The following is a 60,948-nucleotide window of genomic DNA, read 5'->3' on the forward strand; positions in this document are numbered from 1 at the left end:
CTGCACTGTGTATGACGGACAACCTAGATGCAAAATCATGCTGTTATGAATCACTAAATGAATCAGATCCCATTCAATGCCTTGACATGAGAAACATATCTTTCACAGAAACTGTTGCATGTTTCCCATGTACAGTAAACTAAGTGTTGGGGAGACATTGGGGTTGGCTGAGATTTCTTCAGCCTGCATGGTGTCCCTAGGGTCACAGTATACCAGACAGAACATACAGTAAGGACTAGCAGATGTGTCTCATTTAACAATGCCGAGATCTCCAATTGTAGTCTAATTCCTCTCCTGTAGATGCTAATCTTTGCTCTCATTTACAATTATAGTTCACTATTTCCCTATGTACACTGAATAAAATTAAACAGAACATGCAACAATTTTACTGAGTTGGTGTTCATATGAGGAAATTAGTCAATTGAAATAAATTCATTAGGCCCTAATCTATGGATTTCACATGACTGGGAATACAGATATGCATCCGTTGGTCACAGATACCTTAAAAAAGGTAGGGCTGTGGATCTGGTGTGACCACTATTTGCCTCATGCGGCGCGAAAGATCTCGCTCGCATTGTGTTGATCATGGTGTTGATTGTGGCCTGTAAAATGTTGTCCCACTCCTCTTCAATGGTTGTGCGTAGTTGCTGGATATTGGTGGGAACTAGAACATGCTGTCGTACCTATCCAGAGCATCCCAAACATGCTCAATGGCTGACATGTCTGGTAAGTATGCGGGCAGTGGAAGAAGTGGGACATTTTCTGCCTCTAGGAGTTGTGTACAGATCCTTGTGATATGGGGCCGTGCATTATCGTGCTGAAACATGGAGTGATGGCGACGGGTGAATGGCATGACAATGGGCCTCAGGATCTCGTCATGGTATCGTGGGGCACTCTGTTCACAACGTTGACATCAGCAAACCAGCGTGCCAGTGGTCATCGAAAGTGACATTTGCTCACAGAATACGGTACGACGCCAAACTTCAGTCTGGTCAAGACCCTAGTGAGGACGACAAGCATGCAGATGAGCTTCCCTGAGACTGTTTCTGACTGTTTGTGCAGAAATTCTTCAGTTGTGAAAACCCACTGTTTCATTAGCGGTCAGGATTGCTGGCCTCAGATGATCCTTCAGGTGAAGAAGCCAGATATGAATGTCCTGGGCTGGCGTAGTTACATGTGGCCTGCGGTTGTGAGGCAGGTTGGACGTACTGGCAAATTCTCAAAAATTACATTGGAAGCGGCTTATGGTAGAGAAATTAACATTCAAATATATGGCAACAGCTATGGTAAACAGTCCTACAGTCAGCCTGCCAGTTGCACACTCCCTCAAAACATTAGACATCTGTGGAATTGTGTTGTGTGACAAAACTGCACATTTTACAGTGGCCTTTTATTGAAACCAGCACAAGGTGCACCTGTGTAATGATCATGCTGTTTAATCAGCTTATGCCTTTTGCACACACTGTACATAGACTTTCTTTTCTCTACTGTGTCATTGACTTGTTTGTGCTATTGGCTTGTTTATTGTTTACTCCGTGTGTAACTCTGTGTTGTCTGTGTCACACTGCTTTGCTTTATCTTGGCCAGGTCGCAGTTGCAAATGAGAACTTGTTCTCAACTAGCCTACCTAGTTAAATAAAGGTGAAATAAAATATATATATATAAATATTGATATGCCACACCTATCAAGTGGATGGATTATCTTGGCAAAAGAGAAATACAAACAGGGATGTAAACACATTTGTGCACAAAATCAGACAATTAAGCTTTTTGTGCAAACAGATCATTTCTGGGATCTTTTAATTCAGCTAAATAAAAATGGGACAAACACTTTACATGTTGCATTTACATTTTTGTTCAGTAAAGCCTTATATTCAGCACTGTATTTTTCCTTATCAAAGCACATCACCTGAGAGGGAGTGGTGGTGCCATATTTTTTACATAGCCCTCACTCCAGAATAAATACCAGTAGAACAACTTGTAATTATTTCATAACAAGCATAGCCAGAAATTCAGTAACAAAACAGATCACATTTTGGCCATATCCGTGGCTTAGTGGGGGTGTGGCTTTCAGTTAGTTATTATTGGCCACCAATCCCATTCGAGTGAATGTCATTCCAGTGCAACGCTAGCTATGAATTCTATCGGATGGTGTTTGCATGTTTAGGTAATAAGACAAATAATGTCCCATTTAAAATACAAAATAAAATGAGTGGGTGGGCCCGTGCCCACACAACTTTAACAACCTAGTTAGTTAGTAGCCTATAGTTAATCAGCAGTTTGGGCACTTAGAAAATACGAAATGAAAGTACTAGGAAAACAGTAGTAGAAATTCAGTAACTGCCAATACATATTTGGTTTATTGTTATTACAAAATAACTAATTTAGCCTAATTTTACCCTAACTTCTTGAACTTTCTTTATTGTATATTCATCTCCAGATGTAGGCCTAAATCACTAGTGATGCCCTGTCGTGTTAAAGAGCAACATGGTGGTACTGTGATTACAAATCTGCTTTCCCTAGACTATACATTAAGAGAAGCCATTCCTAGGTTTGAACGTTTAAGTGTACTGATTTGATAGGTAGAAACAGTCATAAATTAGCTTCATTTTCTTGTGTGTGTGCACATTTTTGTATAAATATATTACATTTCCACTTCATGCGGTCTAAATCTTATTTCTAAAATAACACCTGGCAATAACGTTATAATTTATAACAAATACAAAAGTTGTGTATCTTGTATCAGAATGGTTACACAACCATTCAATGTTAATCAAATCCATCTAGCTACAGATTATTTCACTAAATTACATACATTTCTCACTACATAAACCAATCACTGTGACCACAAATACAACTTGTTTAGGCTGCTGTATATATTTTTTGTTAATAAAAGATCGCTGGGTTTCTTCGGGAGAAACAAGGGCTACTGCAACTAGCCTCGTTACGTGGATTGTGCGACTCACCCTTTGCAGTCATTTTTCTTCACGCTGCGTCTCCAACCAGTGATAAAACTCATTCCAATGGACTGAAATACTGCAAACGTGCAGAATATCCAGAAAAAGTGCAGGGCCCAATTATCCTTACATGGACATTGGGTTTTACCTGTGCGCAGGTGATGACCGTTAACGGCGAGTGTTTGAGAAAGTATGAAAAAAGTACAGTAGGCTACATGTGTATTTGTGAGAACTATACCTGCCTCCTTCCGGATTTATTTTTAAAAGGTGTGGATGTTGTCATTACTATCAATCCGATCGTGTTTAAAGTGCAACGAATGTGGCCCAAGTGTTGCTACTAGGATTTATTGCTCACCAAATTCCCGGGGATATTTGGCTGGCGGTGACAATTTAACGCCCACTGGTTGGAATACAGTGAATTTACATGATGATGCTCAGTATACTGCCTGTCTACAAATGGTAATTGGCAGTCATTTGGCTTTTCATCATGATGGCATGCAGTATTTATTTTATCATTGTAATAGTCCCATAGGGCGGAAAACAATTGGTCCAGCGTCGTCCGGGTTAGGGGAGGTTTTGGCGGGGGCAGGCCATCATTGTAAAATAATAATTTGTTCTTAACCGACTTGCCTCGTTAAAAGTTACATAAAAAATAGAGTGGTAATACATGTCAGTGACTACACATCTGTTTTTATTGACCCAACCTGGTCTCTGAGTATTTAGTATTAAACCCACTGGCTCCAGTTCATGTACAAGTCTCTGCTTGGTTAAAGCCCTGCCTTATCCCAGGTCAACATAGCAGCCCCCACCCGTAGCACGTGCTCCAGCAGGTATATCTCACAAGTCACCCCCAAAGCCTATCCCCTCCTTTGGCCGCCTTTCCTTCCAGTTCCCTGCTGCCAATGACTGGAACGAACTGCAAAAAAATCACTGAAGCTGGAGACTCATATCTCCCTCACTAGCTTTAAGCACCAGCTGTCAGAGCAGCTCACAGATCACTGCACATAGCCCATCTGTAAACAGCCCATCCAATTACCTCATCCCCATACTGTATTTATTTATCTTGCTCCTTTGCACCCCAGTATCTCTAATTGCACATTCATCTTCTGCACATCTACCATTCCAGTGTTTAATTGCTATATTGTAATTACTTTGCCACCATGTCATATTTAATGCCTTACCTCCCTTATCTTACCTCATTTGCACTCACTGTATATCGATTTCCTTTTCTACTGTATGTTTATTTATTCCATGTGTAGCTCTGTTGTTGTATGTGTCGAACTGCTATGCTTTATCTTGGCCAGGTCGCAGTTGTAAATGATAACTTGTTCTCAACTAGCCTACCTGGTTAAATAAAGGTGAAAAATTTTTAAAAAATCAATTCAGTATGTAAATCAGACTCAATTAAATATGTTACATTTCTTACGGTATGTATATTACTTTGTGGATGTCTATCATCCATTTCGTATATGTTAGAAATGAGAAAAATGTACAGTAAGTTACAATTCAGAAAATGCACATCTTAACATTTTGCAAAACATATAACATATTCCAATTTGTTGTGGCTAATGTTAGCTTGGTGGCTAATGCTGACATTAGCTGCGCTATGGGTTAGGGTTAAGTTTAGGAGTTAGGTTAAAGGGTTAGGGTTAGCTAAAAGTGTTAAAGTTCGGGGAAGAGTTGGCTAACATGCTAAATAGTTGCAAAGTAGCAAGTCGTTGAAAAGTTGCAAATTCGTTCAAATGCTAGTTGTCCGTGATGAGTTTCAAACACTCAACTTTTGGGTTGTTAGACATTTGCTTTATACACCCACCCATCAACCCCGACCGACCAACCAACCACCCACCTTTCGTTTTTGCAAAGAGTAACCATACCATAAATAAATAAACACACACACACACACACACACACATACAGTGGGGCAAAAAAGTATTTAGTCAGCCACCAATTGTGCAAGTTCTCCCACTTAAAAAGATGAGAGGCCTGTAAATTTCATCATAGGAAAATAAGTATTTGGTCACCTACAAACAAGCAAGATTTCTGGCTCTCACAGACATGTAACTTCTTCTTTAAGAGGCTCCCCTGTCCTCCACTCGTTACCTGTATTAATGGCACCTGTTTGAACTTATCAGTATAAAAGACACCTGTCCACAACCTCAGTCACACTCCAAACTCCACTATGGCCAAGACCAAAGAGCTGTCAAAGGACACCAGAAACAAAATTGTAGACCTGCACCAGGCTGGGAAGACTGAATCTGCAATAGGTAAGCAGCTTGGTTTGAAGAAATCAACTGTGGGAGCAATTATTAGGAAATGGAAGACATACAAGAGCACTGATAATCTCCCTCGATCTGGGGCTCCATGCAGGATCCTACCCCGTGGGGTCAAAATTAAATCACAAGAACGGTGAGCAAAAATCCCAGAACCACACAGGGGGACCTAGTGACCTGCAGAGAGCTGGGACCAAAATAACAAAGCCTACCATCAGCAAGGGCATTGAAGATGAAACATGGCTGGGTCTTTCAGCATGACAATGATCCCAACCACACTGCCCGGGCAACGAAGGAGTGGCTTCATAAGAAGCATTTCAAGGTCCTGGAGTGGCCTAGCCAGTCTCCAGATCTCAACCCCATAGAAAATCTTTGGAGGAAGTTGAATGTCCGTGTTGCACAGCAACAGCCCCAAAACATCACTGATCTAGAGGAGATCTGCATGGAGGAATGGGCCAAAATAACAGCAACAGTGTGTGAAAACCTTGTGAAGACTTACAGAAAACATTTGACCTCTGTCATTGTCAACAAAGGATATATAAAAGTATTGAGAAACTATTATTGACCAAATACTTATTTTCCACCATAATTTGCAAATAAATTCATTAAAAATCCTACAATGTGATTTTTGTCTGTCATAGTCGAAGTGTACCTATGATAAATGACAGGCCTCATCTTTAAGTGGGAGAACTTGCACAAATGGTGGCTAACTAAATACTTTTTTGCCCCACTGTATGTTGAGTATCACAGATTTAAGTTTACCATCTAGTTTATGAGACCAAGCTAGATTGACACCCATCCCCACACAAAACAAAGTCCAGTGTTGTTCGAAAGGTTTATATTTATTATTCTGTTTTCAATTAAATGTTTCACTTAGTATATTCTGACCATTACTGACATGTTAAAAAAATGATAACTCAAAAAAAGCCTACGATAAACCCGTTTTAAAAACCTATAGGTAGATGGCTTAGAACAACAAGTGTTTTTTATTTCAAAATAAAAGAAGACTATACAAATGACATGATGATCAATAGTATCCGATAGCCTTTAAATACCAGATGGTATAAAAGGAACACAGCGGTCTCTGGAGAATATACAACGCCATTGTATTTACAAACAGAAACATTTGTTGAATGAACAACACTAGGGGGTCCTAACTGACCACGGTGCTCATTTACAGAATGGTCTCTACTGAAGAACCTAAAAACCTGGATGAAAAGCAGGAAAAGGGTCCATGAGTTGTACATTGGTCAGAAAACAAAATATCCCAAATAACTTGAGCCACGCCATTCCCTTGTCAACGGTGTACTTTCACATTATACCCCTCTTGATTAGTGACAATTATTCTCATTTAATCTGGAAACAAAAAAAAACAATGGTATGCTTTAAAATGCCTTACAGTTACATTTACACCCCCCCCACCCCCGCTCCAATTCTGTCTCTCCTCACTAACACAAAAAGGCTTTTTAAGTAAAACCCTCAAGTGACTGAAGTTCACAGACAGAAGAACAGCCTTTATACAAAAAGGCAATGGATACCTTTATCAGGCAGTTTTCAAAATGAGGTCAAATCACTGTTGGATCACCTCAGTGAAACACAACACTTTTTATAAAACAAGATTGGTTCAGAATACTAACATGTGCAGCACCCACTTTCTTTATAACTGAACCCCCTGCTGATGGCTGTATTCAACTGAAGCTAGGTATTATAAATGTTGAGCCTATATACAGTGGAGAATTTGCCATATTCCTGAGCAGGAAAATTGGGCATAGTTATAAACTATAACCTATTGGTTATAACAAGGGTACATAACTCCCTGAATCAGAAGACATGGTGAAACGACTGTATCCCTAAATAGGTGAGACAGAGTGTCACGTGTTGTGGATTTTGGTGACAGAATCAGACCATTTACAGAAGACAGCTATTCTAATAGGGATAATTTGCATTTGTATTTATTAGGGATGCCCATTAGCTGTTGCCAAGGCAGCAGCTACTCTTCCTGTGCGTATTACACTCAGCCTGTATCCGGTTTCTAGTTAACAATTATAATAATTATATATTTTTCCACTTAAAATACATTTAAAAACATCTTCCTGTACAACCAACCTACTTTCCAAAATCTTGACATCTCATTTGTTCAAATGTCACTTCATGAACCACAATAATTGTTTGTGGTCAATAGTTTTGACTCTTGACTATTGGTGGGTAGTGTTGGGTGGGGTAGATTACATTTCACGCTAAGAAAAAGCGTCCTACATGCAGAGGTCTGGACATAACTGAACATAAAAGTTGTTTTACTGGTTTACTTATTTTTTGCAAATGTACAACCCTTAGTACAGCTATAATAAACCTTTCAGAATGAAGAGACTATTAGGAAGACGACACTGAGGACAACGGCGTGAGTGACCTGGGAGTTACACGGTTTACAAGATCATTATTACTTTCCAAACAGATAATGAGCATGTGAGTCTTATTCACTGCCTGGTGTTTGGCATATAAAGATACATTTAAGGACACGTCGATGAGAGGAAGAGTTGAGAGAAAAGGTGAACAGCCTATAGTAAGTAAGGTGATCAGAAATATATGCACAAATGCAATTCAAGTTAAGTGTAGTCAAAGTAGTCGTGACAACCACCCGTGTGTATCAGAAGCGGGATCTCCTCTTTTCCCTTCCAACCCTCTGCACCCTTTGACTACTCTATACATAAAATGGCTACTCTCGTAAGGACATTCGTCAGGTATTCTCTAAGATGTGTTTTTACACAAGCACTAGCAAAACCTCAGCTCAGACATTAAATCCAATTCACTATTTTGTTGTTTACATGTCTGGTATACAGCCAAATGAATCAAATATGGATTACAATTTGACATTGGTTTACACCCAGATTAATTAGAGGAACATGACTCTCGTTATCTTGTTAGAGTTAAGCATATTATAAAGTTCATCATTTCAAAAATAAAAAAAACAAGTGGGAAGACAGAAAAAAGGCATGTTGTGTCAGCCATTCTTACATTCAATCTCAGGGAGAAATGGTTACCATAAGTGCTCAATACTGTCTGGTGGTCTCGGTATGAGCAGGCTTCTAGACAAGAGCATTGCTAACAGGGGCATAACTTTTGCAGTTAGTTATTAACAATTAGGTCTGTATACATATACTTTACAATCTCCATGTCTATTTACTGTATCAGGAGAGATATTGAAGTCTAACAGAGAACATCACAGTTCCTATACCCACCGCCTGGCCAAACACCATTGAAGACACACTGAAAAGGCCATAGATGAGTGAAACAAAATGAGAGGGTAGGAGAAAATTAAAGGGGTTAATGAGTGGGAGGAAGAGCCAATACTCAACATCTCTTCATTGGGTCTGAGTAGGCCATGTAGTTCAGTTCTCCCACCCCTCCCTCCTTCCTTTGGTTAGTGCTGGGTCACACAGGGCAACCGGGAGTCTTTCAGGAAAACTCTGACTTGCTCAGGGCAATGGCCAGCTCCAGATCCTCTTGCTCCTGTTGTGCCTGTCTGGCCAAGCGCTCCTTCTCCTCCCGCTCACTCTCCCTCTTCGCCCACTCAATCATGTCCTCCTCAGTATGGTACTGCTGCTTCACACCACATAGAAACAAACACACACACACACACACACACATCAGAACACCTTAAAAGCCGTATATTCTACGTCCCTCCCTGATGGTGCCACTGCACTCAACCTCCCCCATCTTGACACCCATTTTTTAAAAAGGGACACAGTAGGTTGTGAACTGTCCTGTATTAAGCTATTTCGCAGCAGCATACTGATGACATCCTATTGTTTATGGTAAGCTGCACCATTCTCAGCATTTCAATAAAGATTCTTGTATGTTCCAAAAGCAAACGGTTGCAATTTCCTCTGATAATGTTTAACATGAAGATACATGTATTAGCTCTAGATCAGTGATAGGGGGGGCAGTTGAGTGGCTGAAATCCCTGTATGGCTGTAAAGCATGTCTGCATGAGACAGCCTTCACAGGTGAATTTCACACAGCAACAGACACATCATGTACATTTTAGACATTGGGATGATAAAATATGGTATATTTAAGCAATAAGGATCAGGGGGGAATTTATGGCCAATATACAACGGCTAAAGGCTGTTCTTACCCTCGACGCAAAGTCCCTGGATACAACCCGTAGCAGTGGTATACCGGCCACATGCCACAAACCTCGAGCTGCCATTATAAACTGGTTACCAATGTAATTAGGGCAGTAAAAATAAATGTTAAGTCATAGCTGTGGTATACGGTCAGATATACCACAGGTGCCAGCCAATCAACATGCAGTGCTCAAACCACCCAGTTTATAAGTGTTTAGTTCACACACACAACACACACACACACACACACACACACACACACACACACACACACACACACACACACACACACACACACACACACACACACACACACACACACACACACACACACACACACACACACACACACACACACACCTGGTTCTGCAGTGTTCCATATATACCGGTGACCACAAATTAATACAGTATAGTAATGCAATATACTGACGATTGGCTCGGAGATTGCCAATCTGCATTTCTTAGCACTAAAGTTAATGTCAATTAAATCAAAGAGAGAGATATGTGGTTGGTACTGAGAGAGAAAGCAGGTACTGATTCACATTGTTCATAATGAGGTGTGGGACTTCAACAGTTTGTGACCCATTAAAATCACTCACGACGTACAGTCTGACAGCACAGCAGGAGTGAATATTAATGGATTTACAACCTGGACCAAATATACTGCAGAAGACGTAAACGTCTCAGAAAAAGTATACCAACAACATACTTGTGGGAATAGATCTGTGAATTGGATGGTCAAGTCCCTGTAGGATTTTCCAGCTTTGTCTAAATGCAGTTATTCACATGGGATATAAATGGTTGGTGATGGATGTAGTAACATGATAGAGGAAAAATGGCAAAGTAACTTCTAAGTATATCAAAATACTGTAAATCTAACCAACATCCAGAAATGCTTATACAAGACCAGTAAAACTAGGTTTTTGAATTCGGACCAAATCGATTTTTTACACCTCAAGCCTTAATTCAATCCGGGATTTGAATACGCCAGAATTCATGCATCATAACAGAATGTAAAAAAAATGTGCAAACAGTAGCTATCTGTACTAAATCAACCTGGTGGATATGGATACACATGGAGCCCAGAGATGGAGATAGTACCCTTCATAAGATGTTTTATTGAGCTCATTTGACTGAGGAAGAGATGAGAGTAAAGACCCAGAGAGAGCAGAAATCTTTCTTCCACAGTGCAGATTGGTGGCGGGAGGTGTGATAACAGGATGAATGGTGGGAAGCAGAAGGAGGAGAGATTCCAGTCAGAGTGAGATGGTGGAGGCAGTGAGGGGGCTCTGTAGAGGATCACCGGGAGCCCGCAAATCAGACACAAGGACAGCGCGTGCAGGGCAGGGTGCAGGTCATGCAGAGTGGAGGCAGTCAGAGGGAGCAGGAGGAATAGGAGCTCAGTCAAGCCATTTATCGTTTCTGTGGGTGTGCTAAATACATTCAATCACAAGAGCCAAAGCAAGCAGCCTAGCCTTTCCATCCACAGCCAACCAGGGGCTCCTGAGGGCTATGCATCAGGAAGAAGATTTGGTGTGTGCCTGAAGTCCCACTAGTGGTGACTAAGTTCACTCAGTGAAAATGTTACCCATTTAAAATATACTAGAATATGTTTATTAATATATAGTCACCTATGGCTACACTATTAAAGGAGTAAAGTTATTTGAGGGAACATTAATTACAAGTCTGAACTTCAACTTAGAAATAAACAAAAATGTAATTAAAGATAAGCAATAAGGTCCAAGGGGGTGTGGTATATTGGCCATAAACTACAAACCCTGAGGCATTATTGCTATTATAAACTGGTTACCAATGTAATTAGAGCACTACAATTAAATGTTTTGTCATACCCAAGGCATACAGTCTGATACACCACAGGTGTCAGCCAATTAGCTTTCAGGGCTAGATCCACCCAGTTTTCTATAATTATATTTTTAAACTGGATGGTTCTAGCCCTGAATGCTGATTGGCTGACAGCCATGGTATATCAGACTATATACCACGGGTATGACAAATAATGTATTTTTCCTGCTCTACCTTATGGGTTTGTAGTATATGGCCAATATACCACAGCTGAGGGTTGTGTCCAGGCACTCTGATGCGTTGTGCATAAGTACAGCCCATGGCTCATGGTGTATATAGGCCTTATACCACACCCCCTCGTGCCTTAATGCTTTAATAAACTTCACAAAGAAACATAACATTGACAAAGTAATATGCGATACATAAGGAAGAAGGAATATATAAAACATATCTCATTAGAAAAACAAAGGAATGCTTTTAAAATAATGAAATGTATAAAATACAACTATATTTCCTTAAGGACTTATAAATGCTCCTTAGGTAGGTTGGTAGTTTGAGAGTTTAGCTATGGACGGATGGGAGGCTGAGACTGCCGTTTGGTAGTTGGCTTGTGAGCGAAGAAACAGGGGAGGGCAACCTAGATGGTGTCATGAGGAGAGGGGGCTGGGGAGGTTCTCACTTTGTCAAAGCTGGCAAATCGGTCTGGGTCTCGTGCGGGCTGGCGGGGTGAGGATGGGGCAAAGGGGTCTTGGGCAGCATCCTTGGCAGGTTGGGAGAAAGGGGGGTCTCCTGGGCCCTGGGGCAGAAATGGCCCCCTTCTGTGGAACGAGTCCGACGTCTCGGACCTGGAGATGTCGGCTCTCTTACCTGCATTCAAAAACACACCAGAGTTTCTGTTAGAAAAATGTGGCGCCAGACAACGTGACGGGGAAGATTTGAATTTACCGGCCATTTGAAACATTTACCGACCATTTGAAACATTTACCGACCATTTGAAACATTCACCGGCCATTTGAAACATTCACCGGCCATTTGAAACATTCACCGGCCATTTGAAACATTCACCGGCCATTTGAAACATTCACCGGCCATTTGAAACATTCACCGGCCATTTGAAACATTCACCGGCCATTTGAAACATTCACCGACCATTTGAAACATTCACCGGACCCATATGCATAACTCATTGGGGTGTCTAACCATGGTGCTCAGAATGACAGAAATCACATTTTGATTATGGTAATGCATCTTAACAGAACATGAATCTCATGTAATGATACAGCCAATAAAACAATCGAATCATTTTCCAAAATGCAATTCGTAGGAAAACACCATTCTAAAACAGAGCACCTGATAGATATTCCACATGTGACAGATGAAAATCTTAAGAGGGGGAATCTAAAAGATACAACTAGGATAACTTGTTAATATGACTAGGATTGTGCCTTTCAGGACAACAAAATACATTTGCTATGAAATGGAGAAATGGCAAAGCGGTGGGTCCAATAGGGAAATAAATCTGTCAATGATAATTACACATGTGTATACAGGAAGAACTAAAATCATATATATTTTTTCTCCCGGTCATTTTGGCTGACAACAGTTTAACTTATCGGCTTTTCATTTATTTATGTTTTGGCCAAAACCCACAGAAACCCTGGCACACACCACCACCCAAGAGCACTCAGGTCAGTAAGTAATGAGAGGCCCAGGGAAGAAGTCCTAGCAAAAGTGCAACAATGACTATAAAATCCCACAAGGTACCAAATCTCCATGTTTTCAATACCAATGCCATTCTGTTACTTGCAAATGGCAGCAGAAAAGCACAGACAGTCTAGAAACAGCATGAAAGAAAATGTGCTTTCCAGAAGGACTGACCTGGGGGTGGTGGGGGAGGTCTGGTGGGCGTTCCTGTCTTGGGGGGCAAGGCTGGGGGAACATCAAGGCTGCTAGGCTGGCTGTCCTCCTTGAACAGGTTCTTGTTGTTGGAGGAGTTGGATGAGGCGAAGGGGTCGGCACCGTTTGACTTGAAAACAACCAGAGATCCAGAAGAGCATGAATGACATCATTCCCTGATGTTCATGTTTACATCAACACCACCTCATCACACCCCCCCACCCCCATTATTCATGCGGTTAGCGGGATCACAAAAATGTCCCTAACGATCACTAATAGCTAGTGATCCTTAGTTTTCCTCACATCTCAGCCATGATGGTACACACCAAGGACAACTTGAGAAACCAATCGTGACTTTACCTTGGCCAAGGCACTGAAGTCTGCAAATCCCACTCCAAATGATTCGATGCCAAACACAGCAGCAAATGGATCTGAAGCACACACATGTAAATATTGTTCAACAACACAGTTTAGCCAGACAGAGTACTACCATTTGCACTACCACCCACTCCCAAGAGGGAGGCTCCATCCTCGTCTTACCTGGGTCAGAGCCAGTATTTCCAGCAGTGCCTCCAGGTGCAAAAGGGTCATTGGTTGCTGCAATGAGATCCTTTTGGGAAACACATACAATGTCAGTTATAAACTAAAACCCGACAGACAGCGCACACCTAGCTAGAATAATGAAGGACAGAAGTGCACAGTCATTCTTCATTACCATGCATAGACTGAATCTATCTGGGAGCATAATTAACACAATGTGCTGGTGCAGGAGGAGGGTTTTTTGGTGGGGTAAATTGGGTAGCTGCCTGAGTGAATATCCCTGAGGCATATGGACAGTTCAGCACGGAGGCACCACTCACAGTGGGGAGCTCAGAGCCTGGCTGGGAGCAGCTGAAGGGATCCGGGCCTGTAGTACACTGGGAGCCAAACGGGTCTGCCTCTGCCAGGGAGTCCATTTTGGATCCAAATGGATCCGCATCCACGTTGTTGACCTTGGCGCTGAAGGGGTCCCTGGCTGCCTTGTTGCTGACCTTGGAGCTGAAGGGGTCCAGCCCTGCAGCGTCGTTAAGAGGAGCTGGAAACAGGTCAGGCTCCACTAGGCTGGCGCTGCCACTGAAGGGGTCAGCAGAAGGGAAGGGGGAGGCCGAAGACTGCTTGAAGAAGGAGTCAGCGGAAAAGGGATCTGTACCCTTGAATGGGTCCCCTCCAAATGGATCTGTTGAAGAACAGCTACGTTACAGGTTCACATTCAAAATACAGGCCAATATAAAAATATTTCTGATTTGGTGGCTCCAATGTATAGCTGCATTGTTTGAGCTCATACTGAGTAAACAACACTCACCAGAAACATCTGCCTTTCCAAACAGATCATCTTTAAATGGATCCTCTGCACAGACAGACAACAGAATCAGCTGGGACTCATTTTTATTACATACATACGGAAAGTATTCAGACCCCTTGACTTATTCAGCATTTCTATAAGTTAAAGCCTTATGTCTAAAATGAATAAAATAGTCCCCCCCCCATTAATCAACACACAATACACAATGCAAAAAAGGCTTGACATGGATGGATCATACACCTTAGCCAAAGACATTTAAACTCAGTTTTCACAATTCCTGACATTTAATCCTAGGGAATTTTTACTGTCTTAGGTCAGTTAGGATAACCACTTTATTTTAAGAATGTGAAATGTCAGAATAATAGTAGAGAGAATAATTCATTTCAGCTTTTATTTCTTTCATTACATTCCCAGAAGTTTACATATACTCAATTAGTATTTGGTAGTATTGCCTTTAAAAATGGTTTAACTTGGTTCAAACGATTCAGGTAGCCTTCCACAAGCTTCCCACAATAAGTTAGGTGAATTTTGTCCCATTCCTACTGAGAGCTGGTGTAACTGAGTCAGGTTTGTAGGCATCCTTGCTCACACGCTTTTTCAGTTCTGCCCACACATTTTCTATAGGATTGAGGTCAGGGCTTTGTGATGGCCACTCCAATACCTTGACTTTGTTGTCCTTAGGACTCGTTTTACTGAGGATATTGATACTTTTGTACCTGTTTCCTCCAGCATCTTCACAAGGTCCTTTGCTGTTGTTCTGGGATTGATGTGCACTTCTTGCACCAAAGTACGTTCATCTCGAGGAGACAGAATGTGTCTCCTTCCTGAGCGGTATGACGGCTGCATGGTCCCACGGTGTTTATACTTGCGTTCTATTGTTTGTACAGATGAACGTGGTATCTTCAGGCGTTTGGAGATTGCTCCCAAGGATTAACCAGACTTGTGGAAGTCTACAATTTATTTTCTGAGGTCTTGGCTGACTTCTTTTGATTTTCCCATGTCAAGCAAAGAAGCACTGAGTTTGAAGGTAGGCCTTGAAATGCATCCGAAGGGACACATCCAATTGAAACAAATGATGTCAATTAGCTTATCAGAAATGTCTAAAGCCATGACAATTTTCTGGAATTTTATAAGCTGTTTAAAGGCACTGTCAACTTAGTGTATGTAAACTTCTGATCCACTGGAATTGTGATACAGTGAATTATAAGTGAAATAATCTGTCTGTAAACAATTGTTGGAAAAATGACTTGTGTCATGCACAAAGTAGATGTCCTACCAGACTTGCCAAAACTATAGTTTGTTAACAAGAAATTTGTGGAGTGGTTGAAAAACAAGTTAATGACTCCAACCTAAGTATGTAAACTTCCGAGTTCAACTAATATATATATATATATATATATCCACACACATACAAGGGATTTTCTTTATTTTTCCTTTGTAGAATAATAATAATAATAGGTTAGACAACAAAACTACAGAAGAACACCTATAGAATCATGTAACCAAAAAAGTGTACTAAAATCAAAATATATTTATATTTGAGATTCTTCAAAGTAGCTACCCTTTGCCTTGATTAATTATTTTTTTTAACTGAAATATCACATTTATAGCTCGGCACACCTGTTTTTAGGGAGTTTCTCCCATTCTTCTCTGCAGATCCTCTCAAGCTCTGTCAGGTTGGATGCGGAGCGTCGCTGCACAGCTTTTTTCAGGTCTCTCCAGAGATGTTCGAATGGGTTCGAGTCCAGGCTCTGGCTGGGCCACTCAAGGACATTCAGAGACATGTCCCGAAACCACTCCTGCATTGTCTTGGTTGTGTGCTTAGGGTCGTTGTCCTGTTGAAAGGTAAACCTTCTCCCCAGTCTGAGGTCCTGAGCACTCTGAAGGAAGTTTTAATCAAGGTTCTCTGGTACTTTGCTCTGTTCATCTTCCCTCGATCCTGACAAGTCTCCCAGTCCCTGCCACTGAAAAATATCCCCACAGCACGATGCTGCCACCATGCTTCACCGTAGGGATGGTGCCAGGTTTCCTCCAGATGTGACGCTTGGAAAACAGGCCAAATAGTTCAATCTTGGTTTCATCAGACCAGAGATTCTTGTTTCTCATGGTCTGAGAGTACTTTAGGTGCCTTTTGGCAAACTCTAAGTTTGTGTCTTCTACTGAGGAGAGGCTTCTGTCTGGCCACTACCATAAAGGCCTTGCTAGTAGAATGCTGCAGAGATGGTTGTCCTTCTGGAAGGTTCTCCCATCTCCACAGAGGAACTTTAGAGCTCTGTCAGAGTGACCATCGAGTTCTTGGTCACCTCCCTGACGAAAGCCCTTCACCGCCGATTGCTCACTTTGGCCAGGTGGACAGCTCCAGGAAAAATCTTGGTCATTCCAAACTTCTTCCATTTAAGAATGATGTTCTTGGAACCTTCAATGCTGCAGACATTTTGTGGTATCCTTCCCCAGATCTGTGCCTCAACACAATCCTGTCATGGAGCTCTACGGAGAATTCCTTCGACCTCATGGCTTGGTTTTTGCTCTGACATGCACTGTCAACTGTGGGACCTTATATTAGGCAGGTGTGTGCCTGTCCAAATCATGTCCAATCAATTGAATTTACCACAAGTGGACTACAATCACATTGTAGAAACATCAAGGATGATCAATGGAAACAGGATGCACCAGAGCTCAATTTCAAATCTCATAGCAAAGGGTCTGAACGCTTATGTCAATAAGGTATTTCTGGTTATTATTTTTAATAAATAAGCAAACATTTCTAAAAACCTGTCTTTTTCATTATGAGGTATTGTGTGTAGATTGATGAGGGAAACATTTTATTTATTCTAAAATTGTCAAGGGGTCTGAATACCTCCCAAATGCACTGAACATTCATACATACAGTAGGTTTGTCAAGTTTGAAATTGCTCCTGTTAGTACAATAAAACTATCGGAGACGTGGAGGGGTAACTCACGGTCAGTGAAGGGGTCTGACTGGAAGAAGTCCAAATCAGGGAGTGGATGGGAAGTGGTCTGTGGAGGCAGCACGGGCAGGGTAGCATGGAGAGGCTCAGTTGACTCTCGTCTCGGTTCTGGCTCTGGAGAGTCCACCTGCTAGGGAAATACAGCACAGTCCAGCAGACCTGGGTTCAAATAATATTTAGAATATTTCAATTATTTTCTATTACATTGGAATTAAGTATTTGGGGAGATATACAGTACCAGTCAAAAGTTGACACCTACTCATTCAGGTTAAAATTGTATTTTTACTATTTTCTACATTGTAGAATAATAGCGATGACAGTAACCAAAAAAGTGTGAAACAAATCAATATATATTTTGATGACAGCTTGTTGACAGCTTGGCACACTTGTCATTCTCTTAACCAGCTTCATGAGGTAGTCACGTGGAATGTACCTCAATTAACAGGTGTGCCTTGTTAAAAGTTATTTTGTGGAATGTCTTTCCTTCTTAATGCATTTGAGCCAATCAGTTGTGTTGTGACAAGGTAGGGTTGGTATACAGAAGATCACTTGGAATGCTTTTCCAACAGGCTCTCTGGAGAGACCTGGAAATAGCTGTGCAGCAATGCTCCCCATCCAACCTGACAGAGCTTGAAAGGATCAGGTGTGCCAAGCTTGTAGCGTTATACATAAGAAGACTTGAGGCTGTAATTGTGGTCAAAGGTGCTTCAACAAAGTACTGAGTAAAGGTTCTGAGTACTTATGTAAATGTGATATTCAAGTACATTTTTTATAAATTAGCAAACATCTAAAATCCTGTTTTTGCTTTCCCATTATGGGGTATTGTGTGTCGATTGATGAGGGAAAAAAACAATTCAAATCCATTTTAGAATAAGGCTGTAACCTAAAACTTTTGAAAATGTCAAGGGGTATAAATACTTTCCGAAAGCAAAGTATTTCCTCTTTAAAGACAAGTGGTTGAATGTTTAAATTGTTTTTGGAAATGCATTTGGAAAATATTTACAAAATAATAAAATACTCCCATGCATTTGAACTAGGTCAGTTTGGTATTTTAAATAATGCCAATACTATCAAAGAGTAGGCAATTTATAGGAAAATGTTTTAAAAACTTCTCATAGAAGTAGCTGAATAGGGCCACATTATTTAAAAATACTCATTCATAGAAAATATTGAAATAAATGACCTGAACCCAGATCTGGATTCCAGGGGGGAATCCCATGGCTAAAGATGAAGCGGCCATATTGGACCAGATTGTACCTTGGGAGTGCTCGCTTTAAACGATGACTCCTCATCTTCTTTTTCTATATCTTTGACCTCTGCTTCAACTTCAGCAGTAGGACTGCTGTGCTCCTGAAGGGTGAAAGCAATGGGACTAATGTGCTCCTGAGAAAAGAGAAGGAAAAATAGCAACTTCAGACACCATGATGGCATAACAACACGCACAACTAGCACTCAGACTTATGAACAAATAATAAAAGACCCAGATGTTTCATAGTACAATATATTGCCTTCACAAGGTTGTCCTGTGGTACTGGCCAGACAGTGGAAGATAGGCTGTTATAGAGGTCTTCGAAGGCATCAGACTTGGGCTCTGGTTCCTCTGGGGTCTTAGGCCGATCCTCCTCATCTACTTCTTCCATCGGTTCAGCAGGCTCCATCTGTGGCTGGCTGGCTGGAGGCTCTACTCTCAGCTCCTCAGGCTGGTCTTCCTGATGCTGCTCCTTCGCTGAGCCATTCACCAGCACTGGATCCTCCTCTAAGGAATTCTTACAGCTGAGCTGGGCCGTGACCATCCGCTCCTCAATCTGTAGATCACTTTGCTTCTGGTGCACCTGCCCTCCATTCAAACAGAGGTACAGAGAGCACAGGGATAAGGGAGAGAGCGCAGAGTGATGGATATAGATACACACAGTACCAGTCAAACGTTTAACACCTACTCATGCAATGGTTTTTCTTTTCTTTTGGCTATTGTCTTCATTGTATAATAATAGTGAAGAAATCAAAACTATGAAATAACACACATATAGAATCATGTAGTAAACAAAAAAAAGTTCAAATCAAAATATATTTTACATTTCAGATTCTTCAAAGTAGCCACACTTTCCCTTGTCATTCTCTCAACCAGCTTCATGAGGTAGTCACCTGGAATGCATTTCAATTAACAGGTGTGCCTTGTTAAAAGTTCATTTGTGGAATGTCTTCCCTTCCTAATGCATTTGAGCCAATCAGTTGTGGTGAGAAGGAAGGGGTGGAATACAGACGATAGCTCTATTTGGTAAAAGACCAAAGTCCATATTATGGTAAGACCAGGTCAAATAAGCAAAGAGAAACAACCGTCCACCATTACTTTAAGACATCAGCCAATGCGGGAAAATTTCAAGTGCAGTCGCAAAAACCATCAAGCGCTATGATGAAACTGGCTCTCATCAGGACCGCCACAGGAAAGGAAGACCCAAGCAGCCCAAATAAATGCTTCAGAGTTAAAGTAACAGACATCTCAACATCAACTGTTCAGAGGAGAGACTGCATGAAACAGGCCTTCATGGTCAAATTGCTGCAAAGAAACCACTGTAAAAGGACACCAATAAGAAAAAGAGACTTGCTTGGGCCAAGAAACACGAGCAATGAACATTAGACTGGTGGAAATCTGTCCTTTGGTCTGATTAGACGCAGAGTAGGTGAACGGATGACCATGTGTGGTTCCCACTGAAGTATGGAGGTGTGATGGTGCTTTGCTGGTGACACTGTCGTGATTTATTTGGAATTCAAAGTGCACTTAACCAGCATGGCTACCACAGCATTCTGCAGCGATACGCCATTCCATCTGGTTTCTGCTTAGTGGGACTATCATTTGTTTTTCAACAGGACAATGACGCAAAACACACCTCCAGGCTGTCGAAGGGTAATTTGACATAGAAGGAGAGTGATGGAGTGCTGCATCAGATGACCTGGCCTTTACAATCACCCGACCTTATTGTGAATTTTTCAGTACATATGTGGGAATTATTTATTTCAGAAGGAGCCAGCAAAACTACTGCACTCTATGTGCTCTAGGTCATTGGACACCATTAGACATGCACATGGTTATTCTTGTAACTGTTATGGCCAACTATGGTTACACCTCTTGGTTTTTTTTCCAGAACAGGGGTTCATCTTTCAATGGAGTCAGCAGGATTTCATGTATTGGTTAATCCTGTAGAGTGCCATGGTCTGTTGCTATGGTCCTACATGCATGAAACTATTTGTGACTCTACAGGTTGCATGTCCTAATATGATAACGGTGGCTAAATGCCAGAGGTGATAAGTCATTAAGAGGAGTTACTATGAGTATGACGTAAGGAGGACAAATGTATAAGTAGTTTTTACCAAGATTGGAAGGCAGTTGTATTCATGATGCAGCTCGGCTTTTATTATGAAGTATTAAAAAGTCTATTTGAACTCACATGCTCCGGTATTTATGAAATATGATTGACCAAATATTTCCACGACAACCTCAACCCAATTGAGATAGTTTGGAATGAGTCGGATCACAGAGTGAAGGAAAAGAAGCCAACAATTGCTAAGCATATATGTGGGAACTCCTTCATGACTCTTGGAAAAGCATTCCAGGAAAAAAACTGGTTGAGAAAATGCCAAGAGTGTGCAAAGCTGTCATCAAGGAAAAGGGTGGCTACTTTGATGAATCTCAAATATATTTTGATTTGTTAAACACTTTCTTGGTGACTACATGATTCCATAGTTCTGATGTCTTCACTATTATTCTACAATGTAGAAAGTAGCAAAAAAACGTTTGACTGGTACTGATACACACACACGGGTTGGAGAGAACAAAACATGATTGATGACATAGATTGCTTGGTAAGGATGACATGTCATTTATAAAACCTAAACATTCACTCACCAATAAATCGCACGTCATCCTACTACCGTTATTTTTGTGTTATATTTATTTTTTTATGTTATTTTTATTTTCAAATGTCTTTTTACTACTGTTTAATTTCTTTACTTACACACCTTTTTCCCCGTACTATTGGTTGGAGCCCTACACCCGTTGTATTCGGCGCACGTGACAAACTTTGATTTGATACATTCTTTCTCGTCAATCATATTTTGTTCTCTCCATTTACAATCTTTGCCACCACCGTAATAGTAACGGTGGTGAGTCATAGTAGACTCACCTGAGATACCTGAGAGAAGGAGTCCTTGACAGATTCCTGCAAGGGGGTGAACTGCTCCCGTGCTGCCTGCACCTTCTCTTCCAGCTGCTGGCTCTCCTCCTGCAGTCGCAGCAGCTCCTCTCTGGCCTGCACCAGCTGCTCCTCGTACTCCTCTATCCTCTGCTCCTGCGCCGTGTGTTCCGCCTCTAGTGACAAGATCTAACACACACACACCCACCAACCACAGAAAGTGAAGCAAGATGTGAGAAAATAGTTCAAACAAAATGGTGGACAATCTGACTGTGACTAGATGTATTTTGACCATCATATGTAGTTGCTATTGACTAGATCCTCTCTGAAGGTGATCCAGGCGCTGTGGGAGATGGTGGTTGGTTGATAGGTTCTGTAGTCTCACCAGCTGGTTCTCATGGCTGCACTGCTGGCAGATGTGACGAAGCTGCTCCTCCAGAGTGGTCTTCTGCTGGTCCAGCTCCTCCAGAGTATCCTGGACCTCCTGGCGCTGAGACTGCAGCCGCTGCAGCTCGCCGCTTTCCTTCTGCACCTGATTCTGCAGGTCCTGAGGAGGGCAGAGATAAGTCACAGCATCCAGAGAAAGATGTGAGAAAAGGAGCAGAAGCACCTATGCAGGAGTAGCGTTTGACTGAGTACTCTGAAGAAAGGACTCAATCAAACCATTGACTGACAGAATATAATGAAAGATTACAAAGTTAGCTCAGCCAAGAGGTGCTCCACTGCAGCAGAACACAATCAAATGTGAGCCTCCCCACAGTACCATTACACATTGACTTAGTGTTTATGCCTACATGACGATGTTTATAGAGGAAGTGTGTGTAGGAAGGTGTGGTATAAAGTGTAATCAGCCACTACTCAGCACAGGCTCAGAGGGATGAACGTCTTCATCCGTTCCTTCAGAGGAGTAACTCTAAGCTCTGTCCGTTTGAAGCAGCCAGGCAGTCACAGCCCAAAATAGAAGCCATTTATCAGACCAACTCAGCGGCGAGGCACTCCTGCCCTCATCCCCTAATCATTCAAGTGCGAGTGCTACAACTACCAAAGATTAAAAAGCAAACAGTTTATTGATCCCTATTTGCTTAGAACACATTCATATTCAGCAATTACATTACTGATTTACTGCAGGGAGAATTACTCCCGATCACTGTGCAAATGTTAAACAGTTAGATTACTACTCATTGGCCTTCATTTTTACTGCATAATCCAATCTCAGTTGCTCATATACCTATTGAAAAACAGAATCGTTTTCCCATTATTAATATATTGATAATGACTAATTGGCAGTGACTGGGCATTGCTGAGGGGAACCCTGGGGTAAGGAAACAGTGCTGTCGGTCTAATGACAGCCTTTCACGCCATTGGCGTACAATACCAGAGGAAGAGCAGCCAATCACAAATACAAAGCAGAAAATAACTCGTGTAATATTGCCATATTCCTTTATAGTTTCAATCACTAGGCTTCAAGTGCGGCCGAGAAGTGGCAATATAAAAGGTGTACAAGTGTTAAATGTTAAATTTAGTCCTCCCAGAGAGAGTGGGTCAATAGTGAACAGGACCTGAGAGGATGGGATAATTAAACCTGACAGAGAAGATTATAAAGACAAGATGATAGTCGCACACTGGCATCGGGCTTACAGCTGATACCCCTCTACTATGGCATTTGATTATTCAAGAACACTTGAAATTTTCCTAAAAATGCATTAAATAACATATGTACAGAGCCAGATTACAGGGTATTAAAGTATAATTTAATATACAGTGAGCTCAAAGTATAGGGACAGTGACATTTCTTGAAATGATACAATGACTATGGAGGTTAAAGTGAAGACTGTCAGCTTCAATTCGAGAGCATTGTCATCCATAGCGGGTGAATTATTTAGAAATTACAGCACTTTTTATTCACAGTCCCCCCATATTGGGGCAAATTTCAATTATCCAGAGTGATTTACAGGAGCAATTAGGGTTAAGTGCCTTGCTCAAGGGCACATGGACAGATTTTTCACTTATTAGGTATAATTAAGTCAAAAGGTTCAGCATTTGGTCTGATATTCCTAGCACGCAATAATTACATCAAGCCTGTGATTCCACAAACTTGGATGCATTTGCTGTTTCAGATTATTTTGTGCCATATATAAATGAATGGTAAATAATGTACGCACGTCCTCCAAATAGGTTATATTAATAAATCAGTTCATATGCTTGATATTAAAAGAGGTAACTGTCAAAATGTATCACTGAAGCAAGAACTAAACAGCTTGAGGCTACAGTTCAGTTTGCGAGATTGTCAACATCAAAATATCATCATGGTGCACTATAGAGGCGGCTCTGACTCAGACAGGGAGGGTATGTTTGGTTTCTCTGCTGCTCAGCCATAACTTCATTGCCTAACAGACTCAAGGGGCTACCTCTAACAAATCCAACAAGAGCAGCTGAACAGTAGACTGATTTGACATGAGAAAATGTATTTATAAAACCAGTAGAAAATCGAAATGTACAGAGAGTCATCAAGTGGATGAAATGAAGTGAAACAATAAGGGCAGTGAGAGAGCACAGGGGAGGCATGCAGGCAGCACGTTCACTGTACCTGGACTTCACTGGTCCTTTCTCTGATGCTCTTCTCCTGCTCTTTAATTTCCTGTTCCACATTGCTCTTCTCCCTGGAAGACCAGCACAGCAGACATGAGTATTTAATCACCGTGGAGACAGAGGGCACCCCCAGCCAGGCTACCACCCCACCACCACCTCTACAATCTTGCCCAGCCGACAGCTCCACTCCCTGCACCACCATCCTGATCCTACTGTAGCAGAGACCGACCGACCGACCAACCAACGCCTGCAACAACTGCCTTGAGGGGGTCTGTGCGTGTGTGTCGTGTGTTCTGGCAGATGAGAGGCGAGAGAGAGGGGTAGGACTGTGTGTGGCTGCCTGGAGGAAGTGTCAGTGATTCAGCAAAGAGAAGGGAGGGATGAAGCTCTATACCTCCCATTGTTCATTTCCCTGTCTGTTCATCCTCCCATCCACCCCTCCCAACCCTTTCCTGGTCAGATGACAAGAGGAGAGGGAGCAGAAGACGGGGAGAAGTGGAAACATTTGCACAGTAGGCGGGGCCTCGGTTATCAGCTCTCCTACCAAGTCCAAATCTTTCTCCTGGGTCTTTGTCAAATGACAATAACAAAGCCATTCATTTAGAAAAGTAGAACATAAATATGCCAAAAGGCTGGCCAATAGAATGAATAGTGAATGTAAAAAATAATGAATTTAAACTGAATGAAAAAATGCCAATTATCTTTTTCCATTCATATTTCCACAGTTCATATTATCAAATATAATAAATAATGTTATTTTGATCAACATGGAAGAATGAACCTGTCCGCCTTTCGTTTCAACCAACAGCCATGCATGTAGAGAGAGAGAGTAGAACCAGCGCAGGGAGAAGCTGAAGTGATGTAGGAGACGTGCGAGTCAGGAGTACAGACTTCACTGACTGTATAATTTAGATGCCCTGGCTGGCAAGTATCCAGAAATGACAGCTGTTGACATTACATGGTCCTAGGAGCAGCTCTCCCAATTTCACAGCCCAAAATTACAGAATTCTGGTTTCAGACAGCAAGTCTAAATCAAAAGACCACCTCACCCTCCTGCTCTAAGATGAAGAATACATTGCTTCATCCACAGCCCCTCCAAAAGGTAAGCGCAGGTTTAGAGCAGCACCTTGTCGTGGACACTTACAGCAATCCCCAAAAACACACCTTTGCAGCTTCCCGTACATTATCCTCAATCTGATGCCTAAAGCCTAATAATAAAGTTCAAAACTTACAGCTGCTATCCAGACACTGATGAAGATTACTACTTTCAGACATCTTTTCTCACTCTTTACTAACCAGAAAAGGGAAGTTATACAACAACAAATTCATTTCCCCTGTGATGTAGCTGTTATGACTGTAGTGGGGCAGATATGTGATGTGTAAGCAAGTGATAAAATATGGTCTGTACTTCCTCAATTCAAAACAGAGGGGGAAAGCCACCATTGTAAATAAGAACTTGTTCTAAACTGACTTGCCTAGTTAAAAGGGCCAGAGCGAGCCAGCCAGACAGAGCGAGCGAGCCAGAGAGCGAGCGAGCGAGCGAACGAGGCATAGCGAACCGGGCGAGCCAGAGAGCGAGCGAGCGAACGAACGAGGCATAGCGAACCGGGCGAGCCAGAGAGCGAGCGAGCGAACGAGGCATAGCGAACCGGGCGAGCCAGAGAGCGAGCGAAAGAACGAGGCATAGCGAACCGGGCGAGCCAGAGAGCGAACCGAGCGAGCCAGAAAGCGAACCGAGCGAGCCAGAGAGCGAACCGAGCGAGCCAGAGAGCGAACCGAGCGAGCCAGAGAGCGAACCGAGCGAGCCAGAGAGCGAACCGAGCGAGCCAGAGAGCGAACCGAGCGAGCCAGAGAGCGAACCTCTGGAGACCCTGCTAAAAGGCTCCTTCCCTCCTCTCCTTCCTTATTCAGCCTCCCAGCTCCCTCCATGTGCTCTGGCATCAAACAGCAAGACACACTTCAACGGGAACACGTGTGTGTGTCTTTAAACAAGATTCCACCGACACCATTACAACTGTTCTGTGTATATTCCCTGAAATGGTCCAATGTGGTGAGACAAAGAGAGCTCTACTTTCGAGAGGGGTAGTTATATGCTCCAACACGCTACCAAACTCATCCCAAACAAAAAGCCGGAACTAACCCATCTCTCAAATACACTTGGTACATGGACGAATACAACTTAGTGTGCTACAGAGAGACCATTTGACTCTAATATGAGTCCAAATATTTTGCTGTGCAACCTCAAATTTGATTTAGGAGCACCAGTGGGCCTAGAAAATAAATATGTAGGATTCCAGCTTTATTACCTCAAATATATTTCAATGTGCTTCAACATTTCTGTGTGCACACCTACATTTCTCACCTTAGGCACACATGTGGACAGAGCCCTGGAACTCTGATGATTGACACTCACCTTTGTAGGTCAACAATCTCATTGCTGAGTGAGTCCAGTTCCTTGATGGCAGAAAAGTCTGCTGCCAGATTTGCTGCGTTGCTCTGGTGGGGAGAAATCATTCAAAGCAAACGATTTGTTTACATTCACACGCGTCACTGACCATACTGTACGTACACTACAACATATACACAACGTCTAAACATTAAATCGACGGAACGGCAAACACAATCTTGAATAACGTAAATATGAGCCTCCAACTAATTTAAGGTCGCCATAAAAATCAAACCCATTTTACTGAATATGAAAGAATCCCAAAATGACCCATACAAGATGGGAGATTTTTAAGAAATGCATTAACACTGAAGGCACATCTACATGCAAACACAAATGGATAAGGAGGGCACTAAAATGACTAATTAAACTAGGAGAAAAACAAAAAGGGTAGGTAGGGAATATTAGGAGGTGGGTACATGGGTGGGTGACACTGCCAGGAGCTAAGGGGGAGACACAGTGAAGCTAACACTCAGGAGAGTCCCCAGCTAGAGGGAGAGCCCACCTTGTGTACAATGCATGACTCATGAGGAAGAAAGCAAAGAGACAGCATACACAGACGGGGTCAGAGAGACACACAGCAGCAAGCTAGAAAACAAAAAGCCACACACCACAGGAGAAGGAAAGGAAACGATTAGTAAAACGTCAGGAAATAGACGTTTTCAAATTTGCATCACCATCAAGTAGCCTATTCAGCAAAACACACAACTCCTAGTCCTTTTATAGAGAAATACACACGATTCAAAAAAGATATTCACAGTTGTGATTATTGGATGTCTAAGAGGGCATGAAATGGTACAGGATGATAGAAATGTGTTACCTGCTTGGTTGCTAGGCTCAGTCTGTCAGAGGGAGGGATCATTTCAGGAGAGAGGTTCTGGGGTGGGTCCACACCGGTGGTCAGTTTCTGGTTAATTAGATGCAGCGCTAGTGCAAACTGTTCCCTGGTAAGCTTCCCCATGTCCCCAATGTCACAGAGCTCCCTGTGGAACACAGATTACCACATCACACAACAGATCCATTTACCCTTCCGGCAATGGGCATAATATTGACTAAAACTACGGGCCGGTTTCACAGACCCACATTAAGCCTAGTCCTACTAAATGGAAAAAAAGTAAACTTTTTTTAGTCCAAGAATTGGCTTACTCTGCGTCCAGAAAGCAGCCCTGTATGACCAATGTCCTTGTTTCATTAGTACATTCAAGTGCAGAGAGCCAGGCACCCCATGTTATCTAAGAGATTGTTCACTGAATCATACCAGATGTGTGCTAGTGTGGCAGAGGGCAAGCCAGTCTTTAAGAAGATCTCTCTGACTTCAGGCCCAGACACCAGCCCATCCATGTCAAGATCGGTCTTTACAAACACCTCGTCATACTTGGATTTGTCTGGAGGAGATACAGCCCACTGAAAAGAGACACAGGCGACAGGATGGCTATATAGATATGGATTAGGTCTTGCCGCCCCACTTTCATGCCGGGATGAATACTATACTCACTGTGACTGGGGTCACGGCTGGTTTGGAGGGCAGGGTTTTGGACCCTGAAAGGGAGGAGCGGCTCTCTTTGATGGAGGGGGGCGAGGGTATAAGGGGCATCACTGGGGGTACAGAGACAGGGGGCTTTTTCCTCTTGGAGGGGGGAACTAGAGGAGCAGGTAGAGACATGGGCACGGGCTCCCCCTCCAGAGCTCTGTAGACAAGGTACATGGCCTAATAAAGGAGAACAGACACACAGCTATAAATCTGCCTATCATGTCATTTCAATATAAGATCGGGGAAGTCCAATATCTACAAACAACTTATTTTATTCGAGAAGCACACACTAATCCTACAGCAGAGTCCACATTTCCTCCTTGCACATAATAAAGACTTGACAGCAAGCATCTGGCCATTACATAAGTGCATGCGTTCATTAAAATGGGAGAACTTCAAATATAGCACAACCCTGATTCAAAAAGTGCTCCATTTTGAGATACATGATCCTTGATAGAAAGCAAGGATGCCTTGAAGCCAAGCGTACATTAGTGCAAACAAATATCGATGAAACATAAATAAAAGCTGGAGAAGGCTATCCGGAAAATGGGCTCAAGGGCAGAGTAAAAAATAAATAATAATTTGGCTGTTAGTGACAGGCTACATTTCTTCTGCATGAATGTCCTCATCTCCACTTTAATGATAAATCTATTCCTTACCACAGCAAATTCATCTCGGTCAAGCATACCATCTCTGTCTAGGTCACTCAGTTCCCATACCTGCAACATTTAGGGAATTCAGTCCATTCAGCAAGTCAAAAATAGACCAGTCGTAGACTTAAAGCAGATCAATGTTATGTCACAAATTACAACACAGTCAAGCCTTTAAATAGCAGTGGCTATGTTTAAAAACACAAGACCACCCTCCAGTGGGCAATTGGGCATACGCATTTACTCTGACGGCCATGAAAAATCATTCTTTATGAGCCCTGTAGATATGCTATGCTGCTTACCCTTCCCAGTACGTCCACTGGAAGTTTAGAGTTCAGCAACACTGGTTTGACCTCCTCCCCAGAGAGCATGCCACTAACGGGGGAGAGGCTGTCAAAGACTGCATCAAATTTCAGCTTCTCTTCCGTCTGGAAAGATAGACATAGGTGCATGATTGAAGCAATTTCTACTTCAGATAAAATTAAAATCAGGTGGATTTTGCAAAGTTGAGAACTCCCTTACATGGCTTTGAAAAATGGATTTGAATGAAGTAAACATTCAAATCAAATGTGTCATCCATTGATGCGCTTTGCTTCTGCTTTCGTTATGAAGAGATCAGGACAAAATGACCAGGCTCCATTTAAAGAAATAGTAATAAGTTCCCCTCACCTTGACCACCCAAGGGCTGTCAATGGACACTCCCCCAAGTAGAAGTGGGCTGCTTGTGTCCTGCTGAGGAGAAAAGTTGCATCATCAACAAAGGTTCCCTTTTCAGCTCAAAGCACATAAACATATAAAATTAGCTTCTAAACCAAACATTTGTTTAAGGGGGAAGAAAGGATTTTTTATATTTATATATGTGTAATTTAAAAAACAATAAAGTGTAAACAGATTCAGGCAATGTTTACATGATCCCCTTTCAAAAGTCTGATTTTTACAACATTCTTGCCTCATTATATAAGCCTTTTATACAACCCATGCACATGCTGCCACCGGTAATGAGTGAGAGTAGGGTTGTGCCAATGTGGGTGGGTGTCTATTTTGATAAATCACTTGAATTATTTTTTATATATATATATATAACACACACACAAACTTCATTAGGAATGTGTTTAGGCAGGTCTTAAGAAACATTAAGACTACGAACATTTATTTCCAAAATAATAGAATAGCATATTTTGAGTTTAATTATGTTACTGGTCTGGTCAGCCTGTAGGGTACATGCCATGCAAAACCAATCAATTGTGTTTCATTTTGTTTATTAAACGAGACACTACATTTACATTCCCATGACCTGATCACAGCCAACACATTTTATAGTAAGGATAATTCCCCGAGACAGTTTGTGCATAAATTCTTTGGTTGTGCAAACACACAGTTTCATCAGCTGTCCGGGTGGCTGGTCTCAGACGATCCCACAGGTGAAGAAGTCAGAAGTGGCGGTCCTGGGCTGGCATAGTTACATGTGGTCTGCGGTGGTGATGCTGGTTGGACATAGTGCCAAATACTCTTAAACAATGTTGGAGGTGGCTTATGGTAGGGAAATGAACATTTAATTCTCTGGAAACAGCTCTGGTGGACATTCCTGCAGTCAGCATGCCAATTGCGCTCCCTCAAAACTTGAGACATCTGTGGCATTGTGTTGTGTGACAAAACTGCACATTTTAGAGTGGTCTATTATCGTCGCATTTTTACATTTTAGTCATTTAGCAGATGCTCTAACCAGAGTGACTTACAGTAGTGAGTGCATACATTTTCATGTTTGTTCCCAGCACAAGGTTCACCTGTCGTAATGATCATGCTGTTTAATCAGTTTCTTGATATGCCACACCTGTCAGGTCGATGGATTATCTTGGAAAAGGAGAAATGCTCACTAACTGGGGTGTAAACAGATTTGTGCACACAATTTGACAAAAGCTTTTTGTGCATATGGAACATTTCAAGGATCTTTTATTTCAGGTCATGAAACATAGGACCAACACTTCACATGTTACGGTTATATTTTTGTTCAGTATACAGTACCAGTCAAAAATTTGGACACACCTACTCATTCAAGGGTTTTTCGTTATTTTTACTATTTTCTACATCGTAGAACAATAGGGAAGAAATCACAACTATGAAATATCACATACGGAATCATGCAGTAACCAAAAAAAAAAGTCTAACAAATGAAAATGTTATATTTGAGATTCTTCAAAGTAGCCACCCTTTGCCTCGATGACAGCTTTGCACACTCTTTGCATTCTCTCAACCAGCTTTATTTGGAATGCTTTTCAAACAGTCTTGAAGGAATTCCCACATATGTGGAACACTTGTTGGCAGCTTTTCCGTCCCTCTGTGATCCGACTCAATCCAAACCATCTGAATTGGGTTGAGATCAGGTGATTGTGGAGGACAGGTCATCTGATGCAGCACAGTCACTCTCCTTCTTGGTCAAATAGCCCTTGTGTCACCAGCAAAGCACCATCACACTTCCTCCTCCATGCTTCATGGTGGGAACCACAAATGCGGATATCCTCCGTTCACCGACTGCGTCTCACAAAGACATGGCGGTTGGAACCAAAAATCTCTCATTTTTACTCGTCGGACCAAAGGACAGATTTCCACCAGTCTAATGTCCATTGCTCGTGTTTCTTGGTCCAAGCAAGTCTCTTCTTCTTATTGGTGTCCTTCAGCAGTGGATTCTTTGCAGCAATTTGACCATGAAGGCCTGATTCACGCAGTCTCCTCTGAACAGCTGATGTTGAGATGTGTCTGTTACTTGAACAAAGAAGCATTTATTTGAGCTGCAATTTCAATGGGTCTGGTAACTAATGAAATGTTACTCTGGGTCTTCCTTTCCTGTGACGGTCCTCATGCACTTGAAGAAACTTTGAAGATTGACCGACCATGTCATAAAGTAACGGACTGTCGTTTCTCTTCGTTTAAGCTGTTACTGCCATAATATGGACTTGGTCTTTTACCAAATAGGGCTATCTTCTGTTTACCAAGCCTACTTTGTCACAACAACTGATTGGCTCAAAGAAATCCCACAAATTAACTTTTAACAATGCACACCTGTCACCACCAATAAACCCATTATAATTGAGAATTTCAATAAGCATTTATCTACGACTGGCCATGCTTTCCACCTGGCTACCCGTACGCTCCCCAGAGCAACTCGCACACACCTCCCCCACTTCTCCTTCACCCAAATCCAGATAGCTGATGTTATGAAAGAGCTGCAAAATCTGGACCCCTACAAATCAGCCGGGCTAGACAATCTAGACCCTTTCTATCTCAAATTATCTGCCGAAAATTTTGCAATCCCCATTACTAGCCTGTTCAACCTCTCGTATCGTCTGAGACTCCCATAGATTGGAAAGCTGCCGCGGTCATCCCCTCTTCAAAGGGGGAGACACTCTAGAACCAAACTGCTACAGACCTATAGCTATTCTACCCTGCCTTTCTAAGATCTTTGAAAGCCAAGTTAACAGATTATCGACCATTTTGAATCACACTGTACCTTCTCTGCTATGCAATCTGGTTTCAGAGCTGGTCATGGGTGCACCTCAGCCACGCTCAAGGTCCGAAACGATATCATAACCACCATCGATAACAGACAATACTGTGCAGCCGTATTCATTGACCTAGCTAAGGCGTTCGACTGCCAATTACAACATTGTTATTGGCAGACTCAACAGCGTTGATTTCTCAAATGATTGCCTCGCCTGGTTCATCAATTACTTCTCAGACAGAGTTCAGTGTGTCAAATCGGAGGGCATGTTGTCCTGACCTCTGGCAGTCTCTGGGGGTACCACAGGGTTCAATTCTCAGGCCGACTCTTTTCTCAATGATGTCGCTCTTGCTGCTGGTGAGTCTCTGATCCACGTCTATGCAGACGACACCATTCTGTATACTTCTGGCCCTTCTTTTGACACTGTGTTAACTAACCTCCAGGCAAGATTCAATGCCATACAACACTCCTTCCATGGCTTCCAACTGCTCTTAAATGCAAGTAAAACTAAATGCAGGCTCTTCAACCGATTGCTACCCACACCTGCTCACCCATCCAGCATCACTACTCTGGACGGTTCTGACTTGAATATGTGGAAAACTACAAATACCTAGGTGTCTGGTTAGACTGTAAACTCTCCTTCCAGACTCAGATTAAGCATCTCCAATCCAAAATTAAATCTAGAATCGGCTTCCTATTTCACAACAAAGCATCCTTCACTCATGCTGCCAAACATACCCTTGTAAAACTGACCATCCTACCAATCCTCGACTTCGGCGATGTCATTTACAAAATAGCCTCCAACACCATACTCGGTAAATTGGATGTATTCTATCACAGTGCCATCCGTTGTCACCAAAGCCCCATACACTACCCACCACTGCAACCTGTACGCTCTCGTTGGCTGGCCCTCGCTTCATACTCGTCGCCAAACCGACTGGCTCCAGGTCATCTACAAGTCTCTGCTAGGTAAAGCCCCGCCTTATGTCAGCTCACTGGTCACCATAGCAGCACCTACCCGTAGCACACGCTCGAGCAGGTATATTTCACTGGTCACCCCCAAAGCCAAATCTTCCTTTGGCCGCCTCTCCTTCCAGTTCTCTGCTGCTAATAACTGGAACGAACTGCAAAAATCACCAAAGCTGGAGACTCTTAACTCCCTCACTAGCTATAACCACCAGCTATCAGAGGAGCTCACAGATCACTGCAGCTATACATAGGCTATTTACAGATAAGCTATCCAATCTACCTCATCCCCATGCTGTATTTCTTTATCTTGCTCCTTTGAACCCCAGTAGCTCTACTTGAACATTCATCGTCTGCACATTCTACCATTCCAGTGTTTAATTGCTATATTGTAATTACTTCACGACCATGGCCAATTTATTACCTTACCTCATTTGCACATGCTGTATATAGATTTTTCTACTGTATTATTGATTGCATGTTTGTTTATTCCATGTGTAACTCTGTTGTTTCACTTTTTTAATTACCGTTCATATATTTATTTTTTCCTCGACTTTTTCACTCCGGACGCTTTATCTGGACACGATTCGTCAGGACCTCCAACAGCCGAAGCTAAGTAGTAACATTAACATGATGCCTTCTAATTGCAGCCGCTGTGCTCGCCTTACGGCGAGGATAGCTGTACTGCAAGCCCAGCTTCAGACGCAATCGTTAGGCAAGGGTAATTTCAGTGTAGGAAAGGATGAAACAGCGTCTGTGCCACCAGTAAGTACAGATAGTAGTATAAATCCCCTGGCACAGTCCCCGCAGCCGGACAACTTTCTCACGGTTTCTGGTAGGAAATGCTGTAGGAACGCTCAACCGGTGTCGCTCATTCAGCAGACAGAAACTTTCAACCGGTTCTCCCCATTAAGCAGCGGGTCGGTGTCAGAGGCCGAGTCTTCTCTGGTCTCTACTCCTCCCGTTACGGGGTCTGAGACGCCGAAGCTTCCCACCATTAGCTCTGACAAATTGAAAACTCTAGTCATTGGCGACTCCATTACCCGCAGTATTAGACTTAAAGCGAATCATCCAGCGATCATACACTGTTTACCCGGGGCAGGGCTACCGACGTTAAGGCTAATCTGAAGATGGTGCTGGCTAAAGCTAAAACTGGCGAGTGTAGAGAGTATAGAGATATTGTTATCCACGTCGGCACCAACGATGTTAGGATGAAACAGTCAGAGATCACCAAGCGCAACATAGCTTCTGCGTGCATATCAGCTAGAAAGATGTGTCGGCATCGAGTAATTGTCTCTGGCCCCCTCCCAGTTAGGGGGAGTGATGAGCTCTACAGCAGAGTCTCACAACTCAATCGCTGGTTGAAAACTGTTTTCTGCCCCTCCCAAAAGATAGAATTTGTAGATAATTGGCCCTTTCTGGACTCGCCCACAAACAGGACCAAGCCTGACCTGCTGAGGAGTGACGGACTCCATCCTAGCTGGAGGGGTGCTCTCATCTTATCTGCCAACATAGACAGGGCTCTAACTCCTCTAGCTCCACAATGAAATAGGGTGCAGGCCAGGCAGCAGGCTATTAGCCAGCCTGCCAGCATAGTGGAGTCTGCCACTAGCATAGTTAGTGTAGTCAGCTTAGCTATCACCATTGAGACCGTGTCTGTGCCTCGACCTGGGTTGGGCAAAACTAAACATGGCGGTGTTTGCCTTAGCAATCTCACTAGGATAAAGACCACCTCCATTCCTGTCATTACTGAAAGAGATCATGATACCTCACATCTCAAAATAGGGCTACTTAATGTTAGATCCCTTACTTCAAAGGCAATTATAGTCAATGAACTAATCACTGATCATAATCTTGATGTGATTGGCCTGACTGAAACATGGCTTAAGCCTGATGAATTTACTGTGTTAAATGAGGCCTCACCTCCTGGCTACACTAGTGACCATATCCCCGTGCATCCCGCAAAGGCGGAGGTGTTGCTAACATTTACGATAGCAAATTTCAATTTACAAAAAGAAAATGACGTTTTCGTCTTTTGAGCTTCTAGTCATGAAATCTATGCAGCCTACTCAATCACTTTTTATAGCTACTGTTTACAGGCCTCCTGGGCCATATACAGCGTTTCTCACTGAGTTCCCTGAATTCCTATCAGACCTTGTAGTCATTGCAGATAATATTCTAATCTTTGGTGACTTTAATATTCACATGGAAAAGTCCACAGACCCACTCCAAAAGGCTTTTGGAGCCATCATCGACTCAGTGGGTTTTGTCCAACATGTCTCTGGACCCACTCACTCTCACAGTCATACGCTGGACCTAGTTTTGTCCCATGGAATAAATGTTGTGGATCTTAATGTTTTTCCTCATAATCCTGGACTATCAGACCACCATTTTATTACGTTTGCAATTGCAACAAATAATCTGCTCAGACCCCAACCAAGGAACATCAAAAGTCGTGCTATAAATTCACAGACAACACAAAGATTCCTTGATGCCCTTCCAGACTCCCTCTGCCTACCCAAGGACGCCAGAGGACAAAAATCCGTTAACCACCTAACTGAGGATCTCAATTTAACCTTGCGCAATACCCTAGATGCAGTTGCACCCCTAAAAACTAAAAAATGTCTCATAAGAAACTAGCTCCATGGTACACAGAAAATACCCGAGCTCTGAAGCAAGCTTCCAGAAAATTGGAACGGAAATGGCGCCACACCAAACTGGAAGTCTTCCGACTAGCTTGGAAGGATGGTACCGTGCAGTACCGAAGAGCCCTTACTGCTGCTCGATCGTCCTATTTTTCTAACTTAATTGAGGAAAATAAGAACAATCCGAAATTCCTTTTTGATACTGTGGCAAAGCTAACTAAAAAGCAGCATTCCCCAAGAGAGGATGACTTGCACTTTAGCAGTGATAAATTCATGAACTTCTTTGAGGAAAAGATTATGATTATTAGAAAGCAAATTACGGACTCCTCTTTAAACCTGCGTATTCCTCCAAACCTCAGTTGTCCTGAGTCTGCACAACTCTGCCAGGACCTAGGATCAAGAGAGACGCTCAAGTGTTTTAGTACTATATCTCTTGACACAATGATGAAAATAATCATGGCCTCTAAACCTTCAAGCTGTATACTGGACCCTATTCCAACTAAACTACTGAAAGAGCTGCTTCCTGTGCTTGGCCCTCCTATGTTGAACATAATAAACGGCTCTCTATCCACTGGATGTGTACCAAACTCACTAAAAGTGGCAGTAATAAAGCCTCTCTTGAAAAAGCCAAACCTTGACCCAGAAAATATAAAAAACTATCGGCCTATATCAAATCTTCCATTCCTCTCAAAGATTTTAGAGAAGGCTGTTGCGCAGCAACTCACTGCCTTCCTGAAGACAAACAATGTATACGAAATGCTTCAGTCTGGTTTTAGACCCCATCATAGCACTGAGACGGCACTTGTGAAGGTGGTAAATGACATTTTGATGGCATCGGACCGAGGCTCTGCATCTGTCCTCGTGCTCCTAGACCTTAGTGCTGCTTTTGATACCATCGATCACCACATTCTTTTGGAGAGATTGGAAACCCAAATTGGTCTACACGGACATGTTCTGGCCTGGTTTAGGTCTTATCTGTCGGAAAGATATCAGTTTGTCTCTGTGAATGGTTTGTCCTCTGACAAATCAACTGTACATTTCGGTGTTCCTCAAGGTTCTGTTTTAGGACCACTATTGTTTTCACTATATATTTTACCTCTTGGGGATGTTATTCGAAAACATAATGTAAACTTTCACTGCTATGCGGATGACACACAGCTGTACATTTCAATGAAACACGGTGAAGCACCAAAATTGCCCTCGCTAGAAGCATGTGTTTCAGACATAAGGAAGTGGATGGCTGCAAACTTTCTACTATTAAACTCGGACAAAACAGAGATGCTTGTTCTAGGTCCCAAGAAACAAAGAGATCTTCTGTTGAATCTGACAATTAATCTTAATGGTTGTACAGTCGTCTCAAATAAAACTGTGAAGGCCCTCGGCGTTACTCTGGACCCTGATCTCTCTTTTGAAGAACATATCAAGACCATTGAGGACAGCTTTTTTCCATCTACGTAACATTGCAAAAATCAGAAACTTTCTGTCCAAAAATGATGCAGAAAAATTAATCCATGCTTTTGTCACTTCTAGGTTAGACTACTGCAATGCTCTATTTTCCGGCTACCCGGATAAAGCACTAAATAAACTTCAGTTAGTGCTAAATACGGCTGCTAGAATCCTGACTAGAACCAAAAAATTTGATCATATTACTCCAGTGCTAGCCTCTCTACACTGGCTTCCTGTCAAAGCAAGGGCTGATTTCAAGGTTTTACTGCTAACCTACAAAGCATTACATGGGCTTGCTCCTACCTACCTCTCTGATTTGGTCCTGCCGTACATACCTATACGTACGCTACGGTCACAAGACGCAGGCCTCCTAATTGTCCCTAGAATTTCTAAGCAAACAGCTGGAGGCAGGGCTTTCTCCTATAGAGCTCCATTTTTATGGAACGGTCTGCCTACCCATGTCAGAGACGCAAACTCGGTCTCAACCTTTAAGTCTTTACTGAAGACTCATCTCTTCAGTGGGTCATATGATTGAGTGTAGTCTGGCCCAGGAGTGGGAAGGTGAACGGAAAGGCTCTGGAGCAACGAACCGCCCTTGCTGTCTCTGCCTGGCCGGTTCCCCTTTTTCCACTGGGATTCTCTGCCTCTAACCCTGTTACTGGGGCTGAGTCACTGGCTTGCTGGGGCTCTCTCGTGCCGTCCCTGGGGGGGTGCGTCACCTGGGTGGGTTGATTCACTGTTGTGGTCGGCCTGTCTGGGTTTCCCCCTTTGGGTTGTACCGTGTCGGAGATCTTTGTGGGCTATACTCGGCCTTGTCTCAGGATGGTAAGTTGGTGGTTGTAGATTTCCCTCTAGTGGTGTGGGGGCTGTGCTTTGGCAAAGTGGGTGGGGTTATATCCTTCCTGTTTGGCCCTGTCCGGGGTGTCCTCGGATGGGGCCACAGTGTCTCCTGACCCCTCCTGTCTCAGCCTCCAGTATTTATGCTGCAGTAGTTTATGTGTCGGGGGGCTAGGGTCAGTTTGTTTATCTGGAGTACTTCTCCTGTCCTATTCGGTGTCCTGTGTAAATCTAAGTGTGCGTTCTCTAATTCTCTCCTTCTCTCCTTCTTTCTCTCTCTCGGAGGACCTGAGCCCTAGAACCATGCCCCAGGACTACCTGACATGATGACTCCTTGCTGTCCCCAGTCCACCTGGCCATGCTGCTGCTCCAGTTTCAACTGGCCTGGGCCCTAGGACCATGTCCCAGGACTACCTGACATGAGGACTCCTTGCTGTCCCCAGTCCACCTGGCCATGCTCCTGCTCCAGTTTCAACTGTTCTGCCTTACTATTATTCAACCATGCTGGTCATTTATGAACATTTGAACATCTTGGCCACGTTCTGTTATAATCTCCACCCGGCACAGCCAGAAGAGGACTGGCCACCCCACATATGCTCTCTCTAATTCTCTCTTTCTTTCTCTCTCTCGGAGGACCTGAGCCCTAGGACCGTGCCCCAGGACTACCTGACATGATGGCTCCTTGCTGTCCCCAGTCCACCTGACTGTGCTGCTGCTCCAGTTTCAACTGTTCTGCCTTATTATTATTTGACCATGCTGGTCATTTATGAACATTTGAACATCTTGGTCATTTTCTGTTATAATCTCTACCCGGCACAGCCAGAAGAGGACTGGCCACCCCACATAGCCCGGTTCCTCTCTAGGTTTCTTCCTAGGTTTTGGCCTTTCTAGGGAGTTTTTCCTAGCCACCGTGCTTTTACACCTGCATTGTTTGCTGTTTGGGGTTTTAGGCTGGGTTTCTGTACAGCACTTTGAGATATCAGCTGATGTACGAAGGGCTATATAAATAAATTTGATTTGATTTGATTTGATTTGTTGTATGTGTCGAACTGCTTTGCTTTATCTTGGCCAGGTCGCAGTTGCAAATGAGAACTTGTTCTCAACTAGGAAAAGGGTGGCTATTTTAAAATATATTTGGATTTGTTTAACACTTTTTTGGTTACTCCAATGTAGAAAATAGTAAAAATAAAGACAAACCCTTGGATGAGTAGGTGTCCAAACTTTTGACTGCTACTGTATACACACACACTTACATTGAGAGAATAAATGCATTAAAAGCATTTGTGATTAACGAGGACAAGTTTGATGTCGGACAATAATATAATGTTCAAGATTTAATGAATGCAAAAGCTGGTAAGATGAAAGGCAATGTTTCATACCGAGGCATTGGCAAGACATATTTGAAACATAATACCGCAATCATGACTATTTCAGTTGGTGGAATTAAAGTACAGGTTTTGTTACCGGCAATACCTTTCAGATATAAAGAAAATGCAGTAGAAAGTTGTCAGCATGCTAAAGTTGACAGGTTTTCGTCTTGGCATCAGCGATGATTGTACTCACAAACTTTGGAAGAGAAACTGCCAAATTTAGACTCTTGAGTGCCACCTCCAGTCCATTTTGGGCACAGGCCACCAACCGGAGAGCAATGAAGAATTGCTGATGGGAGCAGAGACAAGAAGGGAAAAGGAAAGTGGGATACCTAGTCAACTGAAATGTGTCTTCCGCATTTCACCCAACACATCTGAATCAGGGAGGTGGGGGCTGTCTTAATCGACATTGTTGGCTTCCAAGGGACAGTGGGGTTTTTACATTGTGAGCTCGGGGATTCAATCCAGCAACCTTTCGGTTACTGGCTCAATGCTCCCACCAGCCAGAAGTGTATTGTCATGAACCTTACTACAGTCAAGGAATCGTTTAATACTTCTAACAAGACATTGGAAAACTACTACCTAAAAGTTGGCCTACCTGTTTGTTAAGGCACCCCTTGCGTTCTGAATCTGCCAAATCCCAGACCTAAGAAAACATTTTAAAGACATCAGTCACACAGAGATTCTCACAAACTAGCATACTGGTTAAGTTCCATGGCTTGGTGTCTGGCCATGAGCTGTCTCCTCTTATCTTACCTTGCCCAGGACAAGGTCTGCTAGGCCTGATCTCTTCAGGAACAAGGCTGCATCAGCAGCTGCCACCTGTCCACTACCAGACGGGTCAACCTACACCACCGGGCAAAACAAAATCAACACTAGAAAGAAGAACTAGCCAGTAAAAGCACCAGATCTCCAGCCATTCCATTGAACAAACAGGAAAGCTTGAGTATAGGCTAATATTTTGAGATCATGGGAGGCCTTAATCCATAACATTTTCTCATTGCAGTGTCTAGCCATTTTACATAGCCCTCTTTGAGCCTGCACTGACAGGATTAGCAAAGAGTTATAATAAATTCATAAAGAAGCTTCCTCTTCCACAGAGTAGATCACAGAGTGGAGAAAAGCCTGGAGACATGTTCAGTGCAGCTCTGCAGTTGCTAGCTAATGCAGCACAGCATTTCCAATTCTATCTGGAGCCCTAATCTGAACAGCCCTGACAGACCATCGAAAGGATATCTTCTCTTTTACTCAGCTTATAAACCTAGGTACTACCTGCATTAAGACAATCATGGAAACTACCCATAGGCTTTTCTCAATAACAAATCATAAAAATACCTTTTGAAATAACACCTTACCTGTTTATAGTATTTTTCATAGACAGGATTTCCACTTGAGAGCTGTGGAGAGACATAAAACACCACATACATTTTCTGATCATAAAAAAAAAGAAACTGCCAACATCAACCAAACTGCAAAAGGTAGAAAGCATAGGATAAGACTCATGAATAGAAAATCTGAAATAAAGCTAGGCCTAAGCCTACATCTCAGTCTGTGCAAGCATCAGCTAGTTAAATAACCAGACCCCTGTCTCAAACACACAGTAGACCAACTTGCTAAAAGTTGTTTGACTTCTGGCCAAGGCTGTAGTCCATTGTCATGGCAGCTGCCAAAAATCAGGGCTAATACATTAAAGATGGGAATAGGCCTATTAACTTTCAAGGAAATCAATATATTTACTCTGAGCATCATGTTCATCTTAGTTATTAATCAGTGCATCTTTTCCAGTTACTCTTTCATGAAATACCAAGACAGTGTTTGAATGCCATTTAGGCCAAAACATCCACAGACTGGCAATGTGTATTTCAGTACTGTGTGTTCGTGCCTCTGGAAACCAAGTTGTTTGAAAGGTAGAAAGCTTTGTCCAACCAACAGGCTAAACAAAGTAGCCTACACTAACACATATTTTACACAATGAATAAAACAAATAGCCTAAGCCTAGTCTATGTATACAAACAGATCAGGAGGAGACAGTTATGTGCCTATGATAATATGAAAGACAGGCACTATAGCATATTTTCTGTTCAAGTACAAATGTCTCAAATAATGTAATAAAGGGATGGGTGGGGGGTATATTACGCTGGTTTCTGGAAAAAGAAACATGAGCTGGACTTCCTGACATTCACTTTCTGTGGCTCCTGATGGTGCATCCACAATAGGAGTGTTCTACCAGTAAGAGCTTTCTCTGTGAATAGGCTAAATATTGGATGTGACCTTCTCCTTTGTATTTTTACAAAATGCTAACGTAAAATTTGAACCAAGTGCAAATTTACAATGGCATATGCTGATTCAGAAATACTTTATAAAACATGAGTTAGCTCATTGAAAAGCTGTTTTAATTGACTGTTACTTTAATAGTCAATTCATAATTGATCATTATTCACTATACCCCCCCCATTTTATTTTGCAAACAATTGTGCCTGGAACTGTTGGTAGCCTAAACAGTCTTTGTGTGACTAATTGCACAGCAGTGTACACTCCCAATCATTCCCTTCACAAAACTGCAACAGATACTATGCTGGTGTGTCTAAAGTACTTTATTATCCAATCCTTTATCTTCCAATGCACAGCCCTGCTGTCAAGTAACCAAACATTGCAGGCGTTAAAATAAACAAGCTGCCAAGAAATGGCACACACTGTAGCTAAAAGCCCCAGTCGTTTGGCTACCTGATTAAACTCCACATGTAGTGTAGTTTAGTTTTATATAATTTGGACAGCTATAGCTTAGCCTAGGTAAAGAACATTCCACTGCAAAAAGTAAGAAATTGTCAAATCTATAAGACAAAGACATTAATCATTGCATAATTAGATAGTTAGTAACATTTATAGCTAAAGCAAGCATGATTCAGTCAAAATATGTAGCTAGCTGAGAATAACAATATCATCAGATGACAGTCCTTGACCGTAGTCAGAATGTTTGCCAAATTTACTAGTTTAGTCAATTGCAATACAGCACTGGCAAATAATTTCCACACTCAAAATGTATAAACCATACAATCCATCCTATATGCCGAGGCATATCAGACGGCTAGTTCCTCTTCTCAGTAGCTAGCTGTGATGAAAGCAAGCTAACAAAGTTAATTTAACATTTTTCACTGGCAATGCAAACTATTACAACTGGATAGCTAGTTAGCTACATAACGCATACGTTATATCCCCTACCTAATACAATAACGTTAACTAATCCAGCGAGTAGTTAAAGTGGGTTGCAGCTAGCTAGCCAACTAACGTTATGTTGCTAACAGACTAATTTAGCTAGCTTTGTTAAACTAGACTGATTCACACAGCATTCTACTGTGAGGGCAAACTGGTATAATTAGCTACGCTGGCTAACGTTGCTATTGCAAAGCAATTTTGACAGTCGAACAAGACACATCGGAAACAGCAAATGCACTTTTTTCTCTCTTATGGACAGTAACGTTCCCATTACTTTAAGATGCAAAGTAAAGCAATGGAGTTAATATACTCAAAAGAAAACTACTTTACTGTACACAAAATGTATAGCTAACTACTTATCCAACCATTCCAAAATTGACACTTCACAAGAAGCTACTGTGCGCCTAGCTAGCTAACTACGCCCTTACTTAGCAGTCCCCAAGAGAGGCAAAACTTTTCCCAGGCGGAGCTAGCTAGCTTGGGGAGAACTTCCAAATCATTAAAGAGACCGCGGGGCACACCCGTTTTAATATGTACAAATCCACCAACAGTCCTCAAATAAATTGACACAACAAGGCAACTACACACTAATCACCGTTTGGTTACCTGAGTCAGAGAGAGACTGTCAGCCATAGTGTTTCTATTCCCACTAACTACTTCATTCTGCGGTGCGATCACTGTATGGTTGCGATAGATTCGAGGTGGCTTTAAAACCCGGAGCTGGAGTTATTATACTGGAATGGGTTGTTCACCCAGCTACGTCAGATGGCACTGCAGCAGTGCGCCCGTTGATGTGGATGAGATTAACGAATTCTTGTCGGTCAAAGAATGGCTGCCTGCAACGCTGCAAAACTATCCACCGGAAAAAATGAAATTCGCCAGATGATCTATTCTTCAATATCAATTTACCCGCCTCAAATTACGCGACACACACAATCAATTGGGGAGCAGTATACAACAATGAGGACTCTGTGAGAAAGCAACAATAATTGAGTCACGCTCACTTCCTTTGTTTTATTGGACAGTAATATGTGTATCAGAATTTCTTGCACAATTAAATGATCCATCCATATCCTCCCCAGTACAAAATACGTTTTACAAAAGGGTCAAGATCCAATCAGCTTGGGACAAGTCTCGAGGGTACAGCAGTGCAGAAACGTTGGCATTAAAAACCAAACGGGTAATATCACAACATAAATTGACATTGCCCCCAAAATAAACATATCAAGAGACTGACATCACTCCCTCCTGCTTCGGGTTTTAGAATATCTGAACGTCTTTATACATGCAATCTGATTTATTTTTCATAAAATTTGATTTACGGTAGCCTGAATGTGCTTGAGCAGTTCCATTCGTGATAAAAAATTAAAAAAAATAGTACAGTTACCCTAAATCAAGCACACCTCTGTGCTGAACGATAGTGCTTTGAGGTCGGATCAGGTATCGGTTTGTTTATTAAACAGTAACCATGGTTTTCTAGTTCGATTATTTGTGTTGACTGCTGTAACATAATGAAACAATTAATAGTATTGATGGTAGTGACTGTTCGTTACTGCTTATCAGTTAACCATAATCTCACGTTACAATATTTCAGTGTTTTATTTGACGACTCTCTCACATGTCTACATAGCTGCTGCATATGCCATCTAAACAACTTTTTTTAAATGTAGTTCAAAGTAAAGACATTTATGACGATCACTTAGATCCTGTATTGTCAGGTAGAGACACGTCGCAGAGCAACAGGTGCTCTCTATAACCCCTCACGATCTCGCATTTCTGCCCCTTCCGTAGCAGGCGTAAAAGAAACAGACCCGACAGGTAGGTGCGCAATGGGTCATTGTAGTTTAAATATTTTTATTTTTAAACTAAGTAGTAGAATGTTGGGAACTACAACATCGCACAGTGCAGGCAGGATCAGATGTATCTTTGAAGTTTCTCCAATGTGCCCATTGAGAAAAATAAACAAATTTAATTAAAATTGCATTCGTCAGTCCCTTAGTTGTTTGAAAACCGAAAAAGTCAACATTTCTGGTAATCGCTCAGCACTGTTGAAAATCATATGCAGAAAATGAAAAGCATTAGACTTTCACGCCATATCCAATACACAAGAGGGATGTCATCTTAATGCCACACACCCCTCTTTGGGGTACAGGCACAAAAATGTGTCCGATTAAGACCAACAATACACTATTTTCTGTAAAGATTAGTCAGGAAATTGTAGATGGTCATTATCCTTAAGTAAGAAAACTATTTAAGGTTAGCAGTAGAGCTTTGTTTACAGAGGAGAGTTCACTTCTAAAAAACAATTGCTGGCATAACACCACTGCCAGACAACACTTGTCTCAAATCTAAAGATTTAAAAAATCTTTAACATCTCCAACCTTGACAAATCTGAAATCCCATAGCAACAGACAATATAATTGCTGTCCTTAGTCAGTTTGTACCCATTCCCTTGTCATGTAATTAAAACAATAGCTTCACATCAAAATATAAATGTGCAGCTTCAATGACTAACAGAATGTCCAATAAAGCCCAATCTCCAGCCTTGCACCAATGGCTCATAGTAGACAAGGTTCCTTTTCAAAAGTTCCTGTTTGAGTTTATAACTCATCCTTGAGTTTAGAGTCTGTTTCTCCCTCTTTCTTCCTCTTCATCGTAATCTCCTTCCTCATCCCTCTCCTCTTTATCTTCATCTTCCTCCTTTATATTCACCTCTTCTGCATCACGTTTCTTTCTCTCCTCCTCTTCCAGACTGTCCTTCATCTTCTTTTCAAGGTCCTGTGTAGACAGAAAAAAGCTCAGTTATTGACAGGGTAGGAGATGCTACATCATGGTGTGTGCAGTTTTTCTAAAAGGTGACAACTCAATCTAATAACAGGAAATGGAGGTAAATAAGACACTATCGACTAACCTTTGTTGCACCCCATGTCTCGTTCCCCACTTCTTCTGCAAGTTTTGGGTCATTGGTGATGAGGAAATTGTCAAAAATAGTGCCCGACTTTACCTGAAAAATAATGAAAAGGTAATTGGTTAAGACTCAAGGGAACGGAAAGTAGTATCAACTTTACATTCTCAAAAGATTAGTAAATGTTAGTCATACAGCGTCACATATTAATCAAGGATCAGAGTCAGTCACTTTACCTGCCACAAATCCAATCCAATCACCCCCATGCTGGCATATTGGTAGATTTCAGGGTCAGCAGTGTATTCTGGGTTGTCAATTTCAGGGTGCACCCATTTCCCCTTGTAGGCAGGATTGTCAATCTGTTTGGGTTTCCACTCCCCCTGGGAAAAACAATGTCAGTAAGTAGTTAGTTCCCTATGCATTTTTTATTTACACCAAGTACCTAAGCAAGTAGTGAGAAACAGCTTAGTCAAAATGGCAAGAGGACATCTCGCCTAGTGTAGTACAAGCACACCTGATTCGTGTGGCCATCAGTTCAAATGACCATGGAGGCTTACCTTATAGTCCGGGTTCGTGACCATGGGAGGCTCCCACTCACCGTCCATCTCATCATCCCAGTCATCAGGCTTCTTGGCATCAGGGTCAGGGATGTTCTCAGCAACATCCCAATCCTAAAAGAAAACAGTGGCTTAATAATGTCCTTTACATCTGCATTTTCTACAGAAACCTAGATTGTGTTCTGATGCATTCTTTATTTTCTCCTAATACGTACATCCGGTTTCTTGTCTTCAGGATCATCAATGTTCTCCTTCTCATCCCAGTCATCTGGCTTCTCAGCATCAGGGTCCTTTATCTTCTTGGGGGGAAGGAAGTCCCAGTCCTCCTCTAGGCTTCCAGACTCAACTTTCTTGTTGTCGATTTTCACCTCGTAGGTGTTACCCGGATTGACTATCAGTGTGTACAGGTGGGTATATTCATCATCCTAGGGAAAACACATGCATAACTGTTAATAAAAGGTGGCAGTTTTAGCCACAAAACTAAACGCATTTAGAAACTGCAACAAAATAATAAATGTAAGGCTGACGCTTAACTGTTTACTGAGAAAAAGGTGGAACAGCAGAAGTGTTACGTCAGATAACAGATGGTGAAGCTGATAGATGAATACAAGTACTAGCACTTAATTGAAAATAGAGCATAACTACAACAGTGCTTCTCTCACCTTGCATCTTATGTCTTTGTTGATTAAGTGATTCTTGCCTTTGTAGTTGAAGATCACATGAACTTTCTTAGTACCTGGACCACAGATGTCAGGACCTAAGCCAGACAAAACAACCACAGGAACTTAAATTCACACAGCCAATAGCATGTGGTATAAAATACAGGCAACTGATAATACGTAGGGGACTCGCAATATAGAATGTGACAAATGGTCCATTCCACCATCACATATATGTAGGCTAATCGCCAAGGTTTCCACTTACAAATAGCATACTGTAGACTCACCAAACATGATGTTGTATGTGGAATCTCCATGCATTTCCTCCTGGTTGAGATCAGCTGGGAACAGCTTGATGTAGCCTCCACCACAGTCAATGTTCTGCTCATGTTTCACAGTGAACTGGATTACCAGTGCCTGGTCTTTGTTGCTGACAGACTCAAAGCGGGAGGATGCAGAGTAAAAGCGAGCATCCTGGCTGGTTTGAAGACCTGAATTGTTTTAAATGTATAAGAAATACGAAACGAAAGCTCAAAATCAACCCAAGAGCAACTCAGCTCAAATGACCCATTGAGAAACAGCGAGATGCACTAGATCTTTTTACTGGATCCTAAAATGGATTTAAGAGAGAGGCACATTTGATCTCTTCTCACCTTTGTTTCTCTCTACATCACCATAGAATTTGCCAGCAGTATGAACAAACTTCCCATAATCTGACTTGTGTTTGGATTCCACCCATCGGCTTTTCCATGCATCTGCAAAATGGTCATACAAAATCAGGAATGCAGTGTCACTTGACAAGGGCTAAGCAGCTAAGTAGTTGTTCTGGGAAAATTATAGGGAGCAGTACGTGGAATCCATTGACGGTATTTTGGACGAATAATCACTAAATCAGAACATGTCATCTAAATGAGAATGACATTGAGCATGTCAAGTTGATTTTTGAATAAAGTGAGCAGGCTATGAAATTGTGTCTGCGACACTCATCCAACACATTAAAAAATGTAGTCTAATCACATTTAAAATGTCCAAAAACAATTAAAGAAAATGTATATGTTAAGTATTTATGCATAACTTACCTCCATCCTCAAATTCTTCTCGGAAATAAACGGAGGACTCGCCAAAAATTGATGCGACCAATACGGGCAGCAAAAGCATCAACATGGTTGTCATTTCAGCTTGATAAATAGACTCTAAAATTGTAAATACAATTAGCTATATATAAATACAATAAATTACATATACACTGCATGTAGCAGTACAAATAGCTAGTTACGCGTTATATTGTTAAAAAGCTGAACTGAGAAGCTTGAAATGCCGCTATATGCAGCGGAATCGCTTCTCTCAGTTCAGAACAGATGTCTGGTTTTCATTGGATAGCAGGTTGCTCGAGGGAAAGCGTAACAACGTCTAACCAATCGAATTCATTGACAAAAAAAGCATAGGACAAATCGTTTTCAGCCAATGCCAGCTGACCACGCGTTTCTTTGACTCACGCCCCACAGTCGTCGAAAGATTACGCACCCATGATATTGCTCGCACACGCCCCAATTGGCGAGCGGAGTTTGCACTAATGCAGTAGAATGAGTCCACTTACCCGGCGCACCAGATGAAGTAAATCAAGTGCCCCTAATGTCATTCCATAAGAAGAAAAATATAAACGCAACATGTAAAGGGTTGGTTCCATGTTTCATGAGCTGAAATAAAATATCCCAGAAATGTTCCATACACAAAAAGCTTATTTCGCTCAAATTGTTTATATTCCTGTTAGTGATCTCAGAAAATGGGCTCCCAATTGGCACAACGTCAAAGGCAGTTCATATCAGTGCTAGAGGTGTCACTACAGACCCTGGTTTGATTCAGGGCTGTATCACAACTGACCATGAATGGGTGTCCCATAGGGCGGTGCACAATTGGCCCAGTGCCTTTCAGGGTAGGCAATCATTGTAAAAAATAATGTTCTTAATTGACTTGCCTAGTTAAATAAAGTTGAAATAAAAAGTGAGTGTTTCTCCTTTGCCAAGCTAATCCAGCCAACTGACAAGTATGGCATATCAAGAAGCTGATTAAACAGCACAATCATTACACAGGTGAACCTTGAGCTGGGTGCAATAAAAGACCACTCTTAAATGTGCAGTTTTGTTACACAACACAATGCCAGAGATGTCTACACGTTTTGAGGGTGTGCACAATATGCATGCTGCCTGCAGGAATGTCCACCAGAGCTGTTGCCAGAGAATTGAATATATATTTTCTTACCATAAGCCACGTCCAACATCATTTTAGAGAATTTGGCAGTACGTCCAACCAGCATCACCACCGCAGACCACATGTAACCACACCGCAGACCACGTGTAACCACACCAGGCCCACCACATTTGACTTCTTCACCTGCAGGATCATCAGAGACTAGACAGCTGATGAAACTGAAGACTATTTCTGTCTTTAATAAAGCAATTTTGTGGGGAAAAACTCATTCTGATTGGTTGGGCCTGGATCCCAAGTGGGTAAACATATCCACCAATGGCTGCGCCCCTGCCCATTCATGTGAAATCCATAGATTAGGGCCTAATGAATGTATTTCAATTGACTGATTTACTTATATGAACTTTAACTCAGTAAAATCATTGAAATTGTTCCATGATGTGCAAATCAAATCACATTTTATTTGTCACATACACATGGTTAGCAGATGTTAATGCGAGTGTAGCGAAATGCTTGTGCTTCTAGTTCCGACAATGCAGTGATAACCAACAAGTAATCTAACTACCAATTCCAAAACTACTGTCTTATACACAGTGTAAGGGGATAAAGAATATGTACATAAGGATATATGAATGAGTGATGGTACAGAGCAGCATACAGTAGATGGTATCGAGTACAGTATATACATATGAGATGAGTATGTAGACAAAGTAAACAAAGTGGCATAGTTAAAGTGGCTAGTGATACATGTATTACATAAGGATGCAGTCGATGATATAGAGTACAGTATATACGTATGCATATGAGATGAATAATGTAGGGTAAGTAACATTATATAAGGTAGCATTGTTTAAAGTGGCTAGTGATATATTTACATCATTTCCCATCAATTCCCATTATTAAAGTGGCTGGAGTTGGGTCAGTGTCAATGACAGTGTGTTGGCAGCAGCCACTCAATGTTAGTGGTGGCTGTTTAACAGTCTGATGGCCTTGAGATAGAAGCTGTTTTTCAGTCTCTCGGTCCCAGTTTTGATGCACCTGTACTGACCTCGCCTTCTGGATGATAGTGGGGTGAACAGGCAGTGACTCGGGTTGTTGATGTCCTTGATGATCTTTATTGCCTTCCTGTAACATCGGGTGGTGTAGGTGTCCTGGAGGGCAGGTAGTTTGCCCAGGGTGATGCGTTGTGCAGACCTCACTACCCTCTGGAGAGCCTTTCGGTTGAGGGCGGAGCAGTTGCCGTACCAGACGGTGATACAGCCCGCCAGGATGCTCTCGATTGTGCATCTGTAGAAGTTTGTGAGTGCTTTTGGTGACAAGCCGAATTTCTTCAGCCTCCTGAGGTTGAAGAGGCGCTGCTGCGCCTTCTTCACGACGCTGTCAGTGTGAGTGGACCAATTCAGTTTGTCTGTGATGTGTATGCCGAGGAACTTAAAACTTGCTACCCTCTCCACTACTGTTCCATCGATGTGGATAGGGGGGTGTTCCCTCTGCTGTTTCCTGAAGTCCACAATCATCTCCTTAGTTTTGTTGACGTTGAGTGTGAGGTTATTTTCCTGACACCACACTCCGAGGGCCCTCACCTCCTCCCTGTAGACCGTCTCGTCGTTGTTGGTAATCAAGCCTACCACTGTTGTGTAGGCTTGATTATATATCTTTGTTTCGTAATAGTGGTCCATATATTAGGTAACCAACTGAGCTGAAATAATCAACTGATTATGCAGGTTTTTACATTGAACAGTAAATAGACACATTTATCAAGGATGTTTTATTAGTCTAAAATGACTTAAATTCCATTCCTCTGGGACAGCACACATTCCCTTTCTTCAGCAGCCACTTTCCTGATTGCCTGGTCGGAGTGACACTAGGACACTGACCATAATACCTTTGTTATTGCACACAATGATATGGACATTAAACAGCAACAAAAGTATGGAGACGGGCAAAACATTAGAAGCCATATCGTAGACAGAATATATTCAGAACGCAGCCTCACAGTTCCTCATGAAACAAAAGCTGTGCAGTGAATATGCTAATAATACATTTTTACATTGATGGAAAACAGGCAGATGTCATAACACAGCAAAGCACAGACAATCGAACATTTATAAAGACTTGCTGATATGTATACTGAACAAAAATATAAACAGAACATTTAAAGTGTTGGTCCCATGTTTCATAACCTGAAATAAAAGATCCTCGAAATGTTTCATATGCCCAAAAAGCTTATTTCTGTCAAATTTGTGCACAAATCTGTTTACATCCCTGTCCGTGAGCATTTCTCCTTTGCCAAGATAATCCATCCACCTGACAGGTGTGGCATATCAAGAAGCTGATGAAACCTTGTGCTGGGACATTAAAAGGCCACTCTAAAATGTGCAGTTTTGTCACAAAATACAATGCCACAGATGTCTCAAGTTTTAAAAGAGCGCAATTGGCATGATTACTGCAGGAATGTCAACCAGAGCTGTTTCCAGAGAATTTAATGTTAATTTCTCTACCATAATAGTATTTGGTAATAAGTCAAACTGGCCTGACAACCACGTGTAAACACGCCAGCCCAGGACCTCCACACCTGGCTTCTTCACCTGTGGGTTCATCTGAGACGAGCCACCAGGACAGCTGATGAAATTGAGGATTATTTATGCCTGTAATAAAGCCCTTTTGCAGGGAAAAACGAATTATGATTGGGTAGGCCTGGTTCCCAAGTGAGTGGGCCTGGCTTCCAAGTGGGTAGGCCTATGGCTGCTCCCCAGCCCAGTCATGTAAAATTCATAGATTAGGGCCTAATGAACTCATTTCAATTGACTGATTTCCTTATATGAACTGTAACTCAGTAAAATTGTTGAAATTGTTGCATGTTACATGATATTTTTGTTCAGTATACATACTTGCTAATTTCAATCTTCACAATGGGCTATTTTTATAACACATTCCATTGGACAACAAAAACACATCAAAGCATTGTTGGAATACTAAACTTAAGTAAATGCAACCTTCAATAATTCAAGATAAAAAATTATTGTCGGGGGAAAATGTTTGGAATTACTCAAGACCATTTAGTTCAGTAAACATTTCAACAACATAAGTGACTGCTTGTACTCCTGCACACTGATACTACTTTCTTCTAACCTGAATTGTAGTTATTCAGTAGGTTCCAAATGATTTCAAATGATGTCATACTGTTTGTATTGGCGTATCAATGGGATGTTTTGATTGTCCCGTCCTTTGTATATATAGTTTCTTTCTTCATATATATTTTCTACATTTGCACACAATGTACATATTTTACTTTCCTTTGTGTTATTGACTGTTTGTTTATATGTAACTCCGTGTTGTTTTTGTCGCACTGCTTTGCTTTATCTTGGTCAGGTCGCAGTTGTAAATGAGAACTTGTTCTCAACTGGCCTACCTAGTTAAATAAAAGGTGAAATTAATCAAATCAAACCTGGAAATATTTAGTCCACCTGTAAAACAAGTAATCTATAAACAATTCCAGAATAATCATTAAAAATGCCCCTAAGAAAATGTATGAAATTATATTTTACCAAGTTTACTGTAATATACAGTATTTCCTCCTTTGCATTGGGAGTGCCAGCCACTGCTTAAGCAGATGGTTGTAATTTTTCCTCAGTGCCAACTAAACAGTGTATTCGGAAAGTATTCAGACCCCTTCCCTTTCTCCACATTTTGTTACGTTACAGCCTTATTCTAAAATGTATAAAAAAATATTTTTCTTCCTCATCAATCCACACACAATACCCCATAATAACAAAGGGGACACAATTTTTAGAAATGTATATATAGATATAAAATGGAATTAATTTGATTTTATTTACATAAGTACTCAACCTTTGCTATGAGACTCGAAATTAAGCTCAGGTGCATCCTGTTTCCATTGATCATCCTTGATGTTTCTACAACTTGCTTGGAGTCCACCAGTGGTAAATTTAATTGATTGGACATGATTTGGACAGGCACACACACCGGTCTATATCAGGTCCCACAGTTGACAGTGCATGTCAAAGCAAAAACCTCACTCTGACAGCGCTCCAGAGTTTCTCTGTGGAGATGAGAGTACCTTCCAGTAGGACAACCATCTCTGCAGCACTCCACCAATCAGGCCTTTATGGTAGAGTTGCCAGACAGAAGCCACTCATCAATAAAATTCACATGACAGCCCGCTTGGAGTTTGCCTAAAAGACTCTCAGACCATGAGAAACTAGATTCTATGGTCGGATAAAACTAAGATTGAACTCTTTGTCCTGAATGCAAAGCGTCACGTCTGGAGGAAACCTGACACCGTCCCTACGGTGGTGGCAGCATCATGCTGTGGGGATGTTTTTCAGTGGCAGGGACTGGGAGACTAGTCAGGATCGAGGGGAAAGATGAACGGAGCAAAGTACATAGAGCTCCTTGATGAAAACCTGCTCCTGAGCGCGAAGAACCTTAGACTGGGGCAAAGGTTCACCTTCCAACAGGACAACGACCCTAAGCACACAGCCAAGACAATGCAGGAGTGGCTTCGGGACAGGTCTCTGAATGTACTTGAGTGGCCCAGCCAGAGCCTGGACTAGAACTCGATCAAACATCTCTGGAGACCTGATAATAGCTGTGCAGCGACGCTCCCAATCCAACCTGATAGTGCTTGAGAGGATCTGCAGAGAAGAATGGGAGAAACTACCCAAAAACAGGTGTGCCAAGCTTGTAGCATCATACCCAAGAAGACTCGAGGCTGTAATTGCTGCCAAAGGTGCTTCAACAAAGTACTGAGTAAAGGGTCTGAATACTTATGTAATTGTAATTTCAGTTGATTTTTTTGCTAAAATAAAAATAAAAACATTTTGCTTTGTTATTATGTTGTATTGTGTGTAAATTAAATGGGGGGGGGCAATTTAATACATTTTAAAATAAGGCTGTCACAAAATGTGGAAAAAGTCAAGGGGTCTGAATACTTTCCGAATGCACAATAAATATATACATGCAAATACTAATACTACAGAGTTGACCTGAGCTTGAACTAAAAATCAGTGCATAAGTAGTCTAATGAGCAGGGAAAAATCAAAGTTGAAAAGTAACACTAGTAAAATCTCTTATTTGGTTATCAGATATAATCTTACAAGAGACAGATGCCCTATGCTTGCTTTCTTGGCAGTGTAGGGTGAGGTGTGGAAACACCACACTGCAACAATGTTCAATATGTCATCATACTTTTTTGTTTTTGCTAAAATACTGTGTGTTTTCTGGGTTGCATTAGTCTGTTTAGGGGAGGAAGAAATTTATCCTCTGTGGTATGGATTTGCAGCCTTGGGCAGAGAACAGCCTCTCCTCCTTGGGTACATATAGCATGGCCTTTGCCACTTCGTCCAGCGTTCCCTCGTCTGGCTCCAGACCCCGCGCTGAATAGGCATCACGGGCACAGAGCTTGACATGACGGTACTCCAGAGGTAGGAAGGGCACGAAGAAGTCAATAAGATGGCCTGACATCAGCTCACTCTGTGCAAAGCCTCCTGGAAAGCAGACAAATAGGTAAATCCACAATTGAACATGTTGCAGTTACACTTAAATGTTACGGAATTCAAAATGTTAAGCCGTTTCTAATCTGTCTGTTTGAAAACGGAGTTTGTGAGTTCACAGTGTAGTGTAGCATCTTCAATCTTGCCTGTGAAAACATAGAGTATATGCTGAAATTTGTGTGGGTGATTGTAAAGCCACTACCTTGAGATTCCATAGCTTCAGCACGAAGCCGGTGTTCCAAGTCCTCCATCCCAATGTCCTCTCTGTTCTGCCCTGAGTGCCAAAAGTCCAAGGCCACATCGTTGATGGTTGTCCCACCAATATTACTAAAGGAAATATTACAAAATATATCTTAGTGATAGGAAAATCTCAGAGACATTTAGCCATGACGTGGACAGTTAAGTTTCCTTACATGAGTTAGTGGAAGAGTCCTTGCAAAAATTGGTAGGGTATGTATGGCTAACCTGAGGAATAAGAAGACAGCTCTCCTGTAGCTGACCCCATCCACATTGTCATAATGGTCCATATAGGGCTTGATGGCATCTATAAGGCCCGGATGCAGTTTCTCAGCCTCATCAAAGATGAAAAGTGTCTGTGGGCAACGAAGCACCATGTCCCGGATAGCTTCTCTGAGCTGGCCCTGGAAAGAGAGCTCTATGGTGAGCACAAAAATATCTCCTCTCTCTCCCATATTTGGTGTGCAATATATTCAAGATATTAAAATGCACATGTATTCCTCTACGTGTTATTATAATTTGCTGTATTTCGACTTATATTTTTAAACTCCTACTCTGGTCTAGATCAAGTTGTGTCATCGAACCAATTGTGGCATTATCCTTTTCAAATAGTGACAGTGATATTGACAACATGAAGTAGTTCTGTTCTGCACATGTTCCTGGCAGAGAGGAGTCAAGTCTGTGCCAGCTAGGCTCACCTTGTACGTGTCCACCAGTCTGGCATGGGGGAAGTGGAATGGGGCGATGAAAAGACGCACACACTCGCTCTTCACTCCATCCCGGTACATGTTGTCAGCTACAATCCGGGCCACAAAGTTCTTGCCGGTGCCAGACCAGCCATGAAAGGAGAGGGTCAATGGCTTATTGGATTCAGGGTTACTGATGAAGCCCTGTACAGCCTTCAAAACCACTGATTGGGCAAGGTGCTGCCCGTGAAGCTTTAGCTGTAGATCACTAGCCAAACCTGGGGGAAATCACATCAAATCCAGAGAAAATGAGGACTATACAAAAATGACATGCTGGTGGGATATACATGAATGATAATATCTGCTCAATATGACTTCATACCTGTAATATTATTTGTTATCCGACAATCCCCTGATTCACAGCACTGTCCCAGGCTGCAATACCACTGTGACAGCAAACGGATGTAGTCCTGAGGAAATCCTGCCCACAGGTCCCTCGTTGGTACTGAAAAGAGCACACAAATGTGAATACAGTGAATACAGTTATACTACACATAGCTGTTGCAATAAATTTAACAACACTATCATTTCTGCTCAATACAAGTTGTGCAAGGAAAAAGCTGGCTCATAAATCACTGGTTCATAAATAAATAAGCTTTTTCCTCTGCATTTTCTAATCATTGTTGCTCACCGTCTCTACATTGTAATAGAAATAGACCTATGTAAAAACGAATGTATACCACGCGAAAATGTGGACAGTGATAACTACAAGCTCCAGTGCAGGTGTTTCTGATCCTAACTACACCCCAGACTGACGAGAGAACTGTCTCGCAATTTTAATATTTCTAATGAAAAGAAAAAAAAACACCTTTCAGGGAAGTAAAAAATACCTCACCTTGCTGAGTCGTATCATCTTGATTAGGTTGACACTCCCCTTCCCATATATTACAATAAATATAATTGAAATAATACGTAGATGCATTTGAAATAGTGTCAAATTGAAAGAAATCTGCATTTGCAGACACAGCCCAAAGGAAGGGCAACAGTTGGTAGAGGAACATCAGTGATGTCGTATATTTGCGGTTATCAGAAAGCGGCGATCTTTGATTCTACCTATTCAAACCTCTCCACCGGCCTACGATGCAAGCAGGCAGTCCTGAAAAATGTATTCATGGTAAAACACAGGAAACGCTCTCCAGATTGTGACGTCATATCCTTACAAATTGTGAGTCACGAAGATTCACCCTGATAAGCCATGCACGCTCCAGTCAGTCCAAAACAATTGTACAATGCAAAGACAGTACAGTAATGCATGTTTATATATATTGTATAAGTATCATCAAGTGTTAATATATACTATGCATGTTCACAGCCCTCCCATACATTTGATAACTCAACCGTTCCGTTAAATTGAGGGATGGGGCTGTAAAAATATAAACACTCAAATTCATAGACTGAGCCATGCAAGGATGGATCATCTATGGTAATGTAAAACGAATAAACCAAGGGTATTGCGTTTCTGATTGGGTTGAAGCTCATGGGGTATACTGAACCAAAAATATAAACGCTACAATTTCAAAGATTTTACTGAGTTAATATTAGGAAAGTAAATTGAAATAAATGCATTATGTTCTGATCTATTGATTTCACATGACTGGGAAAACACATGCACCTGTTGGTCAGATTCACATGTAACTGATGTGAAACGGCTAGCTAGTCAGCAATCAGCGACGTCACTTGCTCTGAGACCTTGAAGTAGTGGTTCCCCTTACTCTGCAAAGGCCGCAGCTTTTGTGGAGCGATGGGTAACGATGCTTCGTGGGTGATTGTTGTTGATGTGTGCAGAGGGTCCCTGGTTCGGGCGAGGGGACAGTCTAAAGTTATACTGTTACACACACATATAGATACAAATAGATTAGGCATCGAACTCGTCACGGTATCTGTCCGATCAAATGCAATTGCGTTCATAGCTTATGCCTGCCCATACCACCAAAGTGGATCACTGCAAACCGCTGGCCCACATATCGTCTGCGGTGGTGAGACCAATTGGGTGTACTGACAAATTCTCGAGAACGACTTTGGAAGCAGTTTGTGTAAAATAAATTAACATTACATTTATCTGGCAACAGCTCGGTGGGCATTCCTGCAGTCAGCATGCCAATTGCACTCTCCCTCAATTTAAGACAATGACATTGTGCTGTGACAACTACACATTTTAGAGTGGCCTTTTGTCCCAATTTTTCTGCATCATTTTTGGACAGAAATTTTCTGATTTTTGCAATGTTGCGTAGCTGGAAAAAAGCTGTCCTTGAAACAGTCTTGATATGTTCGTCAAAAGAGATATCAAGGTCCAGAGTAACGCCGAGGTCCTTCACAGTTTTATTTGAGACGACTGTACAAACATTAAGATGAATGGCTGGGAGTCCCAGAGAAGAGTTTAAAACACAACTGATGTTGTAGATTCCCAGAAACTGCTGAGGCCTCTTCTGCTCCTTGAAAGGGTAGAAGCTACTCTTGCAGGGCTCCAGAGAAGAATCTGTCATATTTTCATAAAATGGAAAACAAACCACGGGGCGTGGCTCTGTTGCATCCTGCAATGTGTGAGATGTTTGGTGTTGCATTCTTTTATGTTTAAACACACAAAACTAAGTTTTGTACACTTACTTTACAAACAATCTGCCAACAATGGATTTACAGTGGTGGGGTGTCGGACTGATCTTGTTGATTGTGTACATACAGTGATCATTAAAATGCAAATCAATTTAACATGTGCTTTTCTGGATTTTTGTGTTGTTCTTCTGTCTCTCACTGTTAAAATAAACCTACCATTCAAATTAGACTGATTTCTTTGTCAGTGGGTAAACGTACAAAATCAGCAGGGGATCAAATACACCCCCCCCCACTGTACCCGCTACAAAGCGACGAAATTATGAAAATGCTGCTGGCAGCGGAATCCAATACCGTAGGGAGTTGGTACTATAATGCAATTTAAACACAAACGCAATGGATATCCCAATGGCCCATCTAATCCCCAATTGTCTGCGAGTGGATTACAAACCCAAATGCTGGGGAATCAGACAGATTAAAAATAATTGAAGAACCAACTCCCCTTACCTACCATCTTGCTGATCAATGCCCAGTCACTGAGGGGGAAAGCTGATAAACTGTCAGCAAATCTGCGCTTCCAACACGAATACCGGGAGGCCTGTTTGCTGGCGTTTACTGAGACTTGGGTAGATGAGAGTCCCAGACATGGAAGTGGAGCCGGCCAGCTTCACTCTGGTCAGAGCGGACCGTGATCTGACCTTCACAGGGAAACATCACAGCGGGGGCGTCTGCCTGCTTGTCAGGGACCAGTGCTGTACATCTATCCTGGTACTCTGTACCCCGGACATTGAACTGCTTTCTGTGTCACTGTGATCCTATTATCTGCCCTGTGAGTTCCCCCAATTGTTTGTGACCGTTGTGTACATTCAACCAAAAGCTAATATAACAAAAAGGCACCAGAGATGATTTATAATCTGTCACAGAAACTGGAATCCATCTCCCCGAAGCATCCCAATGTTAGGAGATTTTAACAACTGTACTTTGCACAAAAGTCCTGCGCACATACCACCAGTATGTCAAATTTCACACTAGGAAAAATAGACTTGATCTGTGCTATGGGACAATAGCAAATGCATTCTCTGCCACCACCAGATCTCCCCTGGGGACATTAGACCACAATGTTGTCTACCTCAGGCCAACCTACTATCGGCTCCAGGAGAGGGAGAAACCAACAGTTAAAACTGTCCAGATCTTTAAGGACAACAGTATCACTCTTCTCCAGGGGTGTTTTGACTGTACTGTGTGGGAGGTATTTGAGGACAGCAGCTCTGATCTTGATGAACTCAGATGTTGTTTCAGACTATGTAAATGTCTGTGTTGAGTCTGTTATGCCTACTAAAACCTATAAAAGCTTCCCTAATAATAATCATTGGGTATCAAAAAAATCTAAAATCACTACTCACTACTGTGTAGGGTGCTGTCTTTCGGATGGGACGTTAAACGGGTGTCCTGACTCTCTGAGGTCATTAAAGATCCTATGGCACTTATCATAAGAGTAGGGGTGTTAACCCCGGTGTCCTGGCTAAATTCCCAATCTGGCCCTCAAACCATCATGGTCACCTAATAATCCCCAGTTTACAATTGGCTCATTAATCCCCCTCCTCTCCCCTGTAACTATTCCCCAGGTCGTTGCCTCAAATGAGAACGTGTTCTCAGTCAACTTACCTGGTAAAATAACGGATAAATAAAAATATAAAAAATAAAAATAAAAAACTTAATAGGAAGGCAGTTTATGCTGAGGGTGTTGTACATCTTTTAAAGCCTGTCTAACGTGAGATCAAAAGACAGCTACTGGTGGACAAGGAGGCATACAAGCAAAGGGTGGAGAGGAGCCTCTCCTCAGGAAACTCAAGGGTGGCCTCGCAAGGGATTAAATCCATAGCTAGTACCCCCCACATAGGCAGGGGAAAACCAGTGCTGACCTTGGGAGACATGAGGGCCAGAACATGGCAACTGAACTGAATGTTTTCTCAAGATTTGAAATCAGACAACTTTGTGTCGGAAGTAAAACAAATGGAAGCATCATTACAAATGTTTGTTGTTAAACAGGCTGATGTTTTGAAGTAGTTCAGGGGATGTAACACACACAAAAGCCCAGGCCCAGACAAAAGTGGACATGTGTTAAAGCACTGTGCTGAACAATTGGCTGTTTTTTTACAGACATTTTCCAATCCTCGCTCGACCAGCAACACGTGCCAGTATTGTGGAAAACCTCAATAATTCTACCATTCCTAAAGCATCTAATCGCTCTGTGCTAAATAACTAACGCCCTGTAGCCTTGACATCCTTCGTAATGAAATGCCTTGAGAAAAGTCATGTTCTCAGCACCATCCAGAAGCTCCTTGAACCGTTTCAGTTTTCCCATCAGCCCAGCAGAGGAGTTGATGATGCCATTATGACTCTCAACATGGTCTAGACATCTACAGGGTGCTTACATCCCTTGTCAGGGTTTTGTTTGTTGACTTTTCTTCTGCCTTCTACACAATCCAGCCTTACATTCTGGCAGAGACTCATTCGGGACTTCTAATAATTGGGGGCTGGTTTTGTGGCTGTTGGACTTCCTGATCCAGTGGTTACAACGGGTCAAAATAGGTCCCCACTTATCGGACATACGCACCACCAACACAGACGCTCCTCAGGGATGTGTTCTATCCCCAGTCCTGTACACTAATAGTTGTACTAGTTCCCCTCCTGACAGACACCTCATTAAGTTGTTGACACTGCCTTGATTAGCCGGTTGCATGATGACGAGGAACACCATGGCCCGGTCCTACATGACTTTGTAGAGTGGCGTGACAAATCACACTTGCCTCTCAATACCAACAAGACCAAAGTA

At 42.1% G+C, this 60,948-nt stretch overlaps 3 protein-coding genes and 1 pseudogene across 11 annotated transcripts in view; all 4 read right to left on the reverse strand.

The window, feature by feature from the left end:
• Nucleotides 1-3,336, reverse strand: part of LOC124037774 (tetratricopeptide repeat protein 39A-like) — a 24,364-nt gene extending 21,028 nt beyond the window's left edge. Inside the window, exons 1-2 of one of the 2 annotated variants that reach the window (XM_046352808.1) lie at nt 2,967-3,336; nt 1-23 (exon numbers count right to left, since the gene is read on the reverse strand). The exon at nt 1-23 is cut by the window's left edge and continues 28 nt beyond it. In XM_046352808.1, the coding sequence (XP_046208764.1) occupies nt 1-23; nt 2,967-3,019 (76 nt within the window). In that variant the 5' untranslated portion in view covers nt 3,020-3,336. The remainder of the gene's footprint in view (nt 24-2,966) is intronic. The other variant, XM_046352809.1, reaches the window with a different exon arrangement.
• A 2,712-nt stretch (nt 3,337-6,048) lies between these two features.
• LOC124037775 (epidermal growth factor receptor substrate 15-like) lies at nt 6,049-43,594 on the reverse strand. 7 transcript variants are annotated; one of them, XM_046352815.1, is made up of 25 exons: nt 43,347-43,594; nt 40,883-40,924; nt 40,284-40,373; nt 40,126-40,173; nt 39,721-39,816; nt 29,437-29,499; nt 29,070-29,195; nt 28,777-28,836; nt 28,082-28,294; nt 27,845-27,990; nt 27,407-27,569; nt 26,554-26,636; nt 24,139-24,211; nt 21,937-22,098; nt 21,552-21,740; nt 18,873-19,196; nt 18,622-18,747; nt 17,356-17,494; nt 14,396-14,440; nt 13,914-14,269; nt 13,594-13,663; nt 13,414-13,484; nt 13,036-13,183; nt 11,837-12,024; nt 6,049-8,827 (listed from the first exon to the last, which is right to left on the reverse strand). In XM_046352815.1, the coding sequence occupies exons 1-25, from the start codon at nt 43,371-43,373 to the stop codon at nt 8,681-8,683; spliced, it is 3,195 nt and encodes a 1,064-aa protein (XP_046208771.1). In that variant the 5' UTR covers nt 43,374-43,594; the 3' UTR covers nt 6,049-8,680. The 7 variants fall into 7 exon arrangements, with proteins under 7 accessions (XP_046208771.1, XP_046208772.1, XP_046208770.1 ...); XM_046352816.1 differs by having other exon boundaries at nt 18,637-18,747; nt 21,543-21,740; nt 43,347-43,591; XM_046352814.1 differs by having other exon boundaries at nt 17,356-17,491; nt 21,543-21,740; nt 43,347-43,591.
• A 135-nt stretch (nt 43,595-43,729) lies between these two features.
• Nucleotides 43,730-48,225, reverse strand: LOC124037777 (annotated as a pseudogene). Its single transcript, XR_006839232.1, has 9 exons — nt 47,941-48,225; nt 47,515-47,616; nt 47,149-47,352; nt 46,865-46,959; nt 46,418-46,627; nt 46,203-46,316; nt 45,882-46,025; nt 45,652-45,744; nt 43,730-45,518 (listed from the first exon to the last, which is right to left on the reverse strand). The product of XR_006839232.1 is annotated as a calreticulin-like (transcript).
• A 5,684-nt stretch (nt 48,226-53,909) lies between these two features.
• Nucleotides 53,910-56,695, reverse strand: LOC124037073 (torsin-1A-like). The gene is made up of 6 exons (XM_046351712.1): nt 56,401-56,695; nt 55,888-56,010; nt 55,518-55,783; nt 55,048-55,223; nt 54,785-54,909; nt 53,910-54,576 (listed from the first exon to the last, which is right to left on the reverse strand). Exons 1-6 carry the CDS (start codon nt 56,564-56,566, stop codon nt 54,329-54,331), a joined length of 1,104 nt encoding a protein of 367 aa, XP_046207668.1. The 5' UTR covers nt 56,567-56,695; the 3' UTR covers nt 53,910-54,328.
• Nucleotides 56,696-60,948: the final 4,253 nt, after the last annotated feature.

Source organism: Oncorhynchus gorbuscha, linkage group LG06, assembly GCF_021184085.1.
Source record: "Oncorhynchus gorbuscha isolate QuinsamMale2020 ecotype Even-year linkage group LG06, OgorEven_v1.0, whole genome shotgun sequence".
NCBI lineage: Eukaryota > Metazoa > Chordata > Actinopteri > Salmoniformes > Salmonidae > Oncorhynchus > Oncorhynchus gorbuscha.

Coding starts and splice junctions, on each gene's coding strand:
- LOC124037775 (XM_046352811.1), bottom strand. CDS start 43,373: ATGGCTGACAGTCTCTCTCTGACTCAG. Junction 29,500..39,720: donor CAGTTTCTCTTCCAAAGTTT/GTGAGTACAATC, acceptor TTTTCTCCTCAG/CAGGACACAAGCAGCCCACT. Junction 21,741..21,936: donor GCAGCCATGAGAACCAGCTG/GTGAGACTACAG, acceptor TGTGTGTGTTAG/ATCTTGTCACTAGAGGCGGA.
- LOC124037073 (XM_046351712.1), bottom strand. CDS start 56,566: ATGTTCCTCTACCAACTGTTGCCCTTCCTTTGGGCTGTGTCTGCAAAT. Junction 56,011..56,400: donor AGATGATACGACTCAGCAAG/GTGAGGTATTTT, acceptor TGCTCTTTTCAG/TACCAACGAGGGACCTGTGG. Junction 55,224..55,517: donor GACTGGTGGACACGTACAAG/GTGAGCCTAGCT, acceptor CTCTCTTTCCAG/GGCCAGCTCAGAGAAGCTAT.